This window comes from Typha angustifolia, chromosome 13, assembly GCF_048772165.1.
Source record: "Typha angustifolia cultivar Huaian chromosome 13, ASM4877216v1, whole genome shotgun sequence".
Lineage (NCBI taxonomy): Eukaryota > Viridiplantae > Streptophyta > Magnoliopsida > Poales > Typhaceae > Typha > Typha angustifolia.
Window position 1 is genome coordinate 6,529,643 of NC_133251.1, and position 72,089 is coordinate 6,601,731.

At 32.8% G+C, this 72,089-nt stretch overlaps 2 protein-coding genes across 3 annotated transcripts; one reads left to right on the forward strand and one right to left on the reverse strand.

The window, feature by feature from the left end:
* The first annotated feature begins 17,780 nt into the window (after positions 1-17,780).
* On the forward strand, positions 17,781-24,983 carry LOC140772845 (uncharacterized). 2 transcript variants are annotated; one of them, XM_073115061.1, is made up of 11 exons: positions 17,781-17,841; positions 17,923-18,033; positions 18,146-18,359; positions 18,444-18,508; positions 18,588-18,652; positions 19,398-19,484; positions 19,929-20,059; positions 20,933-21,038; positions 21,871-22,127; positions 23,761-24,333; positions 24,454-24,983. In XM_073115061.1, exons 1-10 carry the CDS (start codon positions 17,807-17,809, stop codon positions 24,208-24,210), a joined length of 1,521 nt encoding a protein of 506 aa, XP_072971162.1. In that variant the 5' UTR covers positions 17,781-17,806; the 3' UTR covers positions 24,211-24,333; positions 24,454-24,983. The 2 variants fall into 2 exon arrangements, with proteins under 2 accessions (XP_072971162.1, XP_072971161.1); XM_073115060.1 differs by having other exon boundaries at positions 17,781-18,033.
* A 1,264-nt stretch (positions 24,984-26,247) lies between these two features.
* On the reverse strand, positions 26,248-50,523 carry LOC140774194 (uncharacterized). Its single transcript, XM_073117084.1, has 14 exons — positions 50,196-50,523; positions 49,886-50,102; positions 49,446-49,538; positions 49,267-49,357; positions 47,876-47,942; positions 39,267-39,309; positions 38,475-38,646; positions 38,165-38,263; positions 35,594-35,662; positions 33,499-33,637; positions 28,266-28,467; positions 27,975-28,108; positions 27,845-27,884; positions 26,248-26,653 (listed from the first exon to the last, which is right to left on the reverse strand). The coding sequence occupies exons 1-14, from the start codon at positions 50,367-50,369 to the stop codon at positions 26,457-26,459; spliced, it is 1,737 nt and encodes a 578-aa protein (XP_072973185.1). The 5' UTR covers positions 50,370-50,523; the 3' UTR covers positions 26,248-26,456.
* Positions 50,524-72,089: the final 21,566 nt, after the last annotated feature.

The window sequence follows — 72,089 nt, forward strand, 5'->3', positions numbered from 1 at the left end:
AGATTATATATATATATATAATAAGATAAAATTAACTAACTAATTTGACTAAAACTCTTATTTTCAAAGGCTAAGTTCCCCTCATATGCACCAATGAGAGAGTGCTCCAATGGTTAAAAAAGACTTATAATATACAAGCATTCTCGGATTAACCGGTTTAACCGAGACACTTAAATTTTTATTTTTTATCAAAAAAAAAAAAAAAAGAGTTTGATAAATTAATTAGAATTTTTTATTTTCTTTGAGAAGATGACTTTGCAAAAAGCTCTAGAAAAACCCACTAAAATCAAATAAATACAAGGAGGATAGTTTAGCATTAATAACAGGTAATAATTAGCTAGAAAAAACCAAATAGTAGAAGCCAAAAAGCACGAGTAATTAATGGCTAATATGATCTTGGGCAAGATGTGGAAGGAGGCTCAGACACAAAAAGGAATTAAAGCTCATCAAGGCAGCATGACAGTAGCCACTATGAGCGGCGAGCGAGCCATCAGTTTTATATCCTCATCGCATCCCCCTCCACCATCATGCAGAACATATAAAGCTCTCAAAATTCAAATGGAAATAAGAAAGAAAGAAATCAAGAATAAGGTAACAAGAAATATAGAGTTTTGACACAAGTAATCAAGAGATGAAGAGAGATGGGCGAGAGAGAGCTGAGTGGGGAGCCTTCTATATATACTAAGTAGTAGTAGTAGTAGTTTGAGTGGATTGCCGTGGTGACCAAGACAAGTAGGTGATGGAGGAGTTGGTCATGCAGTTTTACTATTTCATGCCTTGGGCTCCAAGCTAATTAATTATGTCTTAAAGTTGTTGGGGATCGTCAAAATTAATTACTAAAATTTGTAACATTAAAATTACCCTTCAAACCCAAGATTCCTGCAATCGTCATCGACAATGGCCCAATTCACCGTTTCTTGTCGGAAGCTAGAATCTGTTTATTGTTTAAAGTCATGGAATGGTCAGCTACTTTTTATATATTTTTTTAATTTATGGGTGCACGCATTAAAGCTTGATAGTATGATCAATGCCTTAAAGTCTTAACTTTTACTTTTATTTTCTTGTGATTTAAGAGTTAAATTTGATGAATGTTATTACTATGTTTCTTTTCTTAAGTTTGATTTTTCTTCTTCTTCTTTTCTCAAAGTAATGCAAGTCGCTCAACAAATATTTTACTTTAGTGGATTAGTTTTGGTTCTTGATATCTAATAACCTCGACAACTCTCATTTGATGACATTTTTTGTGCCACAAATGTATAACTATTTGTCATTATTTTATTTTTTAATCGAGGCAAAATTAGGTTTTAAGATTCAATCTCTTATTCTACTTATCTGTTCTATATATGATTTATATGATTTGCCTTGAATGTGAAATTTAGTTTATACTAATTTTGTTACTAATCTGAATTGCAACGGTTCTGGATTCGATAAAGCTTATAACTTCTGAAGAGATCTATGAACAATTTAACTGACAGATCCTCTTGAATTTTGGATATGTTGTCGCTCTTGGAGAGAGTTTTTCAACGAACTTAAGATTACAGGATTTAGACGGTCAGGTCTCAGAATATCAACCAAACAGTAGCCGATGGTTAATTAGATCCTAGCTTGATAACCCTCTAATGGTTACATAGATGCTAGGTTTAGTTCTTGGTGTGAATAGGGAGAAGTTGTTATAGAAGAGGAGGATTAGAAGCTGGAAGAAGCTGACCAAAGACTTAGGCAGTGAAAGAATGAAGATGAAAGAGGACGCCAATGACTAGAGACAAGTTGAGAAAGAGATAAAGACCAACAAAGCTAATTCAATTATCTAAGATCATACTCCAATTAAAATTTTTTTCACATATTTATAGAGACTCAGGAACTCATCATCTAAGTTAAACAACTTTAAGAAACCCTTACAAACCAACAACTAAGTTAAAACCGTAACAAACCAATAATTTTTGCCGTGGTGTATTCGAACACGTCTGATCGCGTTTGAACGCACAATTTACGTTCTCTGTAGTTGCGAACACGGATTCATAACGTTCGAACGCTCCCTAGCAAAATGTCTTATTCTCTCAAGCAAACACAAACTAGATAAATAGGTCCATCCTAGTAAACTCAATATCGTGAATGGATTCAATTCGACTGAGTCGTATCAAATTCACACATCTTTATAAACATAGATGGGAGAAAGTACATGAATACACAATGTTTTGCCTGAAAATTTGAAGGTTTCCATATATTACAAAGTTTTTTTTACAAATAATAGTTATTATCTTCTCATATTCTTTTCAATTAGCAAGGATGCTAGAAACTCAAAATTCAATCAAAACTTAATTGGTAGATATACTTTGGTTCTTCTCAAAAAGTAAAAAAAGAGTTTGTCCTGACATAGTACAAATTCATTTTAGTGCGTAATATGACACAATGCATATAATAATGCCAACCATGATCAGATATCTCGACTTATTAATATAAGTATAATTGAAGAGGATATCATATGCATTCATCTAGGGGTGTAATCGAGCCAAGTTTGATTGACCCTAACAATGATCAAGCTGAATTGAAAAAAAATTTGAGACTAGATTTGTGATTAAGCTTGGATTAAAATCATTTCAATTCGAGCTAATGTCGAGCTCGAGTCTAAACGAGTTGATTAATAAGTAATTTCAACCCTTAATTAATTCTAGCTAAATTTTGAGCCTGATCAATTTGAATTAAATTAAGCTTAATCTAGACTTGAATCAAGCTTAAAATAAGGCATAATTCAAAAATATGAAATAATAAAAATATCTATGTATTTATAAAAGACATAAGAAAATCAAAATTTAGAATTAAACTCTATAAAATCAGAGTACATAATAATGTAAATTTTAAAATATAATAAATAATATAGCATAGAAAGTATTACTAAGATTATATATATATAATTATTTGGAGCCTTATTGAGCTTTATCGAGCCTATTTGATCAAAGATCAAGCTTAGCTCAACTCATTTTTAAACTGACTTGAACGAGCCGAGATTGAGCTGGCTTGATTATTTTGATAGCCCTACGTCATCAATAAATGCTTCACAAATGATGATTAGTAGACCCATTTTCCTACATTGCATATCTATTCATGAGTAGTCATGTTAATGTAAGGATTATCTATGTATTTACATAGAAGTTTGATTACTTTATTTAACTTTATTTGGATTTACAATTATATTCACATTCTAGTAGAGAGTTGTGAAGACACACAATGATACCCTAACATTTTATTGTGACTATTCACCGTGAAAAAGTATTAGGAGGGGGTTAGTGATAGATAGATGTAATTTAACTAGAAAATAAAAAAAAAAACTCTAAAATACTTGGAAACAATCATCAATTTCTAATTGAATATAAAGTAATGATAATTTTCCTTTCACCCCCCTAAACTATCACCATTTCCAATAACATCTTGAACCTTTTTTTGGTACATACTGACTCCTAAACTATCAGAAATATCTCACCTCCCGATATCGTTGATGGAATTTGTGAATTGATCAAATTTCCTCTCCATTTATAATAGCAGGACTTAGCTAATATTAAATATATATTTTTTAAATTCCTTCATTGTTATCTACCCTAATCCCTTTTTCTCTCAAAATTTCTTCATTCCTCTCCTATTTGTCTCACACTAACATCTGCTCTGAGCACATCCCACCCCGATATCTCTTCCTCTCTCCTATCCTCTATTCCAAGTAACAGCCAACCCGCATTATCCCTATCATCCTCTCCTCTCTCTGTCTTGATGTTGTTGCCGACCTCATTGTCGTGCGAGTAGCTGCCCGTGTTGCTAGCTTCGGAGGAGGTGCTTCTGACATTCAAGCGGTTGTAGCTCGACAAAGTGAAGCCGACATCGAGTGCTTGGAGGAGGTGCTTTTGTCCTTCAAGCGGTTGTAGCTCGGCAAAGTGAAGCTGACGTCTGAGTGCTTGGGGATTTGGATTTGGCGTTTGGTAGCTCACCTTTGATGTCGACGGAGGTAGAGGGGGAGGAGAGGGGGAGGAGAGGTGGAGTCGGGGAGGGGATTTAGGGCGTAGATGTTCGAGAGGATGTGGAGAAGTTGGAGCCCGATGTGAACTGGATTTTTGAGCTGGTGAAATGATATGGATATGCATGAAAGATGTTTGTGATTGTTACTGTTTAGGGGCAAAAAGATAACTTTTGGGGTCAAACAGTTGGATTGAACTTGCAGGAAGAGGAGGTGACATTAATAGCTGTTCAAGTTGTTGATTTCGATTGATTTCTTAGCAAATTGTCATGTCACTTAACTTCTTTTCTTCTGTTTCATTTGATCATTTATTGCTACTACTGTTTACTATTTAGTTTGTCAGACTTCTATGTGAAGTTCTTATTTAGATGCCATGCTTTATTTGTCTAAATATTATAATAAATTTGTTTTCTTTTATTTTGCAAATTTATATGAATAATTATATAATTTATTAGGGTATTCTGATAACTTGTGCTATGTACCAAAAAAAAGTTGATGTTATCGATGATTATCAATGAAAATGGTTATGGTTTTTAGAAATATAAAGCTATAAAGCAATCAAGCCTCTAAAACACTAAAAGTTGCATCTGATCTCTAAATCTTTTAAAATCAATGAATCTAAAATTATAATTTTTTGATCTTATAGATTATTTTAGAGGAAAGAGATAAATGTAATTTAAGAAAATTAAAAATATCATTTGAAATGAAAGAATATTTCACTTTTTTTTAACAGAGCTTAATTTATAAATGATAAAAAAAGAATTTTATTTGTAACATAGTTAAAATATAGAGTGTTGGTTATAATTTTCTCTTAGTTTAAATGAAAAAGAGATTATTACATAACATCTTTAACAAGTTTTGGATTTGGACAAGGGGCGAGAACGATTTTAAAGATTGGAATCCTCATCTCGGAATATGGGTCCACATCAAATTATATATTTCCTTTAAAATGTTATGGATTTGATCCTACATATAATCTCGTATTTATGATAAATTTGGTCATATCTCTAATCTCATATTTATAATCATCTATAATTTTACAACCCTAGAGTGGGGAGTAAGTGAACAGGCAAGCTAACAGAAGAGAGTGGTCTTTGTTTGGACTAGACATGCGGCTAGGACTCTTGGCTAGGGTGGTTGAGTGGGTGACTTGTGGGCTAAGAGGTTAGGCACCTCGAGGTTGGGTACTGTTGATGCTAGGCTTGCGTGCGAGGGAGGGAGGCCAATGAGCATTATGGGTGGGGGTGTTGGAGGGGGAGATGGGTGGAAATGGGTGGGGGTTTTTATGAGTTTAGGGCCAATGAGGAAGGGAAGGTGGAGGCCGAATGTAAGAAAGTGATTGAGCTCCGCTCGAGCTTGGCCCAAAAATGAGCTAAGCTGAACTTGATCTTCAAAATAGGCTCGAAAATAATTTTGAGCCAAGCTTCATCATGAGTTGACTCAATCAAGTAGGCTTGATAAAATTTAAAATAATTATATATATTAATATGATTAATACTTTCTGAGAAAAGAAAGCATTGCATTCTTTCCCCCATATCTTTGTAACTTTTGGTTCCAACTACCTACCTATTCGCTATTGCACGGACGGTTTCCTTAGTGTACTCGAGAAAAAGCCCCCATCTCCATAATTCTATCACCTCTCGCTATTTATCTCGCTATTTATCAATTTCATTTTAAAATTAATATTCGGCACGCCCTCCCCGAGAGATGAAAAACACTCGCTCGCTCACTATATTATACTTCTATTATGTTTTAAAATTTGCTTAAGTAGATTGTTATATATTCTAATCTTGTAGAGTGTAATTCTAAATTCTGATTCTATTATATCTTTTCAAAATATATGGAGATTTTTACTAGTTTATATTTTAATAGTTGAATAAATTATTATATTAATTTGATTCAAGCCTCAATCAAGCTTGATTTAATTCAATCTTGATTAAACTCCAAGTTAGATTGATCGACTCGAGCTCGAAATTGGCTCAAATTGAAATAGTTTCAATTCAAACATAATTATAAATCTAGACTCAAATAATTTTCAATTCTCAATTACACCCCTAGATTCAGCTAGGACTCAACCAAGATAAATGATGAATAGTTGGCAGTGAACCATATATAGACCTAAACTAATATAATAAGCAAATTAACTTTTTTTATTTACATGTGTACCCCTCAAAACATATATTATTTATATAAATATCCTTGTGGTTAATTTTCAAATTAAGTCTGAATAACTTAATAGAAAAACTAGAATATAAATACTTAAATCTTTTTATATCTAGATAGTTAAAATTCCAATAATTAGTAAATCCAAGGAATATTCACGCAAAAAAGAAAAAAAATATTAATACATGTAAAATTCTGCATTTTGAGGGGTAAAATATGTAAATATAACTTCAAATGAGTATGTAAGTAAATAAGGAATTTTCGAAGAGTATATATATATATATATGCAAAGAGGTAAATATACGAATTCTTGTCAGGTAGCCTCAGTCGAAAAAAGATTTTGTGAAGAAGACAATGCAAAAACTCTGGCGAAAGGGATCCACTAAAAACCAAATAATAAACACAATAATAACAGTAGAGTAGTAATAACGGGTAATTAGCTTGATAAACACGTCGAAATACAAGTATAAGAAATTAATGATCTTGCTCTCGTGCAAGATGAGGAAGGAGGCTCAGACACAAACAAAGCGATCGATCATCAAGGCTGCAGCTAGCAATGATTGCAGCCACTATGAGCGGCGAGCGAGCCATTGTTTTACATCCTCATTGCACGCCCTTCCAGTTTCACATCCAAATGGAAGCAAAGAAATGATCGACGCAAGGAGCGGTTGGAAGAGAGATCGATCTATAACAAGGAGAGAAAGAGAAGGAGAGAGAGAGAGAGAAGAGAGAGACGAAGGATGCCAATTTGCCATAACGCAGAGACTGAGAGCCTTTGATATATATGGGAGTAGTTTGACTGGATTGCCGTGATGGCCAAGACAGGTAGGTATGGTGGAGATGTTGACACGTCTCTCCTATAATATTTAATTGATGCCCTTCGGCTCCATGCTAATTAAGTAATTATACGTACTTTTTGTTTCTAATTTATGAAATTAGTTAATAATCATATATCTTATTAGTATTGGTAAACTTGAAGGTGTCTCGATGATTAGTGTGGGCCACTCTTTCTCTAAATTAGGAAACTCATTTTTCGTTACGCATGCACTCTCAACTTTAAAAAAATATTTATGTATATTATTTTAAACTAAAATACTTTTAAATCAGAGTGAATTTGATTAAATTTAAAAATTTAGAATATATATACATATATATAAAACATAGCAATAGTTTGCAAGGGTTAAAGTAGAATCTCCCAAAGTACCTACATTTTAGATCTATTGCCCAAAAACCTACTATTTTGTAGATATTTCAGATAACCACTTGGCACATAGAGAGAATATTTTATATATTTTTAGAAAAAAAATGCCCAATTGGCTCAAATACCACCAACGGTATCTTCCTCATAACTAAGGAGTTATAGGTTTGACTCGACGGTGCGATGATTAGAGCAGGTTTTAGCAACGTTTAATTCGAAGTAATTGTTCGATGACCAAACCTAAACTAAACAGCCCTAACTGCTTTTATATTTAAGTACTTTTATATTTAAGAAGAGTTATTTTTATCCAACTCGAGCTCTAGCGAGAAAGCGACCCGGATAAGTTGGAATCTTTGGGAATTGGAAAGCTTGATCTGAATAAGTTGGAGAAGTTATTTTATTATCTAAAATTAGAAGAAAAAAAGCAGCAGTATCGAGGGAAGATTTATACTACAAATTTAAAAAGATTATAAGTTGGGTGAAGGGGTTACCAATTGGCTCGTACCACACTGATATCTTATTAGAACTATCACGTGAGACTCACCAACTTAATACAGGAATAGATTACTTTACGCCATTATCCTAACAACATTATGGTACATCTTCAAACTATGGGAAATTTATATATAACACCCTATTTTTATCAAAATTATATCTATATTCTATATTTTTACTATTTATAAATTGAGTCATATAATTTAATAAATATTTACAGAAAATATATTACCGTCAGTTAAACTTAACCAAATCTCTAGATTAAATTAACTCTACTAAAAAAAATTACAAAAATATCGTCAACTAAGTTATACTAAAGAAATAAGAGTATTTTAGTTATTTTAGTAATAAAATATTTTTACTTAATAGAATATTCTTATTGTGTTAGTTCAAATCTAACCCATGATATTTTTTTCCCCATATTCGCTACAAAAATAGCTCAATTTATAATAAATAAAAACAATTGGGTGTAAACCGTAATTTTGTTAAAAAAATTAGGATGGTACATGCAAATTTCTCTAAGTCTATATATCTAAAGCCGATTGATGACTAAACTCTTTCTAACAAGATATATTGTGAGTTTCCTCAAACCAAAGGCTGGTTTTCCTTAATTTGCACAAAAACTCAAAAGTAAAGGATCATTTGTCTGCCTCATTACATATATTTATGCACATGAGGACTTAATATTAGCAAGATATTTATTCTACTTTAGATTTACGAGTATAGTAATATAGGTGTTACAAACCAGATCTGGATTGATCCGAATGTAAGAAAATTATAAAAATTTAGATGTAGCTAGTCTCGTGAGTTAGGGGTCTAATGTTTTTAGTTTCACCTAAATCAAAGGTTGAGATGAAAAGTTAAAAATAAAAGAGTGGAGATAGGTCAGAGAGGGCAGAACGATAAATATCCGAACGATAAATATCCGACGTTGTAACGGTCGTCGGAGGGTGTCGAACGACCGAGGGTGGTGGTGGATGGCGGTATTGTAGGGTGGCTGCTGAAGGTAGGAGGTGGTTAGGGTTTGGAAGATTAAGATATTTCTACGGCTATGATCTACTCCTAAAAAGATAAAACGATATAATGACTAGATAAAAGATAAAAACGAAAATAATAACCAGCTAAATTTATATTTCTTCTAACGATAATTATCACACATATCCGTCCTTTTTATAGGAGTAAAATCCTTAGCGGATCATGTGAATTATTCGATTTATTTGAAATTCAAAATAGTAAGATAAAGCTAAGTAACTAACTTGACTCAACTTAACATATATGGTTGGATCGTAACAGTAGGTGTAGCCTATTGTGTCATGACTTTTAATCCCTAGATTCATGCATTTATCCTTTTATTAACCTTTATTATTTTGTCTTAGGTTACTTTAAATAATGTTGTGGATCTTATTTTGAGAACAAAAAATTAATTTGTTTTAATCTCAATAGTAACCCATTTATGATCCTGAAATCGATTATTTTGAATTGAAATTCATTTAAAATCTTTGGGTCCATGTTGAATAAAAATTCTACATTCCTTAAATCTATAAAATAGCAGTATTATTTTTATAAAATAAATATGTTATTTTTTATTTTATGTTTTTGCATGCGTGCACTTCTAAAATCAGTTAATTATATGCATACCCTCTCAAAGTTGATATTTGCTTTCATATCTCTCAATACCTCTTAAGACCCTTAATATTTTCTTTTATAGATATTCCTCAAATCTAATGGTTAGATTTCATCAAGTAGACATAAACGATACAAAAACCTTATTCTTATTTAAACAAATTTCTTTGAGCTAAGGATATTTATGTCTTTCTGTCTATTAAAATGCTAAGAGCTTAATTCAAAGTTGCCAATGCTTAACTTGAACATATCCATACAAATTTATTGGTCTCGAAGGGTACAAACAAAAATATGGAATTTATAAGGGTGGATACATAGGAAGAAGAAACTTTGGAGGTGTAACACGCACCCATTGGTCATGTGTATGCCCACGTGCCCAAATGGCACATGAAACACATGATAGGACAGATTGGTCACATATGAAAAAAAATTTGGGCTTTTTGGTCTTCATGATCTTCCTTCGGCGTGGCATAGAATAGTGGAAGCGGTGTCCCTCGGCAAAAAGGTGATTCCATCGGTGGTGCAGCCTGGGATCGAGTAGGGAACTCGATTGCCACTGTCCCTTTTGGTGCGTCCAAGAGGACTTGAGTCATTGCTTGTATTAGCGCTTGCATGTCTCTTTGCATCTCCATCATGTCCGTGAATATCTTGATCAGATTTGAGTTGATTGTAGAAGTCATTAGAGAAGTCCTGACCGATGAGTTTGGGTTTGCTTACGATATTCTTTCATTTATAATCCTCCCATAGGTTGCCATCCACATCTTAACAGGCTAACCTAATAAGCTAAACTAACAAGTAACCCTAGAAATATTGCATTCTCGTTGATCGCGTTTGAACGGGGAGAGCGCGTTCGAACGCGTAATTCGCGTTCTCTATTAGTGCGAACGTATGCAGGCATTCGCACGCGTGCGTTAGAATAGGGTCGAGCACGTTCGAACGCACAATTCGAGTTCTCTATCGATGCGAACATATGTAGGCGTTCGCAAGGGGCGTTCGAACGCGACCTCCCAACAGTCGAACGTGACATCTAGAATTCTTATTTTCTAAAGAAAACAATTAATTAAAAAAAGAAATAGGGCCCATAGGCTGTCCATGCACAAGATGACTCAATGTGGTTCGAATCACATCATTCCACTATACCTCCGCTCACTTTGTCCTCAAAGTGCAAATCCAGAATAACGGTCCATCAACCTCTGTGATTATTCATCCTTCGTGTCTAGGACCTTACCTAGAGTGAGCTCAACCACCTCTGATTTAGGCTCGGGTAGTTTTGTCGCAACCTGCTCAACTGGACCAACTCAGGCTCTCAAGCTAGATACATGGAAGACCGGGTAAACTCGGGATGACTCAAGTAACTCCAGCTTATATGCAACCGCTCCCACCTTCCCTAAAATCTAAAATGGACCAAAGAAGCGATGTGCTAGCTTTTGGTTTTGAATGGTTCATACTGAGATTTGTCGATATGGTTAGAGTCGAACATAGACTCAATCGCTAACTTCATAGCTTCTATCCTAGTGTTTGCGATCATACACTTGCTTCGTTCGGTTCTATGCCACTGCTAGGTGAAGCTTGAGCCGCTTAAGTACTTCATCCAATTCTACTAGCACCTCATCTATGTTGGTACAGTCAGGTGCGCTCGGTCGGTCATAAGATCACAACATGAGGGGCACATGTCCGCAGACAGCCTCGAAGGGGGTCATCCCAATAGCGGTGTGGTGAGCTGTGTTGTATGAGTACTCCGCCTAGGATAGGTAAGCTAGCCATCTCTTTAGTTGCTCCCCAGCGAAGCATCACAAATATTGCTCAAAGCGGCAATTAACAACTTTGGATTGTCAGTCAGTTTGTAGATGATACGCCGAGCTCATTTTCAATTCAATACCTTATTGCTTGAAGTACTCTTGGCAAAAGTGACTCATATTAATTGGATCACGGTCTGAAACTATTGACATCAGCATTCCATACAATTGGGCTATTTCTTTCACAAAAATTTCTACTACCTTCTTTGCGGTTTACGGGTGCACTAGAGCTAAAAAGTGCACACTCTTCGTCAATCGATTGACCACCATCATTATCACTATATGTCCTCTAGCCTGGAGAAATCCTTCAATGAAATCCATTGCCAGATCTTCTCAAATTTGCTCCGAAATGGGTAGGGGTTGCAGTAGCCCCATCGGTTTCATCGAGTCTGCCTTGGCACGCTGACAAATTCCACAGGCTCGAACATAGGACAACACTTCTTTTCTCACTCCTGCCTATACACAATTTTGTGTTAACCTCTTATAGGTTCTGAAGGTTCCCTCATGCCCTGTCATAGGAGTGTTGTGGAAGTGGTGAATCAAAGTCACTTATAGTTCAGGTTTGGTTGGTACCCGTACTCGCCCTTGGTTTAGTAGTAGACCATCCTTCACTTTTATCCTGGGATAGCTGGCTGGTTCTTTCTCTACTTTCTTCATAAGTTCAATCATCTCTAGATCTTCCACACATGCAACTCTAATCTCTAAAAGAAAAAGAAAGACCGGGATAGATAGAAATCATGGCTAGGCCGGCCGGTTCAGGTTGCCATGATAGTGCATCGGTGATCCGATTCTCAGTTCCCTTCTTGTATACCAATTCGTAGTGGCAGCTGAACAACTTTGTCACCCACCGCTGCTATGCTAGAGTGTGAATCTATTGTCTAAGAAAGTAGGGAAGACTTCGCTAGTCAGTATGCACCACGAATCACCACCCGATGAGATATGGTCTCCATTTGGTAACGACATGGATAATGGCTAGCATCTCTTACTTATATGTAGACATTATTTGGTTCTTTATCGACAACACCTAGCTCATGTATGACACTATTCTCCTTTCTTGCATGAGGACAGCCTCAATTCCAGTCCCTGATGCATTACATTCCACCACAAAAAGTTTGGTGAAATCAAGTAACGCCAAGATCGGCGCTCTGGTCATTGTCTTCTTCAATTCTTCAAATGCCTTTATTGCTGCCTTAGTCCATTGGAACTTCCCCCTTCTTCAATAGTAACGTCAAGGGGGTGGCAATCTTTTCATAGTTGGCAACAAATCAACGGTAATAACCCGTCAACCCAAGGAAGCCCCGTAATTCTTTTGGTGTCTTTGGAATCTGCCATTGCACCTTGGAGAGATCGACTTCCATTTTTGCCACTGATATGATGTGGTTGAGATACTCTACTCTCGGTTGGCCCCATAAATACTTGAACTCCTTCACCTTCAACTCATTGTCTTTCAAAATCTGTAATACTTTACGGAGGTGAATAAGATGCTCCTTCCATGAACGATTATATACAAGGATGTCATCGAAGAAGACCACAAATCACCTCAATAGTGCCCTAAAGACATCGTTCATCAACCGTTGGAAGGTGGAGGGGGCATTAGTGAGTCCAAAATGTATGACCTTGAACTCATAATGTCCGTCATGTGTGCGAAATGCGGTCTTGTGTAAATTCTCGGGTCTCACTTGGATTTAGTGGTAGACTGCTCGCAAGTCTAACTTGCTGAAATAAGAGGCCCCTGAGAGCTCATCTAAGAGTTCTTCAATAATAGGAATAGGATATATATTCTTCACCATGATGGCATTGAGTGCATGGTAGTCCACGCAAAATCGTCATGTTCCATCCTTCTTCTACACTAAGAGCATTAATGATAAGTATGAGCTCCAACTCAGTTGGATGATTCCGTTGTCCAGCATCTTCTTAAAAAGCCTTGTAATCTCCTCCTTTTGCACAATGGATACTTGTAAGGCCGTACATTAGCTAGCTCAGCTTTGGGAATAATCTCAATGTTGTGGTCTTTGGGTCGAGTAGGTGGCATGCCGCGTGGTTCTTCAAACACCTCGTTGAATTCCTTTAATAAGGTAAACAGGTCAGTGGGTACTTCTTCTTTTGTATGGTCTACTTGACTCTGGATTAATTATATTAGAAGTCTATAGCACCCAGCCGTTGACAGTCCCACCATTGGCTGAAGTTGGGCTCCAAGTCGTGGTCAAATTCCGTCTAACCATACTCGTTTGCCACTTTGTTTGAAATCCATCCACATTTCTAAAAAGTCAAAGATTATCAGGCCCAAAATTTGCATCTATTGAGTCTTCAATATAATGTCAGCCCCTCATAAGGCCAAGGGGTGAAGATCCAAGGTGAAAGAATTGCCTTCAATTTTCAAAAGAACCTCTCGGCATACGTCGTTCGTCCGAAGCGTCGTGCCATCTCCCAAAGCTACATCAAATCCAGAGGTAGCTTCTATAGCCTTCCTATCATCTTGACCACATGTTCATCCTTGATGTTGTGGGTGCTCCCGGTGTTGATGAGGATCCTCACTATTTGATTCTTCACAGTGTCGTCGACTTGAAGCATCCTTGGTGCATTAGCGTCGGTATAGGCATGCATGGAGATCTCGTCGTGGACCTCATCGCTGCTCTCCAAGGCCTCCTAGTTTTCCACCAAGTCCTCTAGTTCGTCTTCCACCATTTCCTCTTCCTCCACATCCTTCGCTTCGTCCAACACTATCACTGTGGTCGTCGGTCAAGCACATTTGTGCCTAAGAGTGAATCATTCATCACAATAAAAGCACATCCCTTTAGCTCTTCGTTCTTCAACTTGGACTAGAGTAAGTCTTCTCATGGTAGCTCGAGGAGGTCCCCTCATCTCTAGTTGTGGCCGTGGAAGCAATCTTGCACCTGTTGTCCTCAGTGGAACCATCGACACCTAATGTGTGGTTGTGATTTGTCGAGGCAATCCTCTAAACTCTGTGGTGCTCTAACCCTCTTTTGCTGCCAACCGAAGCTCCCGAAGCTTCTCTTTCATCAATTGAGCTGTGACAAAAGCCTTAAGCAATGTGGTTGGTCGAGCAGCCTTCACTTCGGTTTGAATGTCTCGCCTAAGGCCACTAATGAACATGCTTTTGAGTTGGGAATCCAACCAGCTCTACACTCAATTGCTAACATGCTTGAACTCCTCTTGATATGCTCTCACCATAGTCCTTTAATTTAGTTTGGTGAGAGCAGCTTAGAAATCTTCATAACTAGAGGGTCCAAACCGAACGCAAATAGCATCAGCAAACTCCTCCCATATTCGATAGGGCTGAGCTCGATTTGTGGTCTAGTACCATCGGATAGCGGTGTCTTCGAGATGAAAAGATGCTAACAACATCTATTGTGCATTAGGTGTTCGCTGGTACTCGAAGAATTGCTCCGCTTGATTAAACCCAATCAAGCGGATCTCCTCCCTTGAAAGGTGGGAAGTTGAGGCGAACAGTCCCTGCACGGATGTCGCGTTCTTCTTCTTCCTATCGGTTGGGCCTTTTTTCTCTTGGGTTTAATACAACATCTCTAGGATGATATCGAGGGATCACAAGTTCTTTATAATCCGCCCGCTCATCATCATCACCGTGGTGAGGTGGATCTGGTGCTCAATCGCGGTGATACGTTGCACCTTTCAAGAGGCGTAGACAGCAAGGGCCCCCTGGCGTGACCACCCATGAGGTCTTCATGATCTTCCTTCGACTTGGAACAGAATGGCGGAGGTAATGTCCCTTGACAAAAAAGGTGGTTCAATTGGTGGTGCAGCCCGAGCTCGAGTAAGGAACTCGGTTGTCACCGTACCTCTTGGTGCGCCCAAGAGGACTTGAGTCATTGCTTCCACTAAAGCTTGCATGGCTCATTGCGTCTCCATCATGTCCACGAACATCTTGATCAAATTTGAGTTTATTGTAGAAGTCATTGGAGAAGTCCCGACCGATGAGTTTGGGTTTGCCTCCGATCTGATAATATCCATGGCCTCTCCCTCAACAGAGGTGTCTTCATTTGGTCTCGACACCATAGATCTGGTTGTTGGCATAGTGACTGAGGAACGGTGGCTCTGATACCACTTGTTATGGATCGTGTGTCCGTTCCCAATCAAGCTTGGATGAAGGGAAGTAGTCTGTACAGTCGGAGGAGAATATTTTTTTTAAATATTCTTCTATAGTTAGAAAATTATGAAACTAGTGGATGTCATTCTGTATCTTCCTGATCTACGTTTTTTATGTTCACGCCTTTCGCAGATTCTGACTGCACCTTGGGTGAAAATAAGAAATATTGCGGTGAATGTGGAGATGACAAGTGATAGTGATGATGGTGATAAATGTGGTGATAATGGTGATGGATTTGGTGACACGTGGTGCTGAAAGGATAAAGATAGTTGGTCGAGATCCCAAGGAGGAGGCAAGACCTGACAATCAAGCAGGATAGAGGTAACCGGCCTCGAGATGACACACGGCTAGGGCTTGAACAAGGAGGGAGAAGAGTTAGGGTAGAGGAAGAAGGGAAGAAATTTCAATATTCCTTCATTCATGGTCCTCTCGTAGGTTGCCATCCATATCTTAAGAAACTAACCTAACAAGCCAAACTAACAAGTAGTAACACTAGAAACATTGCATTCTCATCAATTGAGTTCGAATGGGGTCGAGCGTGTAATTCGTGTTCTCTGTCGGTGCAAACATATGCAGGCATTCGCACACGTGTGCTCGAATGGGGTCGAGTGTGTTAGAACGCACAATTCGCGTTCTCTATCAATGCGAACTTATGCAGACGTTCACAAGGGGCGTTCGAACACGACCTCCCCGCATTCAAACGCGATATCTAGAATTTTTATTTTCTGAAGAAAATAACTAAACAAAACAAGAAATAAGGCCTATAGGTTGTATTCATGCATGAGATGACTTAGTGTGGTATGAATCACATCATTTTTTACCTAGGTTGTTTAGTTCGTTTATGTGTAAAGAAAATACCAAACAATTAATTTAAGTTGGACTTAAACTACTCAATTCTGGCTCGAGTGATCGAACGCACACACGTGTTCAAACGATTTGCTCGCTAGCTAATATCCACAATGAATTGCTTTAAGTGCTTGATCCACCAATCTTAGTGGCCATCAAGATTGGACGATCTGTCTTAGTGACCCTTAAGATAACAACTTGCTCCAAAGAAGAAAGCAGCAATAATCAATCAGAAATCTTTGATGAATCTTGTCTCTCTAATATCTTCTGATAAAACTCTTCTAGGGCTCCAAATTACTTCAATCAACGTTTAACCTTAACTTAAAGTTGTTTGGTTTTTATATGTATAGAGGAAAAAAAAAAATCAAAAAACTAATTTAAGTTAGATTGGAACTATATAATTTTGGCTTAGGGATTCAAATGTTTGAGAGTCCATTCAAATGATTGAGTGGTCAATTGAATGCAAAGTGACAGATTCCAATACCCATGGGTAGTTTTTTCATATTATAACACTGTTTGCACATTTCCACTAAGACTTTCATACTACCTGAAATATTATGCAAGATATCTCTATCTCATTCCAATTCTTATAAAGTGTATGTTAAATATAAATTCAAGTCTTTTATAATCATACTATTACAAAATATCCTAAATTTAGTCAGATAGGTTTTTTTGCACGCAAATTGCCAGTACAAAAATCTAGAAGTCTTTACTCACTTCGTGTACTCTCCTCTTAATTAATTAATAAAATATAACTGGACCTAGCCCAAATTTACTCTAGAAAAAAGAAAGAAAAATGCATTCTTAATAGAGGAGAGTGGAGGAAAGAAGGAGAATAAAGAATAGAGAATAAAAGAAAAGATTATTAGGATTCTGTGGGTTTTGACATTTTGGTAAACTAATGGCATATAGTTAGTTTGTAACAGAATACCCTTAATATCTCTAGAATATTAATACTAAAATACCCTTAATTTTTTGTGAAGTTTAAAATACAAAATATTCATCAATGATTTCTGTCTTCCATAAAAGAAATTTATTTTTGTACTATTGTATTAGATAATATTAGATAGAGTTTGAACTATGTCAAGTAATTTATACAAGGGCAAAGTAATATTTTCTAAATCTAAGTTTAATACAATTATGATTTAACTAATTAAATGACATGTTTCAAATAACATAATGATTTAGGTGGTATTAATATTATGGTATTTCAAAGAGTGTAGGGGCAATTATGAGATTTTAAAAAAAATTCAGTGGTAATTATGTAAGAAAAATCTTAAATACCAGATCAAAAACCTCTATTTCCCAAGGATTATCACTACCACTCTGTATTCAAGTTGAAGGTAAACTTTGGCTTTTTATTTATTCCATTTATCAAAAAGTGTAGGAGATTCTAAGTAGTAGTAGAAAAATCAATGTGTCATGAAAAATAAATAAAATTTGTTTAAGAGAAATGGATGCAATTGATTGATTATGCCTCCAAAATAAAAAAGCAAATTGTGACAATCTTATCTTTAAACTGAATCTATCAACTGCCAGTGAGGTGGAAATCCCAAGATATGGTCGGCGTAGTCGCCACTCTCCTCTCCAACAAGTTAGTCTTCTCAACTATTGCGTTTCCCTCCTCCATTAAAATCCTCCAAGTAGCACCCGTCCGAGCTAATCCATGTCGCAGCTGCAGCGCAATCTACGTCCATTCTCGAAGCGGCTGCCCCGTTCCCCGCCGCAAAAGCCCGTCGAAGAAGATACCCATCTCCCACCTCGCACCACTCCTCATCCATTCCAGGTCCATATCCACCCAAAGCCAATCTTTTTCCCAACCCAATTCCGATTTCCTCGTTTAATTTCTTACAACAACTGGAATCATCAATTGGGTCCTTTCTTCTTTGGCTTCTTAGGCTCTGGTTGCGCAATTGCTTCCGTGTACTCATCTCTGGAGCATTCGCGTTCGCTTATCTCCATACCATCAATGCCGACGTTGCCAGTGCCTTTACATACCCATGTGAGGATGTCGGTCACTACTACGAAGATGTTGATGGAGTGGAAGGTGTGGCTTTGATGAAAAAACTCAATTCCATTGTCTCGCCGCATCGATCTTTGCCTTACAAGGATGTAAGTCGATGGTGTTGTTAATCTTCAACGTTTTAGCTCATTGGACTAACTGGGTATCTTTCAAAATTGGTTCTTGAGTTATAGGTGTGGGAGGCGCTCAAGATTCTTGATGCAGCTGATGTCGATGACCCAGAATCCTCATCTGAAGTGTATGCCTATCTCCTCTAGTTTTGAGTTTGGTTACATTTATAGGTGTATGATGGTTATTTTTGAACTCTAAATTTGCAGAGTTGAGGTCTATTCACAGAGAGCTGTCTCAAAACTATTAGCAGGGAAGCCAGAGGGATGGAACAGTGAGTTTCACGAATTACATTACACAACTAAGATGGGATGATAGTTGTTGTTATCGAGTATTTCTGCTCAATAAATTTTACAACCATTTCAACTAAGTATCTAGAATTGGTAGTCCTCCAGGACTTGTTTGAATGGACAAGGAAACCACTGGATTACTTTGTCCTGATCATTTCTTATATGAGTGAAATGTGCCAACCACAGTGGGAAGTTTATCATACTGTGCCATGTCTTTTTGAAAGATGATTATGTAACAAAAGATATGGAAGTGATTAAAATTGTGCAGTATCTAATTCCATCATCATACCAGGTTTCTGGTGTATGTAATCGGTAGTACAGCATTGGGGGAACTCGCTCTACCTGATATGTGTTTCATCCAGGAAATCAGATCCCACTTAGATGTATCTTAGTGATTAAAATTACAGGCTATCTTGATTATGGATGGTGGAACTGGCCTTCATAATGTTCAGGATCTGCAACTTCAGACATAACCAACAAGATTAGGAAATCTAGCAGAGAGGATATAGGATGGTGGGGCTTGTGAGAAATCTTGAAAAGATTATTCAGCTACTTTGGCTAATTTAGTATAGAATTTGGTCATCTTTATACTGTTGAATTCTTAAACATTGTTACGTCATTCTTATTCAGTGTTCGCAATTTCCTTTTGTGTCAAAGATGATTGATACTATTCAATGAGATGTTTTTGTTTTAGGATGTTTCCACAGATTGATCATTTGTTGATTGCAGGAGAACATTTATGGCCTCGATCATATGGTCTAACTGATGGTCCATCTTTAACTGACTTACATAACATCCGGCCTGCAGACGTCAACGGTGCGTTATTCATCAGACCCTGAATTGACAACAAGATTGTTAGGCAGTAATGGTTGACTTTTCTGGACTCTACTAATAATGTGGATACATTTCTTGTAGTCAAATATTTAAATGATTGCTTTGTTTCTCAAGTACCAATTAGTTATCTAAATAAGTATTGTTTTATCTGAAGGTATCATTGCTCAATCATTAGTATATTTTTCTCATTTTACAGAATTTACATACCTTGTTGGTTATTGCTAGGAGGGAAGGGCACTGTGAAAATAAATTATGCTTTCTAATTTCATTGTGAATACTAAAACTTATAGTATTCCTTTTCAGTAAACTTATTTTATAGAATTTACATACCTTGTTGGTTATTGCAAGGAGGGAAGGGCACTGTGAAAATAAATTATGCTTTCTAATTTTATTGTGAATACTAAAACTTATAATATTCCTTTTCAGTAAACTCATCGAGGGGAAACAAGTATTTCGGTGAATGCATTTCTACATCAACTCGCTGCCTAAGGCCAGCAAACAAAGAAGCTGCTTTTGACACTGAAACAGATAATAAAAGATGGGCACCCCCTTTACTGGTGATAACAACTTTCTCCTGATTTTAAAACACTAATTACTTTTGCGCTTATCTTTTTATTGGTCTCTTGCTGCAGCATCTTAGTAGATTTTACATTCTTCAGAGCATCTTTCTCTCTTGTTCTACTATTTGTGACTTCTGAGTAATTTAGATGACAGATTAAGACACCAATATTTTGAAGAATGGATCTATAAAGATCTATAGTATCAGAAACATACATTTTTAGGATCTGAATTGCATGCTATCACACAATTATCTGACAAATCCCATTTTTATATACTATCTTTTATGGAGTTTGCAAATGAAGCAGGCTAGTAAGTGTGATGCTTATCACTTTCTCCCAAGGTTTGAAGTTCTGGTTTCTTTTTCTGCCTTCTAGAGAAAACAAAATGTTCAGCTGTTTTAGGTCTGGTCTCACATTTTCTTAATTTATAATTAGAGTTAAAAATTAATATGTAATATACAACGATTCCAAATCCTTCACAAAAGTTGCAGAAAATTTTGAATTCTAAATGGTTCATGTGGCAAAGGTAGCGTAAAAGTGGCTATAAGTTAATCTGATGAATATGACTGCAGTTGCCCAAGATCATTACTTCATTAGGTATGCGTGAAACCTCATGTGTAGACATCTACGCTTGACTTTTGAACGGTTCATGGTAACCCAATTGCAGCATCTGTATTTTTATGAGTCGTCTAAATAACAGATTTAAGATATCTCTTTTTCCTCTAAAATTTACATCCCATCGTGGTAATTGCTTGAAGATTTTGCTGCTGATCTGAATTTTTTAGGTTTATTAAATATTTGTCATGTGTTGTCTTTTTATAGTATTTCCTTGGGAGATTCAAAATAGTGATGTTTTTTTTTCCTATTCAGGTGAGGGGGGACATAGCTAGGTCATTGATGTATATGGCTATAAGTTATGGATTCCATCAACCTGATGGAACCCCACATCTGAAACTTTCTGATTCACCAAGTATTGGTAAGTTAATTCTCAGTGAAGATATGATATTTACATTTGCTAAACCTTTTGATATACAGATCATGGTTAATAATGGGAACAATGAAACAGCATCTGTGATAAAACCAATTATTTGCAAGTTGATAATTATTTGTTAAAGAGACACAGTTCCATAGCATTATCACTTTAAAGAAATATATAGCTTGTTTGAGTTAATAAAAAGTCTTTATTTTGGACTATCATTTATGATGACAAAATGACAACTCAAAAACAGAATTTGAACATTTGAATTTATGCTGCAAGGATCCTTTATATCAGGGCTAAAACATACTACGTTTGCCATGTTGTGTACATACTTGTACATTCTTAACTGGTTTTCTCTTGTAATGTTATTGTTTGTTAGAACATTTAAGGCAGACTTTTGACATACACCATTACATACACACAGGAACATCTTTGAGTTGATTTTGGAGGTGCAGGTTGCTTCCTGATACTTGTTAAGTTCAAAAAAAAGAAAAAGGAAAAAGAAAAAAGAAACTGCACCTTATTTAAAGAAAAATAGCTGATATAAATAGACAGCAATGTGAACAAAAAATTCTCTTTTAAGAAGGGGACAAAGATGATCTAATGGTGTTCTAAAGTTCGACAACCAAAGAAGACATGTTATTGACTGTTGGTTCTACAATCTTTTGTAAGTTAGATGAGTGATAAATTTTACTTCTAGGTTTTGTCCATGTAGTTTGAAATCATAAGCCTATAATCTTCTATGCTTGTGGCAGTAGACACATTATTCTCTTTGTAATTTATTTCTGTTGAATGATTGTGAATAACTCATTTCACCAATGTTTTCTAGAAAGCAGTAAGATGGGCCTCCTTTCTTCACTATTGCGATGGAATGAACTCGATCCACCCTCACGATCTGAGCAATTGAGAAACAGTAGAATATGTAGTCTGTACCAGCATAACAGAAATCCTTTTGTTGATCATCCAGAATATGCCAATCTCATATGGGGCCACCTCACGACAAACAGTTCAATTCCATACAACTCTTCCAAGAAGGCTTGGATAAATGAGTTCCACTATGACAATAAAGGGAAAGACCAGAATGAGGTGAGCATCTCCACTAATGGATTTTCCATGTAGATGTTGATTTGTAAGAGAAAAGCTATATGTCCCACATATCTGAGAAATGAGACTATATTATGATTAACTCTTGAACTTCCAACATTATTTAAAATGATCCTCTACATTTAGAAAAAATTGCTGTCAGTTTATCTAGAATAAATTTTCTATTTGATGGTTTTCAGTATGGTTTACAATTTACTCTTACAAAGCTTGTATCATTTGTATTTCCTGAGAATTACTTACTCTGTTATAGTTAGTTGGAACATCACCAGTTATTCAGGTATTCCAGTTCCTTTCAAGCATTCTGCTGGACAAGGTTGATAAATGGTATCCTTGCAAATTTTTAGCATAAATTTAAATAGTTTCCTTTAAACAAATATTATGAGTTATGTGACATCACATCTAGAAATATAAATTTTAAAACGGCATGCTTAAAGCAAAATAAATGCAATTTTGGCTCCTGAGCACCACTTAAGCTTACACGCATGAATAACTTTTGCTTCCTGGTTATTAATCATTAATTAGTTAGTGCTCTAGATAGGGGTGAAAACGGGTCGGATTAACTCCGACCCGACCCGCTATCCGACCCGACTCGGATCGGATTCGGATAAAAAATTTCTATCCGATTCGGATACGGATTCGGATACGGATAGAAGTTTTGAAAAAAATTCGGATACGGATTCGGATACGGGTCGGATATATTTTTCGGATTCGGATACGGATATCGGATATCCGTTTACCGGCATATTTTTTAAATGATTTACAGTTTTTAGTTTGCTTATTTAAATAGTAAATATTAATATTGTTACTAATAATACTTTGTATATTATTTATAGAGATTAATTTCTCTAATTTTATATATTTGACATACAAAAAAATTATTTATTGTAAAACTCTTAATAATTTTGTGTTAATTATATCTAAATAAAATATTATAATTATTTTAAATTCAATTAATATCTGTTTAAGATCCGATCCTTTATCCGAAAATTATCCGTATCCGTTTAGTTAAGATATGGTTTTAAGTTTTACTATCCGTCTAATAGCCGTATCCGGACTAAAAATATGGATCCGAATATGGGTTAAGCACTATCCGATCCGTATCCGATCCGTTTTCACCCCTAGCTCTAGATCATGGGTTGAATTCCCACTTGGGCATACTTTTATGGGTCATGCTGTGATCAGTGTTCATTCCTTCAAAATTACATTGGGATTAATTTTTATCTTGATATGCAAGGTGTTTTTAATTTTTAGAAGGTTAAGTTTCTGGTTTGAGATGATACCAGAAGAGCTGGCTTTGGCTCTCTTAGTCATGTTACCTGTTGCTCAGTTCTTTCTTGGCCTTTTCTTTGTATGAACCTCTGAGGACTCCCTTGTATTACTTGTCCACATGAACGACCGGAGAGGAATCTGATCTACATGGAAGGAATTGCAGGTCAATGATGTACAAGATTCAAGCCATAAATTTGACCAGAAGGGGAAAAACCCCAGGATCTCTTTCTATCAAATAGGCCCAACATGTCAAGTTATTACAATGTTTATTTAATACCTTGTGCTTATAATAGCAGTAACTTATCCTTAATTGGACTATTATTAATGGAAGTTATACTTGTTGCAGTTCATTGAGGTTGTGATTAGTCCATCAACAGAAGCAGCTACTTTAAAGCTAATATTGTATAATGGAGCCAATGGACAGATGTACCATTCTGTGTCTTTGGCAGACAAGCAAGCTTTTAGTGTTAGTAGTGGTGGTTCAGATTATCAGATTTACACCATATTTATATCTCTTCAGAATGGACCTGCAGATGGCATAGCATTGGTTTCAAGCAGAGATGGAAATAGTTATGATGTATTGCAATTTATTTCCTATGAGGGGAAGGTCAAAGCAGTTGATGGGCCAGCAGAAGGTCTTGAATCTGTGGATATCATGGTGCAGGAGACAGATGAATCATCGGAGAGCGATTCGTTAGGATTGACAGGGCAGAGGATTGGGGAATTTGCATGGAAGAAGCTTGTAGGCGAATCAACACCAGGGAAGCCAAATGTTGATCAGACATTATATCCATAGGAATACACCTGATTGACATTGAAATTATTTTTAAAATAGTAGAATGACTACCTACACGACAGTGAACAAAGCAGAAGATCTTCGATTCAAATCATTGAACAGCCATGGCAAACTGCATTCCAGGTACAATTCTTGCACCATCTTACAGCTCTTTTGTACAATGCACTACGTGACTGCAATTCCATATCTTAGCAAACTTGATGTTCTTTTCTTGCTAATCGTTTTTGGCTTTTTTTCCTGCAGTGCAATGCATCCTTGGCAATGCGAGTCCTGACATGCGTAACCTTGGAGTCATCGTGCTGCCTGCTCTTTGTGATTTTCGAGAAGAAATGAGAATGATGCATCAGTTACAATCGCATTAGGATCATGCAATTCGAGAGTTACTGCATAGATAAAAGAGAGTCGTAAGTTAAATAAGTAGAACAGATGACTAGATCTAGAATAGATTGCCCATCTCCTTCACTTTTTCTGAAGAGAAGATATAATTCCAGTTCGAGTAGATGTTTTCCATTGGGATTTTTGTTGCTTTTCTCTTCAATTCGTCCACCATAGGATTCAATAAGTACTTCTCATGCAGGCATTATTTATTTGCGCTTATGATTGGATCTCCCTTCTCCCCAACATAAACGATCATTGTGTGGATTAAACTTGACTGTAGGGTTGATACATTTTTTTCTTCTTGAGAGAGAAATGAAAAGTTAATGATGTCTCAGTTAAATTTGATGCTGCTTTGAATTCAAAAGTATTTATGTACTACGACCCCTATTTAACCATCCGAGCACTATCTCATTGATTATAGGCAATTGTTGATTGTTTATTTATATTCCGTTCTTTAAATGACATATAAGTTGCCTATGCCCATTTCAATCAAATATATATTATATGTTTTATGATTGATGGGGGATTAAAGTTGGTTGCACCTTTTGATGATAATATAGATCTTACTGCTGTGAAATTGAGCGACCTAAGAATAGAAGTGTTCATTCCTCTGCAGCGTCATAGAGACTGTTATGGTTAAATCGGTTCATAACATAGAGACTGTTATGGTTCTTCATATCTGCTGCAACCTATCCCAAAGTCCTTATAAAGAAGATTACCTCAGTCATGAGAAACTTTTGGTGGTCTCACGATCAAGGCTCAAAGCCTCTTCACCTCAAACGCTAGGAACTCCCTTGCAAACCTATCATTCTCGGAGGTTTGAGAATAATAGCTTAATTCTTAAGCTGGCTTGGAGATTGCTATTTGAGCCAAATAGTCTCTTGCTGCGACTTCTGAAAGCTAAATATTTTTTTACTGTTCTTTCTGAGAAGCAAAGTCACCTCACTCGTTGACAATTTAGCCACTAAACAAAGCCTATGTCACCGTAGTCATGGGTGGCCATTCTAAGTCTCAGAGACGAGCTAAGGAAAAACATCCTATGGGTGGTGGGTAGTGGTGACACCATCCACACTTGATCAGACCCTAGCTCCCACTAACTCATTTTCAGCTCCACTCTTCTATTCCTCCTAGTTTAACTACCAATGACCTCATGGTTAATCAAGAATGGAATTGTGATCTGATATCCACCCTCTTCACTCCTGAAGAAGTGGCTCAAATCTTAAGAATTGTACCAGCTCGGGACCTGCTGGTTGGCCGGTTGGGAAGATCACCTTTATCTAGAAGCCAACGACAAAAGACATAATCTCAACAAAATCTGCTATTCTAGTAGATGCAATAATATGATCGCAAACAGTGTAGCATCCTTCATATTTGTTAACCGAGTTTGTAAGGAGTGGGTACCTGATTTTCACTGTAACCTGATGAATATGTATATATAGCTGGATCATTCGATCCCATTTCTCAACCAAAAATCTTGTACGATATTTTTCTAACTGAAGGAAGACAATTTGACTTACTTTTTACAAACAGGGATAAAGCCTCATTAAAGTTGATAAGAGTTATATGTACTTTCGGAAACAATCTCCACAACTTTGTAAGCCAATAAGAAATATTTTCTTTTAAATTTCAGAAATGAAATGTCAAAATCCATTAGAAAGTGAGCAAACCTTCTTTTATGCTTAATTGACTCTCTTAATTGGTACTGCCAGTTTAGACATATTTCCTTTTCCCTGGAAGAAGCTGAATCATAATTGACTATAATAATAATAATAACAATATACAGCAGCATGTCCAAACCTTGAAAAATGACTTCGGAAGTATGCTAACAAAAATCTACATTTACATAATACATTTAGCCCGCTATGTGGTCATGAGAAATCATCCTCACCATTGTAGTAGTCTTCATTGTTATCACTTTCTTGCTCATATATTTCATACTTTTCATCACTAAAGTCGGAACCATAGCCCAAATCATTCTGCTGGGTGTCCTTGGCATCTTTGTTGAATGGAAAGCAGCGCAGAAGCTCCTGAAGGTAATCATTGGGAATGCTTTCTTGAAGATTGTCTAATAACATGTATAGGAAAACAATTATAATTTTCCATTAGAAGGGAATTAGAATTAATCCACAGGACGATACCTTGGCACATCATTCAAAGAGGAAGAGAAAAACTGCACTGAATATTGGAACAATATAACCTCATTAAAAGAGCATTAGCTAAAATATAACAATAATAAATTAGAGCGGTTTGATACAGCTTGATGTAGAAAAGATCAACAGTAAATTAGCACAAGCTTCATAAACAATCATAGCCAATCTGAAATTGCAACTTTCTTTCTAACTAGAAAACTACTTTGCAATCTAAACCACACTGAAGAATGCATTCTATAATGTTTGATGCTTGCAACAGCAAGAAAGTAGTCCATCAAGTTCACATATTACTGAAATTCTAAGAGTTGTTGCGTGGAAAACTAATGAAATAATGGATGCAAGGCACTCTCCCAATCTATCTTCTGAAGACCTTGCTTTATTATATACATAATCACGAGTTGATAAAAGTCTATAGGTTGCCAGGGAAGAAATGATTGCTAGCCCACAAGTGATCGCAGAGATGAAAACATTATTTTTGCACAATCCGACAAACTAATCACACCTTGATAGCACTAGCAAAATCAGATATCATCAATTCAATGTGCATCAATCATAATTATATACAGAAATTTTATATCAAAATTAGTAATGGGAAAAGAAAGGAAGATGCTGCAATCATGCTAGATCTCTAAGTTGTAAAATTCTTTATAGTTATCACTTATCCTACATTCTGTTATACGGGGATCTGCTGTCATTGAGAAAGAGGCATGCTAATGCTTAAGATCTCGAGAAAAAATAATTACTTGGAATCTCACTAAACACAGGCAACTCAGAGCCACTTTGTAGTGTCAGAATATACTTCTGGAGGATCTTGAACAGATTGTTGAATTTATTTCATTTGCACTATCACAAATAGCTTTTCATCTACACGGTCATACAAATTTTCTGTCTACTATTTGAATTGAGTAGAAATAATTGAAATAAAGAGAGATTGGACCAAACATTGTCAAAGGGATAAAACAGCCAGATTTTACATTGAACCAAGACAGATAAGTAGAGAAAAGTATAAAAAATCTTGGTATGCACAATGAAATGAAATTTGGTGTAAGTGATGAAACAAAAGAAAAGAGATATCATATAACTTGTTCTACAAGTCTTAAGGATACAAGAGTTGCCATCGACAGGGAAATTACCACCTTCCTGTGCCTATGAAAAGGAAAAGTAGATTATTACTGGGAATGGACTAAAGGATGTACATTTACTAGAGAAATAAAAGAAAGTCGTGTTATAAATTACCATTGCATCAAATTCATATCCATCAACTTCCTCTTCCTCCTCTTCTTCCTCTTCAATTTCACAATCATTAGGACCATGTGGCTCTTCAAGTTCATTAGATTCAGAGCATGGCAGCTCATTAGAACAATTACTATCTGCAGGTGAAAGAAAAGGGTACAGTGTGCAACTGAACGACCATTTAATTCACAGAAATGATTGGGAGAAAAGATTCGATGGTAGATATGAACAGATATGGACGGTGAACACTATAGCTATGGATTAAATCACTTTTGTCTAAAACTCAGAGTAAACCTCCGTTCACATGTTCGTCCTTCTTTTCTTGTCTCTGAAATTTGCTGCTGCAAGCCTCCTCTTTCTTGGACCTTTCAAGCAGTCCCCGAGCAGACCTCAAATAGTCTTCTGCAGCTTCATTAGAATATAGAGACAGAAATCTTATACTCACATGCAACCTCAAGGTTCTGAGCATCGGCCTAGAAAACCAACCTGTTGCATGCTACAAACTAATTAGTCAGGTTAACAGTATGTGGTATAAGAAAATCCTGTGCAACATGATCTATGCCTGAGATAATTCAGACATAAATCTCAATATAAAAAACAAAATAAAATATTGCCACACAGCATGAGGAACCTCTTTTTCGCATGTAAAGCAGAAAAGCAATTACACACACTATCACACAATCCCACAAATTGCACTGTGGAAACAGGGAAAACAGAACAAATACTGTCATAGAAACTCCATGTGTTAAACTTGAGTATAAAATTAAATTGAATTCAGTCTATTATTTAAGGCTCTATTTTCTTTACTCATGTCAATTTGTAGAGATTAAATTACTAGCCTAAGATCACAACTTGATTACAAGACTAGAAATTACCATAGATCTATTATCCTTCTAAATCCATCTATGTCTAATGTCTGCAGCAACTCTGCAGCATGATGTTATCAATCCCTCTTTTCTACCATGAGTTAAGCCATCAATTATATAGCAATTATAATGTGCTCAAAATATTGAAGAAGGAAATTGGAAACAAAGCCTACAATACAGAAATGGTTATCATCGGCACAAACATGGAAAATCAGATGTTTTATGCCAATATTAGTTCCTTTCTTTTCTTTTTTTATTGATATGGCGCTATCAGATTCATAAACCCTTATTACCAACTAACTTTGGCCACATTTATGGAGACTTTCTTTCAATCAAGTCTTGAATCGGAAAATATTCTGTCCAAGTCTCTTCTCACCAGTTCTAGCATATCAATTTTAGTCTTCTTTCCTATCCACAATTTCTTGAACTTGAGCAAATCACCCCTCGCCAGAGCATGTGATCTCTTTTGGAGATGTTTAAAACCATCTCAAGCAAGGATTTCCTTTCCATTGGCACAGGAGTTATTGTTTTATTTCAGTTCTATGGTTGTTTCGCTTTGTCAAATGGAACAACAATCAAGGATTAACAAGTGGTCGCCAGTAGGTGTCTTGGCAGCAGATTTGCCAAGACGATGTGCATATGAAGTCATATGAGGCTGCACAGAGGTCACATAGGCAATGGCGGTGGCAGTGGGTAAAACACCTCACATGTGCATATGAAGTCAGACTGCATATATGGCAGAATGGCACATGTGTCCCACAAATATAGCATATTGACCGCATATGCATTGTGCAAGCAATGGAAAGGCATACACCTATAAATGCATATGAGAACTAAATGGTTGTATTGTTGATATATCTATTATATTCTTTATTTCAAATATTTTATTTGTAGATGATTATGAACATATCATATTTGTTAGAAATACTCATTTCTTTGTTTACTTTGGTAATCTCCCAAGGACTTATTTTAACTGAATACTAAATTATGGGCAAAAGTTACAGACCTTAAATCCGCACAAACTTGAAATAGTTCTCAAATTACACAGATAGCTATTAGCAAACTGTTGCGAGGTCTAAAAATGAGGCACTACATTACCTCCATGGTCTCCTGAGGAGTTGTTTAATGAAATAGTGCATACTAAATGATCGGCAAAATTACAAACCTCAAGTGGGTGTATGAACTTAAAACAATTCATGGCGAGCTTGGGTAGCTATGAGTGAATTTCTTGAGGTCAATAAAATAAGGCTATACATTGCCTCCATTCTCCCAAGGAGTTGTCTAAGTGAGTACTGATAGTCAAAAATATAAAAACCTCAAGTGCACACACTAACCTGAAGGAGTTCATTGCGATTTGCGAATCATGTTAATATTCATGGATAAGATTTTAGTGAGGATGATTCTACATATATCATTTAGCTACTTTATTTATTTATTAGTTTATTAACAATAAAAAAATTGTCTTCCATTTATGTTTGTTTATTTTAATTATTTGATGCATATGAACCCGCTTATGCACCTACATAGCGCATATGCCTTATATAGTGCATTGACAGCCTGCAGATGTTTTTCACAACATTGGTGCTTCCCAGCATAGTCATCATGATGATGACAATAGAACAGATAGAGAGAGCCTGGGGAGGTGAAGGAAGGTGGAGAAGCGAGGTTCATATTTAGGTCGAGAGGGCAAGAAGGAAACGGGGATGTTCTGGATCGAGTTGACCTGGCTCAATCTGCACCGAAACTTATTTAAATTAACTGGATTTCGATGTGTTGTGGTAGCATATTGTAGTATTGTAGCAGCACTTGAATTTAGGAACACTATGCATGTGTTTTCTCTTATCATCTATTATATGTGATAGCAATGCATTACTTGGGAAAATGTGTAGGGGCATGAACAGTGTATTGCAAGGCGGCTGTAAGTGGCGGGCAGTCATCCTACCGCCTAGTGCCTAGGCGGAAGATGGGCGCCAAAGCAGTCTAGTATTTTTAATATATAGAAAGTACTAAATAATTATATATGATATATATACTATATACTAAACTAGTATAGATAATTTTTTTAATAGTCCACTAAACTCTAAAACCTAAATCTAGCCCACTTCCCACCTCATATGTAAACCCATTCAAGATAAGTAGCTCACTTTCCACTATCTGACTCCATCTAGCCTACTTCCCAACCAATTTTTTTGTAAAAAGAAAACCTCCAACAGAATAAAAGACAAAAAATTTACACTAAATGGGTTGTGGGTCGCAGATCAGTCGGCTAAACTAACGGGTAAGCAACTTAAAAGAATAAAAAACCCAATCTCCTTTCTCCCTCACTCCCTCTTCGATCTAAACAGCTGAGCCCTAAACCCTCTATCCCCCATCACTTCCTCTCTCGATCTGAGCCCAAGCGAAGGTAGCATGCAACAACGGCAAGCAGAGGCAGCAAACGGATGATAGCAAGAAGCAAATGATGTTGGATAACTCTCAAACCCATCATTTCTTCTTCTTTTTCTTCCCCTTCACTCCCCTCCGTTCCTTCTCCTTTTTGAGACGGTGGAGATCCTTGCCATAGATTCGGCCCTCCCGCCTTGTGCTAGCCACATTGCCAGATGGCGGGGCAGTTGGTGTGCCCACCCCGACATGGCGGCCGCCAAATCTGCCTTTTAAACACTGGGCATGAAATCTTGAAAACCTCCATGTATAAAAGTTGCAAGATTGATTTAAAGAACACAAGTGCCTAAAAGGTGAAATTAACAACAAAACACATAAACTTTCAAACGTTGAACATGTCAAAAAGGTTCAGGCACAAGTTATTGGGCATCATGACCTTAAAACTTGAAAGGACAAAAGGATACATTACTCTTGACTATTCAAGATAATTTCACACTTCATAGATAAATTGATCAACATAAAAGAACAAACCCAACTTAATATGATCAAAACTAAAAGATATGTTGCTTTCGTAAGATGTGTTATTGTTTTCTCCGATATATTTCACTAAATTATTTGAGAAGTAGTTGTACAACTTCAATCAAAACATGCCCTGGATATCAGTTGTTACAGACCAATTAGAGTCGATCAGCAACAAGGATGTCTAGGCTTTGGTTAGGGTAAATAATGGTTGATGGAGAGAGTGGAAGTTGGTGGATCTCGGTTGTAGGAGGGATGATAGCAATAGTGATGGTGGACGAAGAAGATGGAGTATGTCCATGAGAGAGAATAGAATAAGCAGTGGTGGTAGAGAAAAAATATTACTGTACTTCTACTCCTAGATTATCTTACTCTTAAAATAAACTTATTATTAATATAATTTCCCAATACTTGGATTTAATAGATTACTCAACAAAGGAGATCGACCCCTCTTCTTTATACTAACCTTAAAGGCTTACACGATTCAAACAAGAATTTATCTTAAAAACTAACATAACTTAATTGAACTTATCTTAAATACTTATATAATTTAACTAGTTTAACTGGACATACTTTTTAAAAACTTATATAACTTTACTGGACTTGTCTTAAGGGCTTATACGACTTAACTAGACTTGCGGAACTTACATAAAAGATAAACATGAGATAAACTAATCTTCATATCTTCCTTAGATTGATTCTCCCTTCCGCCCTAGACAAAGTCCGAATTAGTAGAAACTCTGAATATGAAAGTTGTAGATGATCTGATAGACCAGGATCACATCATCATTTCTTTACTAAAGGAATGTGGTTTAGAAATCAAGGTTAGCACCTGATCTAGATTTGCCAACCTCGATTCCAATCCAAGCCTGATCTCGGGCAAGATCGATGGGTTTGGGTAAACCAGTGCATGCATGAGCTAGGTTAATATTTAATAGAGTAGTAAAAACATGGAAGATAGTGAGCATGAGCTAGTTGATTAGTCCAAGTGTAATAAGTAATAACTAATCTCCTATGACTCAAGGATAACACAAATTAATAGTTATTCTTGGTATATGTAATGAAGGTGGCAATAAATTAATAAAAGTGATAAAACTACATTGAGTTTGCTAATTAATTAGACTATATATGATCTCTTAATTACACCCTCCTATATATAAACGATTGGGCCTAAATCTCTCTTAATATGTATAGAATGGCTGATTGAAAGATAAATTCATAATATAGAATACTCCTTATTTTTATTTTCTCTTCTTTATTATATATATATATATATATATATATATATATATATATATGCATTATAGCATATCGTGTTTACATTTAGGCTAAAGAACAAATCAAAATATCAATAACATGTCAATTTAGTTAGTACCTTTTTTTAATTTTTAGGGTTCATATGTAAATAATAATAATAATAATAATAATAATAATAAATTATTATTATTATTATTATTACTATTATTATTATTACTATTATTATTATTATTATTATTATTATTATTATTACTATTACTATTATTATTATTATTATTATTGAAATTTTTAGAAATTTTTTTGTATCTTTAAATAATATTTAGAATTTTACGTAATTAGAAAAAGTCCAATCCAATTCGGACAACCTATACGGCTGATACGTATCATTTTTTAGGAAGACCAATTCCAATCCCTATCCTAATTTTTCGAAGCTTGTTAAAAATGACAAGGATCACAACTAATTACATAATAAATATCTAAAAGAATGTATAAAGCACACTTACTGAGCAAGTTGTCTGTGATGAAGGTTTTCTGATTTCTTCTTGAATAAAATCATCAACCAATTCAAATAATTGCAAGCAGACAAAAGTCTTAGAGGGTATAACTTGAAATCGGCATATATCTTTCAATCTTTGCTTTGACCTACAAAAGACAATATCAACTATGAAGCATGGAAATAGATACAAAATATGGGGATACAACGAAACAGATACAAGGTTTTAGCAATTTCTTAAAAAAATGATACGAATACGACAAGAATACGTTAATAAATAAATTAATAAAAAATCTATTATCAGCATCAAAGCATTTGCAGACTAAAATATTTCTTCTACAGGCCTATACTAATGTATTTCTAAAATCAAAACATTTTATATAGACCTTACGACCTATTCTAACATATTTTCAACATCAAAACATTTTATACAAACTCTATGGCCTATTCTAACATATTTCTCTTACTGCAGCCAACTTTAAGGAAAAAAAAAGGAGAAAACATAAAAGAAACAAAAACTTTTCTATCTTGCCAAAATGAAAGCGGAAAAGAAAGAAACAAAAAAGAAAAAGAAAGGAAAACAGATGTCAACACATCCTCGAGAAGGAAATGAGAGTTGTTGTCACCCATCATCATCATTATTAGAGAGAGGAAAGAGTCATGTCGTCGACGTCGTCATTGATGGAGGAAGGCACCCGACGTCAAGAGAGGAAAAAACACGTTGCTGAGACAGGGATGAGGGGAATAGGCTTTGATAACACTTTCCTCCCACTTAAGCTTAACGAGTCAATGATTTAACGGGTCAATGGTTTCTTTTCACCCGATATAATTGATAACCAAATACAAACTATATCCATTGCGTATCTAGACATATCCAAGCCATATCTAGCAATTAAATGTTTTTTTAATCCAAATATTCCTGATATGTACCAGATACGTGTCTAGGCATATCCGACCCGTAACCATATCCGATAAGTATCTTATGCGGATACTCCACCTGTTTTGGAGTATCCATGCTTTATAGTAGATCAGAAATAAAATCCGAAGCAAGTGTTCCATTTTATAAAGAATAATGACCGAATAATAACATATGCTTTACAATGTACACTTGATGTGAACTATCAAAAATAACAGGTCTTTATGGCTTTCATCTTCTGCAACTAGTCAATTCACAACTCTCATATCCACTAGGCATACTATTTCTGCGTACAGCATTAGTCTTTCGTTCTTTCTAATCTCAAGATATCAAATAAGCTTGAGAAACAAATGACAAGATTTTCACCATCTCTTTTAAGTTTCAATCTTGAATCTCTTAAGTTGAGAACAAGAGAAAATGGAATTCTAGGCCCCTGTAATCTCACTAATAGCCCATGCACCTTTAGCCCCCGTTCATTTCAACTATAACATTTTTCTTTTTCTATAATACAACTCTTTAGTCTAGAATAATAGCTAAACATCATAATAACCCTATTCTAGAATACAAACACTATTCATCAAAAATACATTTTATACTATATATCAACTAAATTACTAATTTACCCTTAATATTTATCCAATCAATCTACTTTATATCAAATCAAAAGATATTTAAATCCCTGTGGTTTGCAACTTATCTAAAATGACTCCCTGTGGTTCCACAGTTATAACAGATTCCTGCTTTGCACCTTCTAATGAATATCCATGTGATTCTATTTCTATCATAAATATTACTCACAGTCAGCAATCTGAGAATTTCACACCACAGGATATAATTCTATCAATGCTTTAGTGAACAATAATCTATTAGATAAAATGAAACAAAAGGGAGTACTTCTAAAAGTTGGAAACTAGAAGGCCTGATTTAGTATGCTTTTCCCAACATCAAATAAACCTTCATAAAATTCAAACCCATAAGGCTAGAGCATTGCAAATGTTGATCCATATGAGCCAAAAAGGATAACCCGTCAAGACATACATGAATTGGTAATTTGCCATAAAATGAAATAGTTTGTCCATAACATTCAGAAAGAGTTTAGCAAAAAGGTACTTCCAACTAATGGGAAAAGGAAAATGATCTATAGTACTTGTAGTAACACAAAATCTTAGTGAAACATATTGACACTCACTGAGAATTGCCACTCATGTCACCAAGATTTCTCAACTCGGGTGGCACTCGAAAATCAACCTTTTGGAATCTGGAAAGAGCCAAAGTATGAAGAGTTAAAAGCTACTATTCAGACTTCCAACTAATTAAGTACATGTCATCAAGTATATATGTTTAAAAACCAAAGAATGGATGTGACACATCACTATATATCAAATACTGGCAGTATTGAACTGTGAAGGTTAAAAGCAACAAAACCTCATATTACTTGTGCGTGTCTTATTACTTATTGGTTGTTAATTACTGCATCTCTTGTATGAAACCCTCTTATACATCCATCTGCGTATATGTATAAATCTTGATAACTATGACACAAATATCATAATAAAAGATATTGCACCATTTGCACATATCATTAGGTAGTAAAGTCCTGACTAGGCAGTGCCTTCCACTCGCACAGCCTGAAGTTAAGGGTGAGGTGTACTATATAATACTTATTATTAGCGATCCATGTTTGAAGTCGTTAGCCTGTGTGGCATTAAGACAATTACACTGCCTCGTTAGAGACTAGATTATAATGATAGTAAAAGGATAGTTGTGAAGTAGAGTTATAGCTCTAACATTACCTGATAATACAAAGTTCAGGCATCCATTGATGAGCTGTATGCTCTTGATTATTTTGTTGTGTGACATGATGATTTTGAAGATGAGGATATAGGCTCACGACTTGGATCCTTAGTTTGATAGCAATAGACAACCAATCATAAGAACCGTCACCAAGCATGTACAGGTGACATTACTGCTAGATGACTGTCTCTTCTCGTTTTTACATTTGTATGTAAATTATAGGTTTGTGTAAGTATGTTAGAATCTAATCACTTAAGACTTTGTGTGAGCATGTTAGAATCTAATCATTTAAGACTCTGTGTGCATGTTATAAAATAACCATTTAAAACTTTGTGTGAGCATGTTAGACTTTAATTATTTAAAACTCTGTGTGGGCATGTTAGAATCTAATCATTTAAGATTCTTTGTGAACATGTTGAAATCTAATCATCTAAGATTCTATGTGAGCACGTTCGAATCTAATCATCTAAGATTCTGGGTGAGCACATTTGAATTTAATCATCTAAGATTTTGTGTGAACATGTTGAACTCTAACCACTCAAACTCTATGTGAGCAAACTATCATATTCCATGATCTTATACTCTGTGCAGGCTTATCTTGATAAAATAGGAAGTTGGTTGGCTTAGACAATGATATGATTATGCATTCCTTGTATTTTGTAATCATATGGGAATTTATTGCAAATTATTTCAAATATGCTTATTTTGTTCGTTGGTAATTATGAGAATGCATTGGAACATTTATTATGCATTTACATTGTTTATAGATTATTTTGATTATACTCACTGGTCTATGTACTCATCATCTCTTAGTGAAAATATTACGGAGTTAAAAGGAGACGAATGCAGTAGCGAGGAAATAACTGATTTTACTTTCTATTAGAGTTTATTTACTTTATTATCTAGTTGAACTAAGCCCCAACGAGAATTTAATTATTTAAGTTTTGTATTTTGGACATTTATCTTTAAGACTTGTTGAAGCCTGTGGAAATTATATCTGGGATTTATTTTGCTTAGTATTATCTATGGTTTTGAAACCTTTCCTTACTTGTGAAAGTATTTACTGACAAGTCATATGAAGTACCACGTGGAGATTTAACCACGTGATAAGCACGTGTAGTTGAAGATGGGTGTTTCACTTCCATGACTTATTCTCATGTTATAGATTTTATAAGTAAGATCCGGTGAATCCTTCAAGAAACAAATTTGCCAACTGGAGGTATTGTCCAGCTCTTATTTTATACGTCTTCTACAAGAACATCGAAGTTATGCCAAATTCCTGATCTGGCTTGCAAGCTACTCGCCTTGAACAATAACTTTTAGAAGCATGCTTCACCTCCACTGATTTATTATGCCTTCCAAAGGTTCTTTTTCTTGTTCTTCATGCATCTATTGCAATTTGGAATCAGCATAAACAATTTTGTTTTTCCAAAACAAGAAAAGGTATGAACATTAATTCAGACAAATTAGTTCATCAATATCACATATAAATAACTCTACAAGCTACCTAGATATGGCAACAAAAAATAGCAGACTACATTTTTTTCTTAAGTTGTTCTCCTCGTAGGCTCATACAAAAACTTTTAGGACATATGTTGCATCCTTCAGCTATTCTCCATCATGCATTTATAGCAAATTGAAATAAGCATAATTCAGAAATTACTACTCAATGTTTTGTGGAAATATAGCTAGTCAGATTCGCTGATAAGAATCACAAAATCATGGGACAACTTATATTTTCTACAATAAGCCGCAGATTGTGGATTATCCTCCATTAATATGTAATCTATATGACTATATGTATTGATTGTTCCGGATAAGAAAAAAATATTACTTTTTGTAATAGCAAATCAAACATTCAAATAACAGTAGGAAGGAGAAAAGAAAGCAGACTAGCTGACAGCATCTGCATACTCAATGGAACAATAAAAGAATTTGTTTAATTAATGTCAAACAATATCCTTACATTCGTGACTCAGGATCAGTACGAGGATCATATCCTTTTCTAATCCAAAATCGACCAAATGGTCCAGTAGAGAAGTAATAGCCAGATCTAAAAAGAAGCCTGCGAAATCAGGAGAAAAAAGTTATGAATAAGGTTGCTTCCAAGCCAGATGCTCATGATGGAAAAGAGAACATAACATGAACAAGTTACAGCATTAGAATATAACATGGCAAGACCCAACAGAAAGTGCAAGCAATAAATCATGGGAAAACATTTTCTGGCCTTTCCAGCAACTGATAATGAAAGATATAGAGAAAGGTGACAGAAAAACCTTTTCAGCTGGTTTTCGGAGACCTGCATCCCATCATCAAGCATGCGCTCATGAAGTGACCATCTAGGCCATATAGAACGTTCCTCAAATAGTTTGGATACAGCCACCTGCCACTCCCACTCAGTTGTTCCCTTTGAAATGTTATCTTCCCAGTTGATCTTCTTGGGAACGCTTATGAATCATAAGTTAAGCATACTGTGAGATATTGCAGCTGGTACCAAGATAATTTATAATATATCATACCTTAGATATATTATATAGCTTAAAGTAACTGACATTTAAGGATGAAATTTTTAATTAAAGATCAAAGATAAATGGCATAAGATGGGATTCAAAACATGGCAAGACAGTTCACAGTACATGCTCCACCTGAAGCAAGATTTAAATTATCTTTGACAGTACATGCTCCACCAAATATTTGTTGAGCTAGACTTGGGAAAGATAAATTTGATAGAATTCAGCTGGAGAAACAAAGGGCAAATAAACATCTGCAATTGAAGCTTTTATTTTTTATTTCTTATTTTTACAAGAACTGCAATTGGGTAGATTTTTGAGCTCTTTTCTAATCTTAGAATACTCCAATCAAAGTGCAAAGTACCAACTTCTTTAGGCAATATTTGCACAGAAATGGGACAGTAAACAAAGACTGGAATATGTGGTTCGGAATCATGCCAGCAGCTCATGGTCAACAAGCTTTCACACTTAAATCTGTAGCAAATCAGAAAACTCATCTGGATAACATATAAACTATCCTGGATAGAAATATAAAAGAAGCTGATTTATAAAGGATATTTTTTATGTTGAAAGCGATCGCAAGGCATTGATCAATATCCATCTGCAACATAAAATGATCCTAGGTCAGTCATCACAACCCACTAGTAGCTAGATAATTACAACCACTTAAAAAAAAAAGTATCATTTGCATCAAAATTACAAGAGCTAAAAAGGCCACATAAAATGGAAAAGTTATAAAGAAATTGCTAAAGGAACAAAAATGAAAAGTTCACAGTGAACTACCTAGAGCATTCATAAGAAAGTCTACAAAGACAGTCATAACTGAAATCTTCAAATGGTTTTATATCATAGGTTCAAAACTATGAATGATAATTCAAGAAGAAATCATGTTCATCAGATCATAAAAATTATAAAATACTCCACATCATTTAACATATAATTATTCTCCAGAAAATTTTATTAAAAACACCCTACCTTTTGCTTTTATTATCAATCACGACCTACCATACAAATATTTACTATTGGACCCCTACATTTTGCTTATAATGCCTCGAGCCTGTGAAGATACGAGCAAATACCAACCACAAGAAAGAGCAACAAGCTCCAGCTAGTATAAGATTTTCATTTTAGCAAATAGGAACCATAAGAGCAACTAGCTGATGCTCTGATCCACTTGGGATAACACACAAGCCTGGGATCGTACAAGCAATTGTTTAGGATTAAAAGGCAACATAGACAAATGAACTCCAATTCTCAGTCTTGATTCTTGAACTTCCTAAGACCTAACAACCCAGACATGAGCCTTAAGTAGTGACAAACTGACTTGCTATAGGCAAGGTTTGAAGTTGCAACTGATGCAGATTGAGATTACCTCATTTAAGGGTGGAACTCTGTTACCATACCATGATAACCCGGTACAAACCAGAAGGTTTTTAATGAATTTAATTTTAGTATAATCAAGTTCAAGTCATAAATGGGTTGACCTGCCAAACCAAATTATTAAACAACTCATGTTTGTGTTTATTACCTCAACCTGCTTATCGCATTTAATTTCAAACCATTTATAACTTGATAATCTGTTTATAACCCAGTGACTCTATTTTGATACAAAAATCTATTTATCATCTGAATAACCCATTTATAATCCGAACAAACATGTTATAACAAGAATAGCCCATCTAACTCATTTATGTGACATAGGTGATCCATATAACATGTTTAATAAACGGGTCATGTTTGTTTTTAATATTCCAACTCATTCAATAACGGATCATGTTTGTGCCGCCTTGAATTAACCCAACCTAACACAATTGCTACCCCTACCTCATTCTGTGTTTGGCCAAGCAAACTAACATGTGAAATCATCGAAAACCAATCAAAAGTAACCAAACTTAGCAAAGACATTCTAAATTGTAAATGCATTGCATTCTTGTAGTATTTATTGTCCTAACACTTTTATCTCTTACAAAAACATTACTCATGTAATTTGTCAAACAATTTTCAAAAAGATCAGCAAACTTAAATTTATACTGTTTCTAACAATTGGGAGAATTTCTTAATATTTGTAATTTAAAGTATGTGCTTGAGCAAGAAAATAGTAGTTCTAACTTCTAAGCTATTCAATAAAGAAAAATTGTAGGTCCTTCTTAACAAATATAAAATCTTCTTAAAGAATCTAATAAAAATCTTGTTGAGTTTCTTTCCCCTTTAAAATTATACAAAATGTACATATATTCTTTTCTGGGGGCACCTACTTCTCATTACAAGGTGCTTGTATAAGTACAAAATAAAATCAAATATTAATTTTAATCATGGTTTGCATAACCGGCCGATTCCAATCGAAGGCCGATCCGAACTCTCTCTCTTTCACTCATTCTTCTCTCTCTCTCCTTCATTCTTTCTTTCTTATTTTCTCTTCTTACTATATAGCCATTGTTTTTCTTATAGAGAGATCTAACTACGACGAATTCTGGCGACACAAATCTAACTCTGGCAAACTCTGCTACATGATTTTTAATTTTTATTTCTTTATTTCTCTCTCAGTATTTTCATTTCTTTCACTCTCTATCTCATTTTCTTCTCTTTTCTTCTTCTTCTTCTTCACTGCACCATAATTTTTCTTTCTTTTGTTTGGTTTTCTTTCACTCGCTCTCTCTAATCTCTTATTCTTTTTAGTTTTAACTACATCATAGTTTTTCTTCTTTATTTTTTTTATCATTTTTTCTAACTTTTAAAAAAAAATTTGCATTTTTAAAAAACATTTAGAATTTACATAATTAAAAAAAAAGATCCAATCCAAGCAACTGATACGGTCGATACGTATCGTTTTTTCAAAAGACCAATCCCGATCCCTATTTTTCGAACCTTGATTTTAATATGGTCAAAACAATAATACCTTTGAATTTGGAATACCTAATATCTAAGCCCCCGTTTGTTTTGGGTTTAGGGAAGGTCTAACCAAACACTAAAATAACTTTATTTTTCTTAATTAAGTTCAGTCCTCAATAAATAATTAGATAGAAATATTTAATTTTAATTATTCTTTTAATTTGATTTTCAATTTTACCATTGACGTGACTTACATCTATCAATATAAGGTCTTGTCAATCTTATCTCTTATCTCTTTTCTCTTCTCTCTTTTCTATTCTCTCCTCTCTCTTTCAAAATACACCTCATGTAATGAGAACCCTAGAAATAAAATAAAAATTATAGAAAAATAGTGTGAATAATTTGAGCAGATAAAATATAATTATTTTTAAAATATTTTTACTAAAAATATCGTTTAATGTAGGTTTAATAAAAAATTATATAAAATAAAGGTAACTCGTCGGTTATTAAAAAGGGTGTAAAAATATTATTTTATAGGCTTAAAGATAAATTTGCGGGGTTAAGGTTAACTAAATTGGCCAATTTGCGAGCTTAGAAGGTAGCAAAGGCTAGTTAACTAGCTTACACAAGAAGCCAGCAAACGTTGTTTTGCAGGCTTAAAAATAAAATTGTAGGCGTACAGAAAAAAAAATTGCTATTATAAATTAACCATACACATCCAACGATTGTGTAATAACTATCACGTGATGTTTATTTAAATAAATTTAAAAAAAATCGTGATAAGTCACTACTCTGACATTTGCAGGCTAATATGTTATATATTTGAGGACTTAGTCAGATTATTTGCTGACTTAAAATGTAAAGTATGCAAATAAGAAGAATAAGTCCGTATACTGAGACTTGTCAAATCATGTCTAATCTCATCATTATTGTCCTCTCTTCTCTCTCCTCTTTCTCAGCAAGAAAAATGGAGAGAGAACAATTCTGTTTGCGGGCTTAATCGCAAGACATGTTCAATTTGCAGACTGGATTTACGGGCTTAATCGCAAGACATGTTCAATTTGCAAACTAGATTTGCGGGCTTAATAGCTCCTAGTGTGTTCAGTTTGAGGACTTGATTTACGGGCTTATATAAAAGACGCAAAGTAGCAAATATATCTCTCGTAATTATTTAAGCTAGCAAATTGTTATCATAGACACCATATAATTCTGTAAATAAGTTAAAAATTACGCTTACATCCGTAAATGACTATTATAGACACCACATATTCATTTTAAGCCTGCAAATATATCTCTCATATTTATTTAAGCCTGCAAATATATCTCCAATATTCATTTAAACCTAAAAATTACACTTAAGCTCGCAAATGACTATTCTAGACACCACATATTATTCATAAATTATAATAATGACTATCATCATTACATGAGAAGTGTAATTTTGTCCATTAAATTTCTATCATCTATTTCCCTCCAAAACCAACACTTTTTCACTTTTTCACATCACATCATAAATAATAAATACACTCTTAAACTAATTCAGAACTAACTACCAAATTATCTTAAACTAGTTTAAGGTACCCAAATCAAGATTAAAAAATGAGACTAACTAATCGAGTTTGAGGCTTAATCTCAAACCAAACGGGGCCTAGTTAACAACACATGTATTAGGTTGCATGAATTTATCAAATCATTGTAATGTCTATGGTTTAGGAGGCCAACTTAAGCTACCTAACCATCTTTCCTTATGATATTTCTAATGTCAACGATATTTCATTTTGTACATTAAACAATGGAGCATCATTTGTCATATAATAATGCAAGCAAAATTATCTTAACATTTTGTAAACTCACATACGAATATAATAAATCGATACTTTGCTCAACTATGTAAGAACTAGGAACCAACATACTTGTTACCAACATATAATATGAAAGACAAATTGAGATCCCATTAAAATCTATTTGTGTTACTTGTGTTTAAAATAAGAGTGCTCACCTATCTAGCTTCTAGTTTCGCTCAAAAGATTTATAACATATTTTTATTAATGAATGACAATAATTTCAGCATGAAAATGACAAAACTACAGAAATGTAGCGTGCACTCACAAGATTTCTCTAAAATGATAACAATTTAAGCCTCCAGCAATGTTTAATATCTTTCTTGCATTTCACAAAATCCAATCTCTAAACTTGTATGTACTTATTTTATTGGAACCTCATTAATGTAGATGAAAACAAATAAACCCACCAAACAATCAGCTTTGGAAAAAAATAATGCAGGGGGAGAGAGAGAAGTGGAAAACCTTACATTAACACTATGACAAGAGCTTGAACTTCTCCTTATGGATATTAATTATTTCATAAGAGGACTTTAATAACTTGATATAATTTGCACGTAAATTTGAGTATTCATATGAAAAGTGTGTCATGCTAGTCAATTAGTTTCAGTAGGAACTAGGCAAATTTTTTCTTTTATAGTAGGCATGTCAATTAAAAGTTTAAATGTTAGCTACATAGGAAGTAAAAAGTCAAGTTTCTAATACTGCCTAATCCTCATTATTCTCATATGACACTTTTCTATGCAACTTACTGGTATCAAACAAGGTTCTCAGTTTCGGCCGATCCCGACCGAAACGGCCGATCCCGATCGAAACGGCCGATCCCGATCGAAACGGGTGGGAACGGGTCGGATCCGACCCGGGGGACATCAATAATTGATGTCCCCACCCCCCCACTTGCCTCTCTCCCTTTTCTGTCTCTCTTTCTCTCTTTTCCTCTCTTTCTCTCTTTTCTTTCTTTCTCTCTTTTCTTTCTTTCTCTCTTTCTCACCGGTGACTGAATAGTGAGTAGATCTCCATCTCTCCGGTGATCTCGACCTCTGGCGACGTTATCCGACGACCTCGATCTCCGGCGACCTTCGGTAAGTTTCTTTTTCAGTTTTTTTTTTTTCCATTGTGCTGCACCTGCACCTGCAGCAGGTGCTGCTGCAGCCTGCTGTTGCTGTGAGCTGCAACAGAGACTTCTCTGCTGCTGCTGCAGTAGAGAGTAGAGACTATATTTTATTTTAATTTTTATTTATGTTTTTTAGTTGCAAAGCTAAAATATCAATGGCTCCAAAAGAGAAGTCATATGATACCGACATTGGGTGGCAACATTGCAGCACTATTGAGCAAGATAAAAGACGCGTTAAATGCAACTGGTGTGGAAAGGAAATGAGTGGTGGTGTCAGCCGTTTGAAAGAACATTTAGCTGGAAGACAAGGAAATGTAGCAGCTTGCACTCAAGTGTCTTTGGAAGTTAGAAAGCAGATGTTGGCTCATTTTATTGGCAAAAAGAAGGATAAACAATCTGCACAACAAAGAGAGTCAATGATTCGTGAAGAATTGATGCATAATCCTGTACACATTGATGATGATAGCAGTGAACAAAGTGAGGAGGATGAAGAAGACAAACAGATGAGGAGGACAATAAAAGAGAGCAGAAATATGCATAGAGAAGAGGAAGAGATGAGAAGAAGCACTGGTGGTAATTTTCAGAGATCTAGATCAGTTAATATACGAGGAGAGAGAGAATATGGGGGCAGTAGTTCTACCCATATTGGACCAATGGATACATATCTTCAAAAAAAAAGGGGTCGTACACAGACTTCAATCAAGACAGCTCTCAAAGGAATTAAAAATGCAAAGAAACACATTGGTAAAGCTATATCTAAATTTTTCTTCTACAACCATATTCCTTTCAATGTAGCCGATAGCCCTTACTATTACACTATGGTGGATGCTATACAATCAGTAGGGCCTGGTGTTCCCCCTCCTAGTTCAAATGATATTGCTACTAAATATCTTGACTCAGAGGTAGATGAACTTCATACTTATATTGAGACATTTAAACGGTATTGGGATGAATTTGGTTGTACACTGATGTGTGATGGGTGGAGTACACAAAACAGAAGAAATATAATTAATTTCTTAGTGTACTCTGGCATGGGGACAATATTTTTGAAGTCTGTGGATGCTACTGCTCATTTCAAAAATGCAGATTATATTTGTCAGTTGATGGATGAGGTGGTACAAGAAATTGGTGAAAAAAGAGTAGTTCAAGTGGTTACTGATAATGGGGCAAATTATAAAGCTGCTGGAAATTTACTGATGATTAAAAGACCTCATTTATATTGGACGCCATGTGCTGCACATTGTATTGATCTGATGTTAGAGAATATTGCAAAAGAGCCTGAAATTGACATGGTCATATGTGAAGGTCAGAGGTTAACAAATTTTATATATAACCATGGTTGGGTTCTTAATTTACTCAGGCAGATGACTGGTGGTAGGGAGATCATCAAACCCGGCGTCACTAGATTTGCCACTCACTTTTTAGCCTTGGAGAGCATCATGCGCTACAAGGATGATATTATGCGGATGTTTACATCACAGGAGTGGTCTATGAAAATTAAGAATATGAAACCTAAAGATAAATCTTTAGGTGAAATTTTAAAAAATATGGCTCTTAGAAATACATTTTGGAATAATATTACAATTGCCACCGTAGTATTTGAGCCTCTTGTCAAAGTATTAAGACTTGTAGATAGTGATGACAAGTCTGAGATGGGTTTCTTATATGAGGCAATGGACATAGCTAAAGAATCAATAAAAAAAAATGTGGGCCAAAGTTATAGGAAGTGGTGGAAGATGATTGATTCTAGATGGAACAAACAACTACATAGAGATATACACGCTGCTGGTAAGCATGCTTTTAAGTTTTAAGTTTTAATTTACTTTTATTTATGAATATTTAAAAATTTGAATGCTTACAATTTACAAATTTTAAATTTCTACATGGTATTTTCTTAATCTAAGATTTTAATTCTCTAAAAATATCAATAATGATAGTGAAATCTTGTTGGGGGTTAGAAAGGTAATCAGCAAGCTTGAGCCCGATATTCATAAACAAATCCTGTGCGATAAAGAAACGAGTTATGATTCAATTAAATAATTTTATTATTATTTATTTCAAGTTTTAACTTTCAATATAATCAATAAGCTAATAATATATTTCTGATTTCAGATGGAGAGATATAGATTGAGAGCTGGGCAATTCAGTATTGCTAAAGTTGCTGCAGCTATATCTCATAAAACTCCAGCTGAATGGTGGTCTATTTATGGATGGGAGGAGGCACAAAATTTGACTCCAATAGCAAAGAAGATTTTAAGTCAAACTGTGTCTTCATCACAGTGTGAAAGAAATTGGACTACTTTTTCCTTAATCCATACAAAAACACGCAACCGATTGACAATGGAAAGATTGGAGAAGTTAGTTTTTTGTCATTATAATATGAGATTGAGGGAGAGAAATTTAAGAAGAAAGGCAGAAAATGAACAACTGATTGATTTAAATCATGTTTTTGATAAAGAAGACCCCTTGACTCTATGGATCAGAAAAATGGAGGACAGGTTATTAGATGACAGAGATAACCCATGGTTAGATGAAATATTGGGAGAGACCACGACGAGGGCAGAGGCTGGTACGAGTTATAGTCCTGATGATACATATGGTGGTAAGATCGTTCCATCTAAATTTGTTAAGGAAAGTCAAGGAGGCATAAAGAGTGAAGACAAAGAAACTGAGGATATATATACATATCAGCGACGTCGTCATGAGATGCATTTTGGTTCCTATGATTATGGTACATCGAGTATTTATTGTTTGGAGCCATCACAAGATCCATATGCTAGTTATTATCCTCAGTATCCTCAGTATTCTTAGGCACAAGATCCAAATGCTGGTTATTATCCTCCTCAAACGCAAGTCACACAACAAGATCCATACAATATGACTAGTATGATGGAATCACTTTTTGGAGCATCAGGTCCCAGACATCAATATTTACAAACTTATGGTGATTATGATGATGAAGACTATAGAAATTCACGAGAACCAGCTCGGTATTCAACAAAGTTTTAAATTTTGAGTAAGTTAATACATTTTTTTAAGTTTTTAGACTTCATATGTGAGTAATTTTTGTTTTCTTATTTTTTGTCATTTTTCTAAAGTTTTCTGCATTTTTAAATAATATTTAGAATTTTATATAATTAAAAAATAGTCCGATCCGATACGAACGGCCGATACGTATCGTTTTTCTGGACGGCCGATACCGATCCCGATCCCGATACTGGGAACCTTGGTATCAAACTAGTCAAGCTATAGTTGCATCAATATAAGCATCTTGTTAAGTTTCAGAAGCAAGGTAAACAAAAAATGCAAAAAAATAAGTACATGCATATGAACATATGTATCAATGAATGAAGCATCCCAAGATACAAGATAGATCAATATACCTCCCACCGGTGCTCCACAACGGCCCTTTGAATGTTTTTTGAAAACAAGTTGACTGATGGTTTAAGCCTATAAAATTTGAATAATAATTGGTAATAATTAGGACCATCATTGAAAAAATGGCATAAGCAAAGTAATCAAAACAAAAGTATTCAATAGAAGCAAAAGAAATAATATCAATGTCCAGAAGTTGGAGGCCAACTATATACCATATGGCTGCATTATTCAAACTTATCGAAACAAAAAGACATGTTTATTTTACTTTCTTATGAAGTAAATAATTTAAATTATATGATATCTAATCTAGTATCTTATAATATGTAAGTAGTATTTACATTATCTTATCATTTTATAATTTATTTTGTTCTAATCTATAGTTATAAATATATCTATTATCATAATCATCTGTTGGTATAATTCATATCAGGTGCAATCACGCATATCATAGCAATGCATGTGATCAACCAAACCCAAAAATAGGCCTGCATGCAGTCCTATTCCAACTAATTTCACTTAAAGCATGCAAGAAACAACCCTAATTGAAATTTAGAATTTCTGATTTATCTGAAAGATAAATTAGATATACCTTTTTGTACTATTGTACATATAATGACAATGAAATGGAAAATTTAAACCTATACAATTTCATGAAATCATCAAACTGAAAGACAAAGATGTATCCAATTTACTATCATAATCAATCATGTTGTTCAAATAGCTAAAGAAAGATGTATCCAATTTACTATCATAATCAAGCATGTTGTTGGAATAACTTCTCAAAATCTAATGTTGCTGGAGTAACTTTTTTGGAACCTAATAACAAAAAGTAAACCATGCCCTAATCAACAGTAGATAGTTGTTCACTAAGAAAGAATTGAGGCATTTTTGCAACTTATATATCTTCTTGTCAATTATAATGGTCTATACTTCCTCTAGAGATTATTCTTGTTGTTAAGGACAAGGACAGGAACAAAATAATGATCCTAGAGCAGGATGCTAATAAAGGGACTTAGTCATAAAAAGACAAGAAGTTGAAAAGTGAATAAATGTAAGCTTAGGAAGACAACACAGATCAAGAATGATCCTGACTTTCTAATCTGCTTTTATTGAGGTAAGAAGGTCAAGAGAGGAAGATTGAAGGAGAATTAAATCAACAATAGAAAGATCAATTAAAAAGGACATAATGCACAATAACATGGAATGATAATCCCATCAAAGTGTATTAAAAGTAAAAGCCTGAGCAAGATACTGGCATCCATATCGGTTATTTGTTGATAAAAAGATAGTTTTCCTACTGGTTATGCAACAACACTCCCACATGGTGTGAAGACCAACTCAATACTCATTAACGATGTATAGAAAGACCTAAAAGGCTAAAACTACAGAAACTCACACTATTTTCTCTGGCTTGTCCTTAATCGAGAAGAGCGGTGGAACTAGCATCATCACATCTGAGTTATCCATGTCCAGGCTTTCGCTTTGTTCTGCAATTAAGTAGACAAAGACAACCACAAATACTGAGCAATCAAAACATAGCCGCCACCTCTGTTTGATAAGGTGCTTGATAAGTACCTAACTGCGATGAGTCATCTGAACCCCAAGGCCGCTTCTTTCTTCTCGCCTCGGCAGCTTGAACCCCAAGAACATGTTGATAGTCCACCATGCCTTGCATTAACAACTTCACAGATAAGCAGAAAGGACAAAAAAGGACCTACATGACATTCTATTGTAAATTCCTCCTCACCCTGCCGCCCAATACTCTCAGTGCTCTTACTCCTATCTCATGTCTGTCTGAATGTATTACGTCTAACGTAGCAGTTTTTCTTCATTAAGGCAGTTACATCTTACGTTTCGAAAAGGTGAGGAGGGGATACGGTCTTCTTAAGAAGGATGTAATGTAATACTGTATCATAGTTCAGTAGGTCAAAATGTAATCGACCAGTAAAACTAGAAGAGAAGAAAATCGGAACCTTTTATCGAACGGGTAATGGGGAGGACAAAACAGTTCTCACCTTCAAAATGATACGCTTGATTCACGCGTGCCACAACGTCCGCCGAGAGCTGCTCCTTCCCAGACGATGCTTCCCCCTCCTTGCAACTTTCATCCTTGGTTTTCGTGATCCTGAGGAGAAGACTTGCGGCGGGGCGGAGCACTCCATAGGCCGGGTGGGAGTAGGGATCTTCCGGGCGGAATCGGAGCTCCATGAAGCCGGATTCCGAGCTCCGCAACTAAAAATTACAGAAGAAGCTAATTGAATAAATAAAAAAATAAACCAAGTTGGAGAAAGAGGTTAGGGCAAGAAAAGTGCATAAAGGCATCACCTTTGCGATCTCAGAGAGACCACCGAGAGTCTCCACGGCGCGGGAAGGGGAGGAGGGGTAGCCAGGGTAGTGGACTGCGAAGGCCTCAGCCGCCGGGAGGACGCCGGATACGGCGCCGTCTTTGATCAAAGAGGAGGTCGAGGCTTTTGCAGCGCCGTCGCTTTGGGATTCCATTGTGGCGGAGAGAGGAGGGAAGAGGGAGGAGGATGAAGGAGAGACTCGTCTGCAGAAATCCAAACTTGGCCAAACCGCTTCGGGTAAACGCAGTATCCGGACGGACCGGATCCCCCCGGGAACCCGCTCGAGACCCAACTGTCCAGCGCTTGACCTAAATCTTATCTGTTAGTAGACTAACCACATTTTGGTGGCTATTTGCGAAGAGTTTTTGACCAAATTATGCATGTGTCTTAAGCTACAGTGACATTTGGTTCATGCCTATAGTTACTTATTCATAAATTAGATTTCTTTTAATTATATTTTACAATCAAACATTCACTGATCAATATTTTAATTAAACATCTACATAAAATGAGTCATGTTATAAATTATGCACAAAGTCTTATCATCAATAGAGCAGTCCAATAAAGTTATACATGTTTTTTAAATAAGATTTTTATTACAAGTAACATATTTATTCATAATTTAATATATAAATATATTTTACAACTAAATAAAAAATGTAAGTAAAATTATAGATATACCTAACTTATATTTAACATGTGCGCATAAAGTTATCCTTAAATAATCTTATGCACAAACCAAATGATGTTATATATATAAGTGGTTGATGTTGAAACTCATTGAGTATGTTACTCTATTTTGTATGGATATCATATTGGATACACACATGTATCTACCTAGTGTTAAAACTATTGATTTAGTCGACACTCAGCAAAGTAGTATTCGATTAATTCCATTTAGCTATTTACATGTTTGAAAAATTCACATTATGCTAAATATCTTTAGGAAGTCTTACGAAGGAATTTAAAAAAATAATTTTGATGAAAATTATATTGCCTTTATCAAGACATTAATTTGGTAGTGAAGAAGATATTTAAAATTCCAAAAGAAGATATATCCTTTTGTACTAGAAGATCTAAAGAGATGATAAATATAGAGACCATAATTAGAGATAAGCTAAAAAATAAATTGTTAGATAATTTATGAGTCTCGCACCCTTATTGAATAGTAATAGGTTAAACCTCCTTGAAATTAATAGATTAAGATAATACTCTTTTCATGGATTAGTCTGATACAATATTAGTTATGATCCATATAGTAACACACCTGAATTATTCTTAACAATTTTAGAAAAAGGATGCATGAAATACTTCTCTTCTATTGTCATTTCTCATCTTTTTGTTTCTCTTCATTTGAAGATGTTCATATTGTGCGCGCATCATTAGAGCCTCACCAGAGTAAGCCAACCTCGCTCTCCGTCGATAAATCATTGTTTTTTCATCTTTCCGTCGAAGCCAATAGTATCTTTTATAGTGGTTTTCGTTGCTTGAGTAGGATAACTTTATTGCCATTAACTTTGGAACTTGATCTCTATTTTTCTTCCTCCATGGAAGGAGAAGCAACACATTGGGTGTTGAGCCACTTTGATCTAACCCAAAATAATAATAATATTATTAAGCCAAACTCGGTTAATTGCTTTCTCTATGGTTAAATGTAATTAGTATTAAAATATTTTCTCTTAGCATTTTATTTGGACCCAATCATATCTTACATCAAAATAATTCACAATAAGTATTTATATCTTGGTTATTTATATTTTAATTTTATGCTAGGTGATCACTAGATTAACTTAAAGTATTATAATATTTATAAATATATATTTTGCAATATCTAAATTTTAACCTAGTCTTATTCTATTATACTACCAAATTTTTATATTCTTATTATAAATATTAAATACTTAGTTATATTCTATTCTAGCCAATCACTATGTTCACAAAATTATTTTATGTTAGTGTTATATATCTTAACCATATCAATTTATACAAAATTATTTTATGTTAGTGTTATATATCTTAACCTTATCAATTTATATGGGTAAATGTATTCAAATTGTGTTTATTTTATCTTAATCCTAAACTTATTATAATAGCAATAAGTGAGTGTCAACCATATTTTACTTAATTATCATATTTTTACAAAAATATATAATAATATAAATTAACTTAATTACATGATTTCAACCAATCTTTTCTTTTCAATTAAATATAAAAATAATATTTTTATCTTACAGCTAATCACATACATACATATATATTAATTTAATGTACTAGAACTATCTAACTAAAATCTAAAAATGTACAGTAACAACTCTCTTCTTTTTCAAATCATAGCACCACCAAATATTGGGTACCTACTAATGTTAGATCTATTATTTTGTTATAATCAAATTTAAATAATATTTAGTTACACCTCGAATTCACTTTATTCTTAAATATAATATTTTATTAAAGCTTTTCTTTAGGATTATTAGACTATATTTTTCCTCTTATAGTATCAAGACTATTATAGCAGCCCAACCTAGAAACCTGTAATAATAGCTAGTAGGTTCAATTAATTATTTGGGTTACCATTTCACTTCATATGCATAATTACTTCTATAAATCTCGTAGATTTGATACCGTGTGAGTAAGATCTCAAGACATTATAGGAGCTATATTTGAGGAGAGTTTTATCATAATTCAGATACGTTTAAAGCGAGTTAGATCTTATATTAGTTTATGAGTACTATACATATTTGATAATGTGATTTCCATGTCTTTATTAAAAATATTACTTGTATATGTATTTTATTGCTTATTTATTATTAATTACTACTTATAATTTGCATGAGATACCCTTATCTATTCATTTGTGATATATGTATAAATTTTGATGACTGTGACATAAATCATATGATAGAAGAGATTGCACAATTTGCATGTATATTAGTCAAGTCATGACTAAACAGTGCCCTCAACTCATTCAACCTAAGTTTAAGGATGGAGTGTATTATATAATATTATTATATTATCGATCTATATCTGAGGTTGTTAGCTTGTATAGCATTTAAGTGATCACACTGTTGTGTTTTGAGATTAGACTATGATGATAGTAGATAAATAATTGTAAGGTATGGTAATAGCTCTAATAGTAATTGATGATGTAAGGTCAGAGCATCTATTGAGTAATATGTTCTTTTCTTATTGTATGCCATAATTTTGTTATATGTTATGATTCTACTATAAGTAATAATTATATTGTGTATGAAGATTTATTAGAACGGTGATGATGATGAAGATGGAATTGAAGCTTATGACTAGGGTCCTTAGTTTGATGATCACAGACAAGTACAAGCGACTAATTGATTATTTCTTCTCGTTTGTATGTTCGCTATATGAATTATGTGGATTACGACTTTACGTGGGTATATTGAGATATAATCATCTATGACTCTATGTAAGCTTATCCTTGCGAAATGAAGAGTTGATTTAAGTTATGATACTAATATGTATTTTGTATCTTATGATTATATGAATTTATTGCAAATTATACTGAACATGTTTATTTTAATATGTTGATAATTATGAGTATGCTTTTGAATATTCATCATACATTTATATTGTTCATAGACTATTATTAGATTATACTTGCTATGTTATGTACTCACTACATTTTGGTGAATAATATTTTAAAGTTAGGAGAGGAGAATGAGAGTATCAAGGATTAACTGATTTATTTCTCTTCTAGAGTTTATATGTTCTATTTTTCCTAATTAGACTTAGCCCCTGCGATGACTTCTATATTTTGAGTTCTATATATGGACATGTATCTTTAGAGGCTTGTTGAGATATATGATACTATGTATTTTAGATTATATCTACTTGGACTATTATAGTATTTTAGAACTTTTTTGAATATTTTGTGAGAACATTGTACTAACAAGTCATGTGAGAGTCACATGGGTTATTCCACATGGAAGACATGTGATTTTAGAGGTGAGTGTTTTATTTATCCTACATATATGCATTATGAGTCATCAATTTAATTATTATATAATTTATTAATTTTACAATTATCCTTTGTTTTTCTTATATGTTATTTATTGCGATCTAAAATAGTAAATGTTAAAGCTTAATATGGGCAAACTCTTAATTATTTCGGACCTAATTTAATATTAAAGATAGACCTAGAAGCAACTGCTTATATTTTGGAGTAAATTATATTTTAGTAGTTTCTAGTCTTATTTGAAATTAGTAAGATTTTATTTTTCTCTATCATCTATTTCTAAAAGTACTCAAGGACACATGATGCGATGGCAACTAGACCAATGAAAGAAGAAATTTAGCTGGCATTGCTAACTGATGCTCTCCAATCTAAAGCCAAAAACCCTAAAGCTAATTATGATAAAAGAATATAATATTTTACTGGTGTTGCCAATTTGTTTGTCATTGATGCTCTTCATGCTAAAGCCAAAACTCTAGAGCTAACTCTCTAGCAGATGTCATGCTCACAAGCTTACCAACCTTGAAGTGCAGTCCAATTGCGCTTATCCATACTAACGAGATATTCAAATTGTCCTCACTAATTTGAATATCATCAATATTTCTTATGTACTTTAAAAAACAATGTGTCCCTTGTGATTGTATAAATCTCTTTTGTATCGATACCAACTATCCTAAGCAGTACGACGGTGTTCTACTTTTTTATAGTAATATAGTTTACCTTTTATACTATAAAAATTATGTTAGTACCCTAATATTTTTTGTAGTTATAGTTTACATTTTCTACTATAAAAACTAAAAAATTCCTTAAAGCAATTTCATTGGCTATGAGATTTAATAAATAACTAAAATATGCTTTGAAATTCTTAATCGCAGGAGCTTGATTCGATGTGATAATTTCATGTTCTGTCTAATAAATATGTAATTAAAAAATATAAAATGGTCTATTGTTAATTAACATTTGAATATAAAAAGTTATTAATTAACATTTGAATATAGAAAGTTATCTATGTATCCTCAATAAAACTTTAGAGATTTCATTTTTTTTTGCGTTACAAACTTTATTTGTGTTGTATTGTCGAATGAGAGATAGATGAAAATCCCTCATATATTTACAAGAAAATATAGAAATTTAATATCATCTCTTTATCCCTACCGTTCATCATATTAGAGATAAATTAAGATTTTTGACCCAGTTAATTGATAATGATTATCTAAATGAATCTTTATCAAATTTAGATTTTTATATGAATCACATCAAATAGAATAATAATTATTAATTCTGAACTTAATACCAATAATCTCCTACTTGGTCCATATAATAATTTTATATTATAATTTGATATAAGGAACATAAGACATGTAATTATAAGTGAAGAGTCATCCTAATGGCTTACTTTGATTAAATAAACCACTAATGAGAGTCATGACGGTTCCATATTAATCAAGAGCATGGTTCCTTCCATATTTAATAAGGTTTGTAAAATGAGTTATTGCTAATGGTAAGATAATGTTTTATCGAAAAACTATTTCTATCACATTAATTAATTCACATACATGTAAATAAATATTGCAAGACAAAAATGTATTAACCTAAATAAATATCAAAATATAGTGTCAAATAAGCTAGCATTAAGCAATCTACAACTAAATTAGTCTATTGGCTACATTGAGGCTAATTCTTTTAGTATGCTTCATAAATAACTTTCATGATAACCTTTTCATGAGTGAATATGCTATGTTAAATTTTATATTAATGTGTTCAATTAACACTTGTTCTTTCTAAACTTCTTCGTTCACTAATTGATATTTTTAATTTAATGTGTTTGATTGCTTTAATATACCTGTTATTATTGGAAACAAAACTACTATAATATTGTCACAGTAAAACCATATTTGGATACTCAAATATCATAGTATTTAGGTGATTTTATAGTATTTTAAACTCCATGGTAAAAATATACTACATGAGTATTTCACATTACCTTTTGTAGTAAAATAATACTATAGTATTAAACTAAAACATAGTAACATTGGAGTAAAAAAAATCCACTCAAAGTTCTGTATTTTTCTAAACTGAGATCATCAAGCTCCCTTTTCTTTTATCTCTTTTGTTCTCGTATCTTTCTTTTATCTCTATATCCTCTTCCCTCCTAATAGACCCAAAATTGGAGATGGAGAGGACTTCGCCAAAGGGGGAAAACACCATCTGCACCGGTGAAAAAGATTAGCCTTCCCTTATCCTCCTTCTCTCTCTATTGGGGAAAAATGTTAGTCTTCCCTTATTCTAGAAAATCCTAGTTTTCAAAAAAAAAAAATCCTCAAAAAAATCTAGACAATAATAGGGGAGGGAAAGGCCAAAGCAACTATCTTAGTTTTGCTTGTAAGCCAACACATCCACAAAGAAGGGGAGTAATAGATAAGGGGAGTAGAAGATGGAGTTGGGTGTCAACTTAAAAGGTCATTGATACCATGCTAAACTCAAATAGCATTTATAGGTAATAGTGGATTTAATGAGGGATTTGATCCATTGAAATTGGTTAAATTTATGCCTATAAATGGTTCACTTTTTCCTTGTGTATGTAATAGTTATTAATCTCTTGCTAATGGTTAAAAATGTTATAATAAATTTATAAATTCTTTTGCTTTATTACTATTGCTAATAGTTTGATGATTCAATTTTATAGTGTTTCTTTTTGTAGTAGTATTTATATAAGGCCAAATCAAACGATATTAATCTATATCATGTACTGAATTTTAAAAGTATTGGAAGTAGAGATGCTTGCATAAATTCTCTTCGTAATGCTATGTAATTGACATTGAATTATATAATAGTATTTTTTCATGGATTCTCTTTCTTATTTTATTCAACATTATTTTTATTTAAAAGTTTATAATATTAAAATCATAGTGGCATGATCAAATGTATTGGATTAATGATATAGGTGAAGGATCAAAGAAGAACAAAAATATAGCAAACTGGAACAATATCAAAAGGCACACTTGTAAAATTACTAACATATTACAATATACCAAGATATTGAGCACAAAATGCATGGAGGGGTGAAGCATGGGGTGAAATATTGAATGAGTTGAACGATAAATTTTTTGAAGCAAATCTAACTATGAATAAAATCAAAGATTGTGAGTAATAATTGAAGAAGAATTTCAAAATCTTAAAATAATTATCTGAACTTAGTGGATTTGGATGGGACTACACCAACCACATGGTAACTACCCCCGATGAAGTTTGGAGGCCGCTACTGCCCCCAATGTATTTTCTTTAGTAATAGACTTCATGCATATTATGTATGCATATTGACTTTTTAACATACTATAAAATAAATATTTGTAGGAAAATATGCTGAAAGTAAATAATCTCAAGGACTTAAGGACTATGGAGTTAGAGCTAGTATGCATTCACAAGGATAAACAACATCTCATTCAGTTACTCCTGCATGTCATTTATCACTTGACCCTATTATTCCTACTCCTAGAGTATCATCTTATCATTTTGATTGGTAAAAGTAATGTAGAGAAGCTAATGTTACAACTATGGACCCGCCATCCACTCAAATATCTTATAATAAAATTCCTTCGTCTCAAATGCAATACCCAAATAATAGAAGGGATGTAAGAGCTATTGTTGTTAGTTTTGGACCAGTAAAAAGATCTAAAACTAACAAAAGTTCTAAATCTGATTCTATTCAAGATTATACAATTACGATAAAAGAATAGACAACTCGTTATATTGAAGCCCAGAATTTGCGGAGACTTGTTGAAGAAAATTCAATATTCTCTATTACTAAATGTATTGAAGTTTTTCAGTGAAAAGGAAGAATTTGTATCTAATGAAGATATGTTGAAGCAACTATAATGTTTAAAGATAAGGATAATCATGACACGTTCACAGCTCTCAAATGTAATATAATAATTACTTGATTTAGGGCTCAGTTGCGTTAGCTACCTTAGAGTTATAGGATGCGTCATTTTTATTTCTAATTTTTATGACTATTTTGGACCTTTAATAGGTTGATGTTTATCTTTCTTTTGGATGATATCTTTTAAACTGACAAATATGAAGATAAATTTTCTTTAATTTCATTTTATGAAAAAAAAAATTATGCAAATCTCACATATATGAGTAACCAAATTATGCATACAGAAAAATTTGTTGAGCTATAAAAAGCTAAGCACAAGCAGGTGTATATGTGATTATATTGCTTATGTCGTAATATGAGCTCTTCCTATGTTACAGTAGTCATCCCATATTTGATGAGCTATTTTAGCTCTTTTGATTGGACCTACAGTATGTTGATTGTTCATGTTATCAATATTTTCTCCATTAGTTTTCATCACCTTCTAGAACATCAATGATCTCGTGTTCATTAATTTGAATAATAGAATTATTTAGCCATCTCATATACTCATTATAAATTCTAATAAAATTGTGTAACACACGAGCTGTAGTAACAATATATCTTTGTGAATCAATTAGGTGAAAATTAGCCACATTTAGTATTAGGAAGCGCATATTTAAGATGCCAATTATGCGTTCAATATGGTTACAGAGAGATGCATGTCGAAGGTTTGAATAATTTTTTGTAGTCTCTAGGTCTTGCTTGAGTTCTTCCTTATTCTTGCAAATGATAGCTCACTCTTCTATATAGAGCAATAAAATTTGGTGTATTAGCATAACCTGTATCAACTAGATAATATTTTTTTCCATGGAACGCTAAAATCTTGATCTAATGAAGATTGTAGAATTTTAGCATCAAATGCAGAATCCTTCTTTCCAGCTCTTACGTAGACAAAACGTAGACTAAAGTCACATGCTATAATTATATTTTGTGATAATGTTCCTTTATGATTATGATAAGGTTCTTGGTCTTCTAGTGATATTGATATAGGGACATTTAGCACCAATACAAACCTACAATAAAAATAAAAGAATTAACATTTTCTAATGTATTCAAAAGAATAAAGATTTATTTAAGTAGTCTTTACTTTAAAATATGAAAAATATTTGCTATTGTTTCTTATTTCTAGTGGTGTAATGGTTGTTGACTTCTGCATATAATAATGTGTCATTTCAATAATTGCCTCTAATACTTGTTTGAAATGTCGAGATGCTATTTCACCACTATGTTGAGATCTTACTTGTACAACACGATTACTTGCATTTCGAGATAACGTATACAAAAATATTGTAATTTGCTCCTCAACTACAACACCTCTAGTATTACGAAGAAGATTTCTCTCTTTTAGAAAATTCATAAGTGCATGAAAGATATAAGCATCCATTTGAAACTGACTTTTGCAATGATTTTCATGACCTTCAAAATTTTTTTGAACATATGTTGCACATTTTAGAATCGATGCATAGCAAGACTGTCTGTCTAATTGATTATCAAATAAATTTAGAAAAATAACGAACATTATATCATCATCCTCCTAATTTATTCACCTCCAATGATCTAAATCCATGAATATGTAGAGTAGAAATTGAAAAATAAGTAGATGCTCTTATTTAAGAAAAGTTTGGTCATATTTATAGAATTCATTATCATACTTATAAAAACTAGTGAAAGTAAAATTAGAATTTTTTTTTGCAATGGCTATAGTTTTGCAACATCTAGTTTGCCAACGACTAGTTTTTTAAAAGTTAGCTCATCCAAACATTATATAGTTTTAAAACTCCATAGTATTTTGACTTCATAGTAATAAAATATGCATCATTCTTTTACCATGGTACTAAAACTTTATAGAAAATGTTTACCTTATATCCAAATAAGGCCTAAATATTTAGTATTTTGGAGATCATATCCATAACTCCTAGCACTATAATAGAATTTATTAACCACAATTCATAATTTGTAGCTTCAAAGTAAGCTATGAACTTAGCCTCTACGGTAAACGAACTAATGACACTTTGATTGGCAGTCTTTTAAGAAATAGCTTATTCTGGTATAAGAAACATATAATCATAACTGCTCTTTCTAGTATTGAAACAACCTCCATAATATAAGTTTGAATAAGTAACAGCCTCAAAGTAGGGGTGGCAATCGGGTTAAGTTAAGTTGGTTTAGTGTTACGAATCAAATCTATACCGATTTAGATATAAGAGAGATTTTTATAGGTGGTAACCTCATGAGTTATGGATCTAGGGTTTGGGTGCTTTAAGTAGATATAGGGCTATCATCTACTCTTACAAAGATAATGATGATCCAATAGCTACGATAAAATATAAATACAAATAAGAAAACTAGCTGAACTCAATATTCATTCCATGATATAATTAACTCATGATTACTCATATTTATAGGAGCAGAGTTCTAATGGATTGGATCCACATGCGGATTATCCATTTTAAGTAAAATTAAAAGATAATAAGTAAATTAAACTAACTGGACTTGACTCGACTTGCTCAACCCACGTGGTCAAATCACAACATTTAAGTCGGATCATATTTGGGTCAAGTCAACTTCACTTTAATCCAAACACAACTCGATTATTAAATGAATCAAATTTAGTATACACGTAAATGACCTAATTATTAAACGAGTAAAATGACATGACTCATTAACATGTTTAATAAATGAGTCATTTACACAGTAACATGATAACACGACATAATTAACACGATTAAAAAAATAATATAACACAAAAATGAAACAATTCAAAATAACACTAAGTAATTAAATAGATATTGTGCCAATTTCAAAAGCATTAACCAACACCATTAAGCAATTGAATTTAAATATTAATCATAATTCTATCTTTCATACCTAACAATAAGCCCCATCACAAATACGACATAATTTTAATCCATAATCTATCATAAACTTCAAATAGATTGAACAAAAGCGAACAACATCGCTCTAAGCCTCCAATTGTTTAAAGATCATAACCCCACAATAAAAACTAGAAAAGAATGTAATAGGGACAACATGAGAGATCAACAAAACGCTCATATACATAAATATATAATAATATTCAGTTTTGGAAGTACATCTCTATATAATAGAATAAGAAAGTGTTCTTCAATTTCACAAATGCAGATGATTGATTAAATACCCTAACAAAAAATGGATAAAAATATAAAAATACTAAGATTGGGTTTGTCAACTTCTCAAAAGTAATTAGAAAATATTCAAATTATTATTATCTTGAATAATTTTAGAACGAAGAAAATATGACACACTACCAACCTAGTGAGGAAATCAATGCTACCATAATTAGACTTCAGAACTATGATATATGAATTTATATGCTTTAGATAGATCACAGCTTCTCGCACCCTTGAACAAAATTATTACATCTATTCAAGAATTCTTAAGCTATAGATTCATCAATTCTAAGTTCTAACCCAATTACAACTCTAAATATAATATTAAAAACATAACTTTCTAATTGATGTCATGCAAAAAGAATATAATTCTTTACACTAAATGAAATTTACTAAGATCCACCTTCTCCCATCCCCAACTGATATAACTTTACACAAACAAAAGAAATAAAAAAGTATCAAGTCCACCAGAAGATCCACCACAAGAAAAATGACATGAATATATCAAAATAACAGAGATTAAACCTCGACAAGAATCCAGCAAGGTAAAGAATAACACTCGCCCCTGCTCTTTTTCACGGCAAATCATTAGAAAGTTCAATGCTTGGGGAAATAGTAGAGTCCACCCATCATGCTTCACACCTTGCTTCAAAAGTTTGGTGTGTTGCCATGGCTAACATGCCAAAGCGATCTCCTCTAGTACCTCCGATTCTTGCCTTTTTTTTGCCTCTCTCTCTCTCTCAATATATCCTCACTATTCTAGACGACAGGTGAAAAGCATACACTACCAATATGTGAGAGCTCCTTGTAGCCACTCCTCCTCCATTATCCCTAGTATGAGATCTGGGAAGAAAGAGGGGTTTAGAAATCAGGAAGACGATAACTAGGGTAATAAGAGATTCCTCTGATCTAATGAGAGAGAGTTAGAGTTCGAAATCTAATATATATATATATATTGGGCTATTAGAAAAGCCGTAAGCTCAGCTTAAGCTGGGTTCTAGTTCAAAACAACTAATTGAGCTTAGCTCGGCCCGAATTAGCTTAATTTTTAAATATAATATAATATATATTATTTATTTAAAAATTATAGTAATGTGTTGTTGCATAGTTAAACTGCGCTTCAATCTCAAAGATGATATGGATTAAAATCATAGATTTTACATGTAAAAAAATTTATTTTAAATAAGTTAGATGACATTTAGTCTCACATCCCACTTTTAGTCTCATAATTTTTTATGTACCCAACCCTTAGAAGTTGTATTATTGTAGTTGTAAAGTAAATATGTAATAAATAATTTTGCAAAATTAAGCTAGCTCTATAATCTTATAATTGAGTCAAGCTTATATTGTTTGGTTCATCTCGAGTTTGAGCCGAGTTGATCAAAAGTTTAATCAATTTTGAGCCAAATCGAGCTAGAATCAACTTACTCAAGTATATATCAAGTGTATATATATATATATATATATATATATATATATATATATATATATATATATATATCGGGCTATTATATTTGTAGGTGAACCTAAGCCAACAACATGCCCAATATAATTAAATGGGTCATATCGGGTCAAATAAGTCAGCGTTATAAATCTGAAAACAACCTAATTAGTAATCAAGTTAGGTGAGTTAACCCGTTTAATTATATTGGGTTATCACATCGGGTTATCAAATGGGGTCAATTTTTGCGCCCATCTCAAGGTGATTAGTCCTTCTAAATGTGAGCATGTAATCATTTATCCTTTCAAGTATCTTAAGACTTTCTTTACATGTTTTTAATAATCAAGTCCCAAATTTCTTTGATATCTACCCAACATCCTAATAACAAAACTAATATCTGGTCGGGTGCAAACTTGTTCATACATTATATTTTCAGTAATAGAAGCATAAGGAATATCTTTCAAGCTTTCACATTTCAATTCATTTCGAGACATTGACTAAGATGAACTTATCTCCATTTTGAATTAGAACAATAGTGAACTTATAATTTTGCATATTAAATATTTGTAAAACTTTGTTGATTTAATCTTTCTTCCATATTGAATTAGAACAATAGTGGAGCTATAATTTTGCCCATTAAATCTTTCTAAAATTTTGTTAATTTAAGCTTTATAAGACAATCTCAATATTCCACTTGATTATCTTGAAATATTTCTATCTCTATCATAAAGGATATCTTTCTTATATGTTCATTTCGAAGTTTATTGAAATAAAATTCTTAGCTTCTCATAATAAACTAAAGTTATTGTTGGCTATAATAGTACTAGAAATAAAGACTTGCTCACACCAATCTATATATATACACTGATCAAGGGTGTTTTCCTTAAATCCAAAGAAAGTAATAGCTTTATGAAAACTAATTTGTTATTGCCAAAAAATCTATTTAAGTCCATATATTAATTTCTTCAACAGAAATACCACATTTTCCTTTCTTTTTTTTATGAAACCTTGTGCCATGTAGATTTTATCTTTTAACCTCCCAATCAAAAAAGTTGTCTTCACATTTATCTAGTGTAGCTCCAAGTCAAAATAAACCGCTAATGCTAAAATAATTCTTAAAAAGTCTTTCTTTAATAAAAAAAGAAGAAGCCCTCGTTATAATCAATGCCCTTCTGCTAATTAAAACCTTTGGCTATAAGTCTAACTTCGTGTCATTTAATATTGCCCTTTGAATCGCATTTTATCTTAAAGACCCACTTACACTTAATTCTTTTCTATCTTTTAGGCAATTCGGCAAACTCCTAGATTTCATTAATGTCCATAGATTTTATTTCACCTTTTATAATATCAATCTGTTTAGCAAAACCATTAAAATTATTGGCTTGCGAATACATAACCGGATCATCAATATCCCTAATATTATACTTAGATTCTTGGAAATAGACCACAAAATAATCCAAAATAATTGATCTCTTAATTTTTTTAGAATATTTTAAATGCTATTTCTTGTGGTGCATCTATAACAATTTCATTGGTTAAAATCTCATTATGAGAATATTCAGGTTGTTGATTATTCATCTATTACTTATTTTTATTAAATAGTTCAATATTATTAAGAATCATAAGATCATTATGAACTCGGGGAAGAAGAAATTATACCTTGACTTCTTGAATAACCGCATCTCTAACTTTATTACTCTCATTGACTTTACTATTTTCAATGAACTTAATATTTCAGATTTGAATAATTATTATAGTATGATTAGGATAATAACACTTATACCATTTTGATTTTTTTGGGTTACTCGATAAAAAATAAGTAAATTTTCTTAGGTCAAGTTTCATTATTTTATGTGAATAATAAAGTCTCGCCTCCGCTGTGCAACTCCGAGTATGCCAGTGCCTCAAGTCGAGTTTCCAATCTTTTCATATTTTAAAATGTGTATTTTGAATTGTTTTACTAGGAATCCTATTATGATATATACAACAATTTTAATAATCTATAAGAATATGGGTAAATTAATATTATTTATCATAATCTTAATGATGCCTATAAGAGTATGATTGTTTCTTTTAAGTACACCTTTCTATTAGAGCATTCCTGACATTGTGTATTAGTAAAATATCAAAGGTGTTATCTTATTTATCATATTTACCATAAAATTCACTACCTAGATCTAATAATTTTTACTTTTAACCTAATTGCCTTTTGACTTAAGTTATATATTACTCAACATCATTTACAAGTTAAAATTTATCATGCAGTAAGTATATTTAGCAATAATGTGAAAAATTATCAATAAATGCCTTAAAGTACTTTTCTCCATCAAACGATAGGTATATTATTTCAAGAAGTTTGGTACTTTTTGTGGCTCATTTCTTTGTATGTTTAGTCTATTTACCACTAATATAGTCCTCACACACATACCCTAAAATCGACCTAATTCAAATTAGGAAGAATGCTATCCATCCTTTTTTTAGATATAGGCCTAAATCTTTTATGTCAGATGTAAAATGAATACTATTAATTAAGTCATATTTATTTTTGACATTATGATGCAAAGAACAAGAAATTTAGAAAGAGAAGGTTCAAGATTAAATTGATATACATAATTTACCAAAATTTTAGAACTAATAAGATATGAATTCTTAAACAAACTAAAACTATTATTATTGAATTCAAATGAGATGCAACCAAGGGTAAGTTTTGACAATGAAGTTAAATTACGGATATCAAATAATATATAATATCTCTACGAGGTCACCATGTATTAGAAGGAACATCAATTTGATTCAAAACATACTAAAGATATAAGTGTTTTAAATAAAGACTTTTATTCTACGCAATTTTTTTAAAAGTGTCCACTTATTCTATATAAGTGACACTTATCATTTTTCTTATCATTCTTTTTATCATTCAATAGCTACTTTATATATTTTTCAATTTTTCTCTTTTTAGTTTCTTTAATCATCAAATGTTCCACATTACTATCTTGATATTTAATTCTTCTTTAATCTTAGATTAACATATTTTGTAGCTCATTTCTATTCCATTTGTCATTAATAGTATTGTAATTATTTAAAATATTTATATTCAAGAGAAAAGGAATTTAGGATAAATTAGATGAGACAAGTCTCATTTATGATCATTCACAATGTCCTTAATTTTTAATTGACTATTTTAATGACATTCATAGTACGAATGCCATCAAAATATTTTAATGTTTCTACCAATTTTTATGTGTAGTAATAATAAGTTATATTTGTTGCACCTAAAGTAGGATTTATAAATAGTCATCATATCCTCACAATTGTACTTGCTCATATCAGTAAAAAAAAAGTCTCATCAAATATAAAAATATTTGAGGCTTGTGAAGAAAGTGCAACAAGATCAAAATAATATTATATATATTTAAATATGCTCATATGTTAATTTCATCTATAATAACACACAAAATAACAATTATATGAGGGAACAATAAAACTGTTGATTTTCTTTCTTAAGAAAAATTAATTGGATGCTACATTAATAAAAAAAATATAGCACCTATAAATGTCCTACATTTTCCCAATAAAAATATATCCACCCTATATTATTTATTCAATCAACACAATACCTATGGCTAACCTAATTATATATGCTTATATAGGATTGAATAAATAATAATGCATACATTATTTATAAAATATTAATTGTTAGAATTTAATTTTATATTTTGATCCGTTGGTAACTAACACATGAATATATAGTATAAAGGAAAAACTAACATTCTTATAACCTAAAACAACTTTAAAAATTATAACAAACTTTAACTAACCTTATTAAAAGCTAAAACAAACTTGAAACCATTATATATTTGAACCAGAACTTTGAAAAAGATGATCATATTTAATGTCATTTTTTAAATATATTTTTAAATAGCAGGATGTAAATAGATAAAAATATATGGCCATTTTTAATATTCGTTAGTAATATTTTCTTTATATTGTAGTACGCAAAAAAGAATGATGACAAGATGATAACATAATGATGAAACATAATGTCACATAAACCTTGCATTCTAGTTGAACATCTGCATCAATTAAATACAAGTTAAACCAATAATTTTCTAGAGAGTAATCAATATTTAATTTATATTTAATATATTTTTAATCATGAATATAAATATCATAAGGAAATATAATAGACAGTAATATCTTGCAGATTATGTAATAAAAAATTAAGTGCTTTGATAACACATAAATTTAAATATTTATAGAACTTAATAAATAATTAAAATATGCTATAAAATTCTTCATCTTAAGATCTTGATTCAATATGATTATCATATGTTCTGCCTAACAAATATGCAATTAAAAAAGATCTTTTAGTCAAGTTTTAATTAACCTTTGAATATAAAAAGCTATCTCCATCTCCTTAGCAAAATATTAAGAAATTTTATATTTCTCTTTTACTCTACAAACCTTAATTGTATTATTAGACGAGAAATAGATGGAAATTACTTATTTATTTTGAGGGAGAAGAGAGAGAGAGGATCTAATATTGCATGTTTATTTCTTTATCTTTTATCTCTACTACCTATCGATAATGATTATCCAAATGAATTACTTAGATTTTTATATGGACCATACTAACAAGATAATAATTATTAATTTTAAAATTTATTATTAATTTCAACAACAACAAGTAAATTTCTCAACATTATGACATACTTATAACTTAATTTTAAGGATGGACCTTAAATTTGATGCATGCATTTTTTGATATTATTTTCGAAAGAATTGCTATAACAAAAAAAAAGATAATAAAGCATAATATAGTGACAATTGTAGAAGAATCAAATAACCTATTGTCATACTTTATAAATAAACCAATATTATTTACAGTTCGATAATAGTAATTAAGATGTCACTTAAAAAAGACCTATAATAAATATTTAGTTCAATAGTTGGATGTATCAAATGACAAAGTTGAGACTTCCACAAATCAATTAATTTAAGTTGCGTCGAAAGAGGCTATGAAAGAAGCATTTACTATAAAAAAACGTGGAATTAAAAAAGGGGAAGTGATGGAAAAAGATTGTTGTCGAATGATAACATAAATACTAACTTGTATAAAATGATATTTTTAGAAGAGAGCTGAACAAAATATAAAATTATCATATTTTATAGTTTCTTGATTCTAATTAGTCGATGAATGATATATTGTTGTTAGATAATGGACACAGAAAGCATATGATAGGTTTAGAAATTATTTTTAAATACATTGTTAGATCAGAAAGACTACATACACGGCAAGACATTATATATATATAAGCAATGAATTATTTTGCAACAACCTGAAAATCTATTGCAATCCATATTATTCGTGACTTTTTTTCTACTTTGATACAACTACTTATATTTTCATTACGATACAAAAAACTAATATAAAAGACATATTTGTTGCATCACCTTTATCATATTGACACAAAAAAAATTTAGTTATCACAAGTAAATATCTATTATTTAGTAATGGTATAAATATAAGTGTCACAACAAGTATACTTTAGTGATGATCTCACAAAGTGGTCAGTAATAGTTATACGATTAGTGATAAATTTTACTATATATTAGATAATTACTATTTTTGTTAGTTATTCTAACTGTGACATAAAAATATAAGGTTTTATGTCAATATTTTAAAAAATAGACGCAAATATCAATGTACTTATGCAATGTAATTGTTTATTATATATTTTAATTTTACTAACATAAAATGTGTTATGTAGATAACCATATATCTATTTGTTTTATGTATATAAGTTGATGGATATAATTTTGGTATTAGTTGAATTTCATTTGATCGTATTGTTAAATTATGAAATTTTACATAAATTTAAATTGCACTATAAATGTGAGGATGAATGAATATAAATATGAATCAAATATAAATCTAATTTACAATGGTTTGTAACTAACTATTATCAAAGGCTTACTCAACTAAGTGTAGACTAAGAAGAAATCAAAAACATGAATTCCAACATATATATTCAATTATTAATTCTTTATATATAAAAAATATGAACAACATGATTGATATTCTATTCGATTATTAATTCTTTATATGTGCCAACTAATACATCGTATACTCACTCATTACATCTAATGGACCTACTTAATATGCATTTGATCGTGATTCAAGCTATTAGATGCACGTGATTTATGTGTTAGTATGTATCCAATAACTACCTCAACAGTTAAATTAATTAGCACAAGATTGATCTATCTATATTTCCACTATCATATCTATTATATAACTAAAAGTGATTAAAAACTACTTAATGAAACAGAAAATACTTATAATGAATCTCAGTATTTAGAGAAAAAATAGCAACAATCACAATGTATCAATTGTTAAACAAAATCCTTATAAAATTATATGACAACCATATAAATCATCATATTAATAAACGTCATTAATGCGAAAATGCCAACTCACACATAATGGTAAAGCTAGGATTATGCAAAGAGGCAAGATTATCAGGATTACTAGAATACTCTTGAAAAATTTTTACCTAGACTTGCACCAACCAAATATTTTTTTAATTATATCCCACCATACCAAATTAAAAATCTTCTTAGATCTAACGATCCTCATTAAATAAAAAGTCTAATCACCCTATTATATCTTACCCACCAAAGTGTAATTTAACTATTTTAGAAATTATCTTAATTATTCTAATGGAATATTTCTTAATTAATACTCTCCTATTTTAAATTGATGGGGATTAGCTCCGGGTGTTATAAGAAATATATAGAGAACAAGGATGGACGGAGTTATAAAATCTTGAAAGATGAGTGTTAATAAAAATATAGAATGTTATTTGAAATTTTTTATCAAATAAACTATGATCTCAGTTTTTAATAGTGGCCCATTATGAGCTCAAAATGATAGGAGTTAATTGAGGCATAGTGATAAATATTATACTTATAAGAGAATAATATTTTTTGATGGATTAGGACTTGGGACTTGATTTTATTATTTATTGTTTGTAGCCAAATATCATAAAATCTATTATAACTAATATCATGATTAATAATTCTATCATATTAATAATACTCTAGAATACCGAACCATTTATCCTTATTTTCTTATTCCAACATAGAGTTAGAATAATGAAAAAGATATTGTATCCTAGTATTGCAACAAAACACAAAAAATATAGCTTTTCTCTAAACTATGAATAAAAAATGAATAAAATACTATCCATGAATTACATTATTTTTCAATCAAACGAGAGCTAAAAATTAATAATTGTTGTTGTCATATTTAGGATTCTCGCCCACAAAAAATATAGATCCCTAATTAGTTTCCTAATCCATGTTCATTAATTAGTTAAAATAAATATGCTGACTTACTATTTTATCTTTATATATCTCAGACTCTATTCATCTTATCAATTCACACATGATAACACTTTCATAACAAAAGAACTCTTCATTTATCTCGTTCTACGCATTCGACACCATAACAAATTAGATTAATTTAGATGTCTCTCAAATGAAAAGTTATGTTCATGTTTTCTTCTCACATGGCCATGACGAGTTTTATCTTAGCATTATTTCATCCTTTTTGCTTCTTTACTAGTCGATAATCGAGGATGAGAGGTATGATACTTTGGCATTATGAATTTGAATCTTAGTGCATACTTTCTTAATTATTGTAATTATTACGTATTTGGAAAATGACGAAGAATTTGTTTTCATGTGCATGGTTCTTTGGGATTAATGTTGTTTTTGTTGTATTTAGGCATATCATCTTATGTAAGGATAAGACTCACCTACTTTAGCGAAGGAAAAAAAAATAGAATGTAGAGAAATATTATTATAGTTAAGAGAGAGTGGAAAAATAGAAGAGAATTTTTTTTTGAAAAGAAAAAGTTTTTCTTGGGTAGCTTCTGAAATATATCTTAAGAAAAAAGGTGAAGATTTTGTTCTAAGACATTTTCAAGATAGAAAAATATCTTGTCATTTTTTGTAAGACTTTTCTTATTATTTTGTGAAGCATTATTTATTTTATTCCATTATTTCTTTTGGTTGTGATCTAAGAAAGTAATTTGTATGAATGTCTAGCTTTGCCTAGAGAGAAACTTTGTAGGCTCATTATTATGAATTATAATTGAAATTTGAAGTTGATTTAGTTCCCTGATCTTTCTCTCACATTGGCAATCAGATGAGTTATTTCTGATAATTCAAGAGGTGGGTCAATGTGAAAATAGGTATTAGTCTTAAAAAAATTGTAATCTTGACTCAAATTAACCAAATCACATTTAAGTCATATCCTCCCCTGCCTCACTCCACCAAATAAAAAATATTTTATATGTAATCGCCCTACTTTACTCCACGAAAGAAAATATTTAAATTATTTTAAGTTTTCTAATAGAATATTCCTTGATTGATATTCTTTTATTTAAAAATATTTAGATTTAGTAACTCAAGATTTTATATGAAAATTATAAAGAAAAAGAGGGCTCAGATTATAAAATCTTTAAAGATAGTCTGTTAATTAAAAAATAATAAAAATATAGGGTGTCATTAAAAACTTTCCTTGTTTCTAAGATCTTAGGATTTATGTTAAACAATGAGTTACCTTTCTAGGTAATGGTATACAAATCTATTATATTTAAACTATTTGTGCATAATCTACATATTTTGTAAAACTTCTTATTATTGTTTTATTTGTGAATTGGTGTAATCACATTAGATTGTTAAGATTAAAACGATACTTTTAATAAATAGGACTCTAAAACTTTATTAACATTTTTATTAGTGATACAATAATATTAATAAGTTTATTATTGTAACTTTTTTGTATTGCTTATATTGCAAATGGATTAAATAAACAAAAGGCTGCCGGAAAATAAAGACAGCTTGAGCCATGAGTACGATGAAATGATATATTTCACTCTCTTAGCAGATTATATAAAACTCTCACTCGTAACTAGTGTAATTCTACTATATATCTATCAAGTGATAATTCTCATATTATATACATTACTTAGACCAACCAGTTATTTAGTCCTAAAATTTATGTCTTGTTTGATTTGAGGCTAAGCCCTGAATTTGATTATTTAGTTTTAATTTTTTAGAGAGTAAATTTAATTAGATATAAAAATAAAAAATAAAAGATATTTAATTACTGAATTAATTTAGAGTTTTTGAACCGGTTTAGAAAAGGTCCCTAAACTCAAAGCAAATATTAGTGATAGTTTCATTAGATATCTACTAGAAATTGCATATTTTGTAGAGAGAGAGGAAATTGGCTTGTAAAATAAAAAGTTTGTATTATTTATAGACCATTTAAGGAGGAGAATAAAATAAAAAAACTAATTTACCAT

What these genes read in the sequence shown, in the direction of transcription:
- LOC140774194 (XM_073117084.1), bottom strand. Translation starts at nt 50,369, where the DNA reads ATGGAATCCCAAAGCGACGGCGCTGCAAAAGCCTCGACCTCCTCTTTG. An exon ending in TCCGAAAACCAGCTGAAAAG is followed by an intron (nt 38,264 to 38,474) that starts GTTTTTCTGTCA and finishes CTGATTTCGCAG; the next exon opens with GCTTCTTTTTAGATCTGGCT. An exon ending in CCCTGTCGATGGCAACTCTT is followed by an intron (nt 26,654 to 27,844) that starts GTATCCTTAAGA and finishes ACATGTTATTAG; the next exon opens with ACAATCTTCAAGAAAGCATT.
- LOC140772845 (XM_073115060.1), top strand. Translation starts at nt 17,807, where the DNA reads ATGGTCGGCGTAGTCGCCACTCTCCTCTCCAACAAGTTAGTCTTCTCA. An exon ending in GATCTTTGCCTTACAAGGAT is followed by an intron (nt 18,360 to 18,443) that starts GTAAGTCGATGG and finishes CTTGAGTTATAG; the next exon opens with GTGTGGGAGGCGCTCAAGAT. An exon ending in TTCTGATTCACCAAGTATTG is followed by an intron (nt 21,039 to 21,870) that starts GTAAGTTAATTC and finishes AATGTTTTCTAG; the next exon opens with AAAGCAGTAAGATGGGCCTC.